This window comes from Phycodurus eques, chromosome 2, assembly GCF_024500275.1.
Source record: "Phycodurus eques isolate BA_2022a chromosome 2, UOR_Pequ_1.1, whole genome shotgun sequence".
Classification (NCBI taxonomy): domain Eukaryota; kingdom Metazoa; phylum Chordata; class Actinopteri; order Syngnathiformes; family Syngnathidae; genus Phycodurus; species Phycodurus eques.
In genome coordinates, this window is record NC_084526.1 from 26,207,318 (window position 1) to 26,279,406 (window position 72,089).

General features: G+C 41.1%; 4 protein-coding genes across 8 annotated transcripts in view; 2 read left to right on the forward strand and 2 right to left on the reverse strand.

The window, feature by feature from the left end:
* Positions 1 to 11,350: 11,350 nt before the first annotated feature.
* On the forward strand, positions 11,351 to 19,913 carry LOC133399043 (immunoglobulin superfamily containing leucine-rich repeat protein 2-like). The gene is made up of 2 exons (XM_061670118.1): positions 11,351 to 11,554; positions 12,906 to 19,913. Exon 2 carries the CDS (start codon positions 12,915 to 12,917, stop codon positions 14,967 to 14,969), a length of 2,055 nt encoding a protein of 684 aa, XP_061526102.1. The 5' UTR covers positions 11,351 to 11,554; positions 12,906 to 12,914; the 3' UTR covers positions 14,970 to 19,913.
* LOC133399044 (receptor for retinol uptake stra6-like) lies at positions 15,488 to 25,630 on the reverse strand. 3 transcript variants are annotated; one of them, XM_061670119.1, is made up of 17 exons: positions 25,428 to 25,630; positions 25,182 to 25,248; positions 24,592 to 24,677; positions 24,370 to 24,509; positions 23,945 to 24,111; positions 23,758 to 23,865; positions 21,456 to 21,529; positions 21,190 to 21,269; positions 21,050 to 21,111; positions 20,578 to 20,740; positions 20,419 to 20,494; positions 19,853 to 19,986; positions 19,275 to 19,392; positions 19,083 to 19,184; positions 18,779 to 18,942; positions 18,461 to 18,598; positions 15,488 to 17,106 (listed from the first exon to the last, which is right to left on the reverse strand). In XM_061670119.1, exons 1-17 carry the CDS (start codon positions 25,526 to 25,528, stop codon positions 16,853 to 16,855), a joined length of 2,034 nt encoding a protein of 677 aa, XP_061526103.1. In that variant the 5' UTR covers positions 25,529 to 25,630; the 3' UTR covers positions 15,488 to 16,852. The 3 variants fall into 3 exon arrangements, with proteins under 3 accessions (XP_061526103.1, XP_061526105.1, XP_061526104.1); XM_061670120.1 differs by having other exon boundaries at positions 16,916 to 17,106; positions 18,461 to 18,569; XM_061670121.1 differs by lacking the exon at positions 23,758 to 23,865 and having other exon boundaries at positions 24,056 to 24,111.
* A 3,463-nt stretch (positions 25,631 to 29,093) lies between these two features.
* nr2e3 (nuclear receptor subfamily 2, group E, member 3) lies at positions 29,094 to 33,383 on the reverse strand. The gene is made up of 8 exons (XM_061670122.1): positions 33,003 to 33,383; positions 32,259 to 32,409; positions 31,520 to 31,623; positions 31,100 to 31,390; positions 30,477 to 30,655; positions 30,090 to 30,330; positions 29,702 to 29,807; positions 29,094 to 29,578 (listed from the first exon to the last, which is right to left on the reverse strand). The coding sequence occupies exons 1-8, from the start codon at positions 33,094 to 33,096 to the stop codon at positions 29,446 to 29,448; spliced, it is 1,299 nt and encodes a 432-aa protein (XP_061526106.1). The 5' UTR covers positions 33,097 to 33,383; the 3' UTR covers positions 29,094 to 29,445.
* Positions 33,384 to 63,662: 30,279 nt separating this feature from the next.
* dhodh (dihydroorotate dehydrogenase) overlaps positions 63,663 to 72,089 on the forward strand; it is a 14,796-nt gene continuing 6,369 nt past the window's right edge. For 2 of the 3 annotated variants that reach the window (XM_061702214.1, XM_061702224.1), the window contains exons 1-3: positions 63,663 to 63,747; positions 65,653 to 65,865; positions 69,312 to 69,511. In XM_061702214.1, coding sequence (XP_061558198.1) covers positions 63,730 to 63,747; positions 65,653 to 65,865; positions 69,312 to 69,511 — 431 coding nt within the window. In that variant the 5' untranslated portion in view covers positions 63,663 to 63,729. The remainder of the gene's footprint in view (positions 63,748 to 65,652; positions 65,866 to 69,311; positions 69,512 to 72,089) is intronic. The other variant, XM_061702235.1, reaches the window with a different exon arrangement.

Genomic DNA, 72,089 nt, shown 5'->3' on the forward strand with positions numbered 1-72,089 from the left:
CGTCATACACTTGCTACATAACAGACGGCTACATGGTGCTGTAAATCTCACACAAGGCCAGCAACTCTGCCATGATGTGACCCAGCCAGTCAGAACAACAGATAGAGGGATGACATGAGAGTGAAGTCAAGGATGAGCATGCTCTGGGCTCAGTTCAGGTCGAGATGTGATTGGTGGACGCGGGTTCGACGGCCTTATTTGTTCCTTCACGGTAGCCATCATCAATGCCTTCATATCATTGTGAGGCAGAGCATCCATGAGCCCCTGTGGGGAACTACACCATCCCTCACTACTGCTGCCTTCAGTGTGAAATGGCAGCAAAGGTCACACAAACTTCCATGCTATGAGAGGAAGCAAAGCAAAACTTGAAGATGGCAGTTAAAGTATGAACATTCTTCATTTTCACATTCAGTTTCTTACATCCTGGCCCAGCATTTGTGGCAGTTCTACTGCAAGTCTTCATCGTGACTGTTGATTTCATGGCCTAAAATTAGATGACACGTGTTTCCCACAAGCGAGGACAATATCTCTTCAGTCACAGAAAAGGGAATCACGCGGGTTTTTCCCCTCTGTTGTTCATTTCACAATGCCCAACTTTCTTGAAACAGATCAGACTGTTACTATTCTGTAGCCATTTATTTGTTGATCACATGGCTAAAACAAGCAACACAAGGAAAATATTTTTTTCTTGCATTATGGTAATGAATTTATTTTTGAAGAATGTCTTTTAAAACTCACTCACCAAAATAAAATTCACTTGAACGATTGAACTTCAAGGTTAGGTAAAAAAGAAATGTCCAGTACTTTAAGGTTACGGTCTTTTGATTACAATCATCCGACCAATGCCATTCCACTTTTTAGCACCCTTTGGTTGAGGTACCAGTCACAGTACTTGTAGAGCTAAAGACATTACTTGTTGATTGGTCAACAGAAAATGGTCATCTCTGTGTTAGTATACAGTAGAATGTAAGAGTGGCACTGTGGTGAACCAGACTGAACTGTGCTGTTTGGTGGGAATGTGGCTATGATAAAATAGGTGTAAAAGTCAAGAATCAAGTGTACAAACGCAGTAGCTAAGGGGGTACCATCACAGTATTAAGCCACATGAAACAAAAATATTCCAAAAATATACCTGCTTCATTTTCTCAGTAATTTTTCAAGACACCCTCATTTATTGTCAGATGTTTCAGATTTTAGATATGAAGTAACTTTCCCTCGAGCCCACTTCTGAACTTTCAGAAGTATAAATGTGATTAGAATTTTATTGAAACCTAACTTCAATATGTTTTGCACTTTGGAAGGTATTCTTGCCATATCAGGGTGAATTTTTTTTCTTTTTCTAAATGTTCCTTCAAAGAAGAAGCTCAATTATTTAATTGTGAATCTAATGGCCATTTAACTATGTTAAGAGGAGTTTAAGTGGTGTTTTGTGTGTGTGTGTGTGTGTGTTTTCCTGTGATGTAGGAAGTAGGTCAAGAGTAAGCCAAAACAGCAAAATCAAATCAACTTGGGCGCAATTACTGCACTTTTATTTGTTGGGGAAACATAAGGACTAGTCATCTGATGTTGGGACCATTTTATCCACAACCCAGAGGAAACAGAGAATGGGTTTTGATGATTTAAATCCCAGGTGTCAAAGTCAAGACCCGGGGGCCACATCCAGCCCACCACATCATTTTATGTGGTCCGTGAAAGCAAATCATATGCATTGACTTCATGTTTCTTGCTGAAATACCAACATTGCAAATTGTCTTTGCTTTTAACATTTTTGAGCTATTGCAAGCATTTTTTGTTACCAATGCCTTTGTTACCAAAAAATGAATGATAGTTGAACAAACGGTTTTTACTGGCTTCTGATTTTGAAACTAGTTATCCATCAATTTGTTGTGTAGATGTAATAATATGAGACGATTCTACATTTATATGGGTTCACAGCCATAACACCCCTCCAAGAGAAACCATGACTACAATGTGCCCTGCAACAAAAATGAGTTTGACACCCCTGATTTATATGAAGTAGAAAATGGAGTAGAAAACAGCATTTGAAACAATAAAGATAAAAACATCTCATTGTCCTTTGGCTCAGTGCACTGGCTGCCCTCTCACCAGCATGTGTGCTACAGCTGACTGTTTGCTTCTATTTGCGGGAGCAGAGCCCAGAAAAAAACTATGTGGCGGTAAAGACAATAAAAGCCTTTTGAATTGTGGAGGAAACAGTCCAAACACTGCACTGACTGTATATGCAGTGAATGGGCACAGGTTGGCTGTCGTTTGAAAGTCACTATGTAAATTAGCCACACTGTTACATAACAGTTGACGGGGAAGTGCAGAACACTTTGCTCAAAAAAACATTTTCAGAAAGAGGCATACAACAAGAGATTTACATGGTTGTTTAATTTCACACTTGATGGGCCAGGCAATCCAGAAACCAAAGCATTTGTATACAAGCAATTAAAAAGTCAATTTTCCATAATGTCTCCCCTTCAAAATTAAGCATTAGGAAATGTTGTTTTCTGTGGCCTATTGACACAGATCAATAACCACAGCATGCATTGCTAAACACCATATTGGATGGGGCCTTCGACTTGTGTTAAAATGTTTATTCCAGTCCATGCAAAACCACGTGACTAGTGCCCTCAAATAACCGGCATGGTGTTTCTCCATTATAAACACTATCACACGGCGCTCCCAGCTGATGAGTGCAGAGACACAATGACGTTAATGGGTTTATGAGTGCTGTTTTAATTTCCCATGTGAAGGTGGGGAAAGCCTGTCCACGTGACCCTGGCGTGTGTTGGACAGCTCTTCTCGAACCCAACGAAGAAAAACGGCCTTATTCGCCCAGTTCATTAAAATCATTAATAGTCATGAAATGAGAGGCACCAGAGTCCAAAAGGCTTAATGCTTCATCCATATTAATTAGACGCACCCACAAATCTGAAGTGAGGGAAACCAGTCTGCTGCAGCTTGAGGCATACAGAAACACAGAGACACACACGCATGCACGCACGCACACGCACGAACACAGAGACACACACACACGCACGCACGCACACGTGCCTGCCGTGGCGTGACCTCCACACTTCCCTCCCTCGACTGTCACCACTACTAGCCTCCTGTTACCGCTCCCGATTAAATTCCCTTTTAATTAAAAGTGGTCACATTAAGAAACTGATGTGCTTAATTAACCGACCTCTGGTGGAAGCATGTGACGGTTGCAATGTAAAACACTTCCCGTGGCAGGAAGAGGCGTTCTATTGCAATCCCCCTCGCAGTCCTTCATCCTGGCCCCCCTTTTCATCTTGACACAAGCTCATTTCCTTTCAGAAGAACAGCAAATCTAATCTGTTATAACAGGTCTAGTGATTTTCTGGTCAAAGGGACATATACTTCATACGATTCTATTCAATTTACGTACTATAGTCACTTTAGTAACATCTAGTGTCAAGTGCAAGAAACTACATGTTACACACAAAACATTAAATGACATAACATAAAATAAATTGAAGTAATCCGTCAGGGTTAAAATGTTAATATCATTTATTTAGTTTATCCTGAAAGTTTAACCCGATTTTTTTTACTTCATGTAAACCATTTTTGAATGTTGGAACAAGCATTACCAGCCTTAGCCAAAACGTTAGCTCTTGCTAACTTAGCTTACCTTAGTTTAGAAACACGGCAGCAAGTTTCAGGGCTCCTACACATTGACACACTCATACAAGCTTCACACAAAGCACAGGATTTTACCATTGTTATTTAACAACAGCGTCTTTCTGGTTTATCTGAGAAAAATATACTTGTGTAAGCAGCAGCCCCTCCCATCCCCAGTCTAGGTAGGTCTGCCTGGCCTGCACTCTTCAGACAACCGGCCATATGCGCGACCGACTTCCGCCTTCGGCAACACGGGTAAAAGCACTTCCTCATCGCTCGGGTGAATGGGGAAGAGGATTGTTTCATAGCACTCATAAGAACTTTAAACAGATACAATGTCTTTTTTTTTTTTTTTTTTAAACACATGATGTAACCCAGACATGCCCAAAGTTCGGCCCCCGGGCCAAATCCGGCCCGTGTTCATATTTCCACTGGCCCGAAGCCTCTGTCATAAAACCAATAATATGTGGCCCGGCAGTACAAAATACACGCACAATTTTATATTTCACCACAGGATGGCAGTAAACTTGTGGCTGAACTCTCGCGGGGCCGTTTTGCGCATGATCTGTTTTTTGCTCATTTCTAAAATGGCAACTGGAAGTAAGAAAAGGAAAGTTGATAGCGAGGGCCGACGTTTCCAGGACAAATGGAAGTCTGAATATTTTTTCACTGAGTTTAGAAACAACTGCGTCTGCCTAATTTGCCAAGAGACTGTGGCTGTGTTCAAGGAGTTCAATATAAAGAGGCACGACCAGACGGAACATGCTAATTACGACAAGCTAACTGGGAACGAACGCAGTGAAAAATTGAAGCAACTGGAAGCTGGTTTAACGGCACAGCAACACTTTTTCACAAGAGCCAGTGAGTCGAATGAAAATACAACAAAGGCAAGCTATGAGGTGGCAACGCTGATTGCCAAGCACTGCAAACCTTTTACTGAGGGTGAATTTATTAAAGACTGTGTGATGAAAATGGTGGAGAACATTTGTCCTGAGAAAAAGCAACAGTTCGCCAATGTTTTCCTGGCTCGTAGCACTGTGTCACGAAGGATCGAAGAAGTTTCTTCTGATATTAAGAGACAGTTGGACGCAAAAGGAGTGGAGCTTGAATTTTTTTCGTGAGCCTGTGACGAAAGCACGGATGCATCCGACAGCGCTCAGTTACTGATTTTTTTGAGGGGAGTGGACAGTGAAATGAACATGTGTGAAGAGCTACTTGACCTCCAGAGCCTTAAGGACCAAACGAGGGAAAGATTTATTTGCTTCTGTTTGTTCCGCCGTACATGACATAAAATTAAAGTGGAATAAAATCACGGGGATTATTACGGATGGCGCACCTGCCATGGTTGGCGAGCACAGTGGATTATCAACCCGAGTGTGTCACAAAGAAAGCGAAAAAGGAGGTAAAGCTATAAAACTTCATTGTATTATTCACCAAAAAGTTCTATGTGCCAAACCGTTTCCGTGGATCTCAGTGACGTTCCAGCCCACCTGCAGCTGGAGCTCATTGAGCTGCAATGTGACACAGCGTGTCGCAGCCGGTACCAACAACCCCCTCTTGTCAACTTTTACCAGCAGCTGGATAAAGACAGGTTCCAAGAGATTCGTACATTTGCTAAGAAAATGTTGAGCTTGTTTGGCTCGATATAATTGTGTGAGAAGACATTCTCAGTCATGAACATGAATAAGAGCCGCGTGAGGACAAGACGAAGTGACTCCCACCTGCGTGACATCCACCGCTTTTGAGCCAGACCTGCTCCATTTACTGCAGTCGAGATCTCAGTATCACCCTTCACATGATTGCAAACATGTTGTTTGTTGATTCTGATGAATAAAGTTTGAGTTTGAGTCAAATTTCATAAAAATACTTTCTTTTGCATTTCATTCATTTTTATTTTAACCTTCATTTATCCAGGTCAGGCAGTTATAAGATCTACTTAGCAGCAGACAGCATAGTAAAACAGTAAAATAAAAATACAAAAAAGCATTCCCCTCGTCGGTAGCATGTAAAATTAATGCTGGCCCGCATGACAATTTTTTTACGGCAATGTGGCCCCTGAGCCAAAAAGTTTGGGCACCCTTGATGTAACCAAAGATGACAATACAGGGTGTTTAGGCTTCATTCATGTTTATGTATCACATTTGAATAAATAAATGATATACATGTATGGGGTGCTGTTTGTAAAATAACAGCAACATTTTGTCACATTTAGTCTCAAACAGTGTTTAAAAAAAAAAATTTCAAGTCACTTTTTCAAGTCACAAAAACAATTTTCAAGTCACTTTTGTGCACTTTTTGAACTATATTTGTCAAATTTATAATTATAATAAATACTTTTTTCAGTGTAGATCTTCCATTAATGGCGGCACGTTGGCCGACTGGTTAGAGCGTCAGCCTCACAGCTATGAGGACACGGGTTCAATCCCCGGCCCCGCCTGTGTGGAGTTTGGATGTTCTCCCCGTGCCTGCGTGGGTTTTCTCCGGGCACTCCGGTTTCCTCCTACATCCCAAAAACATGCATTAATTGGAGACTATAATGGTTGTTTGTTTGTTAGTGTGCAAGTCCTCAAGGATGGGTAGGGGCGTACCGACAATCGTTTGAGCAGTTTTGATTGTCCGTTGCAGTCGGAGTTTGTCCTTTTTTGTAGCAGCACCAAACCAGACTGTGATGGAAGAACACAGGACTGATTCGATGACCGCTGTGTTGAAGTGCCTCAGCAGCTCCTGTGGTAGCCGTGCTTCCTCACAAGCCGCAGGAAGTACATCTTCTGCTGGGCCTTTTTGAGGATGAAGTTGAAGTTGGTCTCCCACTTCAGGTCCTGAGAGTCTGTAATTCCCAGGAACTTGAAGGTCTCGGCGGTTGACACAGGGCAGTTGGACAGCATGAGGAGCAGCTGTGGCGAAGAATGCCTCCTGAAGTGCACAATCATCTCTACAGTCTTGAACGTGTTCAGATCCAGGTTGTGGCGGGTGCACCACAGCTCCAGCCCCTCCACTTCCTGTCGATACACCGACTCATCACCGTCTTTGTTGAGGCCGATGACTCTGGTGTCGTCTGCAAACTTCAGGAGTTTGACACTCGGGTGCGTTGAGGTGTAGTCGTTCGTGTAGAGAGAGAAGAGCAGCGGAGAGACGACACAACCTTGGGGCACCGCAGTGCTGATGGGGCGTGTAGATGAGGTGGTGTCACCTGCTTTGTCCTGCCCGTCAGGAAGCTGTGAATCCAATGGCAGATGGCAGGTGAGACGCTGAGCTGGAGAAGCTTGGAGGAGAGGAGTTTGGGATAATGGCATTGAACGCAGAGCTGAAGTCCTCAAACAGGATCCTCGTGGAGGTCCCCGCGCTGTCGAGGTGTTCTAGGATGAATTGCAGTCCCATGTTGATTGCATCATCCGCAGACCTGTTCACTCAGTAGGCAAACTGCAGGGGGTCCAGCAGGCGACCTGTGACGCTCTTGATGCGGTCCAGCATGACCACAGATGTCAGGGCGACACGCCTGAAGTCATTCAGACCCGAGATTGCAGGTTTCTTGGGGAATGGGATGATGGTGAATAAAATTGTGTCAATTTTGGATTGTGTCAATTGGAAAGATTTTGTGCAACCGAAGCCAAGATGTTCTTATATTTAACGCTTGTAAAGCATCTTCTTATCGCCACTGACTGCCATTTTGTGGCGTGTCTGTTTTGTCGAACAATTGTCACATTTGTCACCTTTTGATGACGTATAGGTAGCATGCGCACCTCGTGAGCGTCCATACTGTACTCATGTCGGATACATATCCGATTTATATCCGCGTTTGAAAAAGGCCTGGGTCGGATACCACATGCAGGTTGTCTGATAAGTGGGTCTCTTCTGGGACACAAAGAGTCAGCAGCCTGTTGCAGCAGTGGCGACTCACCTTTTCTTTAATTTCTTTTTTCTTTCCCCTTTATTGTATTGTATTTTTACCCCATTTTTTTTGGTATTGTTGACCGTTTCACTTTGTTGCTCACAGTTCCACTTCTCTTAATATTTCTATTTGTCTTGCATCTTCATATTTTATTTGTTTAAAAAAAAACTAAACATTTTCATACCCAGTAGTGCTGTATTGTCTTTGAATAAAAACATGTTTCATCACGTTAAATCACGTTCATCATCATAGAAACAGAAGAATATGGTGATGTTCTGCTGTTCTGTCGGTGCGGATTATTGTAGTGGATTATTTAATGAATTAAGGTCTTTAATGGTTCTTTTCAGGCTATGCCTCCATCTTCTTTTTCCACACAACATTATTTTACCTTTACCCCTATAGCTAACCTTTCCCCTCCCCCCTGGACACATCCTCTTTTTGTCTTCCCCTTTCTCTTTCCCTCCAAACTCTCGTTCTCTCGTCCTCTGACCGCTCGGCGCACTCACTAGCACTTACAAGTTATGGTTTGTGGCTGCTGAGCTGACAGCAACAGCGCAGGACACGATAAGGCTGTGACCTCTCTGGCCGGAGAAGATGAGATGCATGCATTTGTGTGAGATGGGAGGTTGTGAGGGGGTCAGCTGGTGCTGTCCCAGGTGCTTGGAAGCCCAACTAAAATGGTGGTTCTGTAACAAGAGATGAGGTGGAGAGATGGAAGAGGTTTAGAGTAACAACAGCATGTCCCAATGTTAACATTCTAAACATGATTACTTCATATTGAATAAATATGTGTATATACATGGACGTACTGTATGAGCTTGACGCCCTCAACTTCGTGAGATGCATTTACACATTCTAATTAGCTTCAATACACGAGTTGAATACATTTTGGCTATAAAAACAGTTTTGTCCAAAAAGATGCTGATATAATTCCAATTAGTGTAGAAGTGCATGTATTATACCTCATTTATCCTCATGACAGAGGCAGACTTTTTGTATGATTAAAAATACATGCGAGACGATGATAGAGATGTTGAAAATGATGGAGGTACAAAAATAAGTGTCTTGGACCTTATAAATTACATAATCAGAGCCAACATGGGTGGGTAGGGAAGGGTACGGTTTACAATGTTTAGTTGGAAGAAAACACTGAGACAGAGAGATAATTTCACAAGTGTAATCAATTCATGATAAATGGGCCTGTAAAAATTATTGATTTTGGTCCTTTTTGTCATTTCTCAAGTATTCTTGTGTTTGTGTTTCACTTTACACTTGTGTGTCCAGCAAGGGCATCTTTTATCCAGCAGACTAGATGTATTTAAAAAAAAAAAAAAAAAAAAAAACTCCTGCCAAGCATTGATGGGTACTCCTTCTGTACCTGTGTGAATTGGGTTCAAAGGTCACCAGTCACAGGCAATCAGGAGTAAATGGAGCCTGTGTAACTCTAAAAAAGAGCTTTAGAACATAGCCAAGGCCGTGGTTTCGTGTGTTTGTGTGTGTGTGTGTACATGTGTGTGTGCGCGTGTGTGTGTGCGTGCGTGTCCACATGTTTGTGTTACCGCTAGACACCCCTATTTCACTCAACCTTATCCAACATAACAGGATTTATTCTTGTTTATTTCCAAATATCCAACCTTGCTGATGGTCTGTATTTCTCCTCAAAATGGCAAACCACCCCAGAAGATCGCATTTGATTTCAAATAAAATACTTTAGCATTATTGCAGGATGAACCACTCAGTGAGCACACAGCCAATCCTTAAATACCCCCATCGTAATTGCGCCGCATCCGATGTTCATCTGCTGGCTAATCCACCGCTGTTTTTGTGTCCTATTGTCTCGCAGCCTAAATGATGACAATCATTATGACATGTGGAACGCAAGCTAAAGAGTTTAGCATCTCAGCACATTCCGAGCCATGTTCCAAGAGGAGGGCATATATCAGAGAGGTATAAAATGCACTGATCCGCCGAGCTTTAACTCTCTCTTACTTCATCATAAAGCATTATCCAATTTACCAGCTCTGTCAGAGAGAGCAACCATAATACATTTGCATAATGCAGTGTCTTCGGTATGTTAATTCACCCTGCACTCAAACATCTACGAGGACTGTTTAGACATGTCCTGTCCCTCTCGCGGTACATTGTGTGCACGAGTGTGTTCTCCCATGCCAGCATGTCAATGACTGTGGGAGATTATGGAGGTAAATGAGGCTCTCCAAAGCCCTCCAAGCTCTCAGTACTGTGTTGTGATAGTCAGCGAGACCGCAGGGCATCACAGGAGGAGCAATAGAACTGCATTATTGCCAAAATCACATTGCTATCCTCTAGTGAGGGGTGTAAGTTACTGGGGAAATGGATGGAGCATACGGCAGGCGAAGTGGTGGGAATAAGGATAAGCCTCTCTGCAATTTCCATTGACACACGTGATCGCTTTAATTTTCCAGCTGAGCGAAAAATGTAAGATGACTTGATTAAATTCAGCCTCGGCTGGATTCTGATGCAAAGTGGCACGGCTGCACTCTTTGGATGCCTTTGTACCAAGTTTGGATGTGTCAAAAGAGGAAAACTCTTCCTTAGATCCTGCAAAATCGCTGTAGCTCATCAATCATTCATTGCTCTGTCATGCAGGGCTGTGTCAGCGGAAGCTGTCTTTCATCAACACCAGCGTAACATATCTGACTGCCTGCCAGTCGTTCTGCAGTGGGGAATATAATTATTTGTTCCCCTGCTCAATTTTTCAATTTGCTCGCTTACAATGAAATGACCCATGTCCAATTTTTAGGGTTGTTTATTCATTATTTTAATAGACAGAAATTCAGAAAAATGCATTTTAAAAATAAGACCATTTAAAATACATTGTTGTGAAGTGTATTATTAGGCCTCATTTGTTCACACAGGAAATATAAATATGTACAGTTTATCCAGTCAAGAAAAAATCGTTATAAACTGTGTAAATTTGAATTCAATTTTAAGAATTTGTTGAAAGCAAATTATACAAGTAAGTGGCAAAAGAGTGGAAAAGGTTATGTCAGTGATATTAATGCAACAATCTTGGTAACGCACAGTATATCATTCAGAACCTAGCCAAGAGCATGTATGTGTAATATTGAATTAGTATCGAGCGAGGGGAAGAATCATTTTGGGTATGGAACGTTTTGTCAAAGACTCCAGTTGAGTTTACAAGAAAAAGGGTGAGAGTACTGACTGTACACTACTGTAAAAAGGTTTTCTATATGATCTTAGCAAACAGACAAGGCTTGTACTGTCACCTAGTGGACAATTAGGCTTATTACCTTTGAAGGCCTGAGCAGTAGACGCTGTAATACTGGTTGTGGTGTGCTGAGGTCAGTATTGACCCTATAGGGTCACGTTCCAATCTATGAATACTTACCTAATTAATACACAATTTTAATCATAATTTAATATATATATATATATCATAACACATATTAAGACGGACTTTTTTTTGATTAATCGTTAAAGTAAAACTGAATTTTATACTTACAATATTTTTCAGCAAAAAAATTGCGTCCTCGATTTGCACAATGAATTCATCTTGACTGTGTCAATCAAAACAAAAAAATGTTTGTTGTTGTTTTAATACAGTTCTTTTATCTCATTAGGTCATGTTAAATACCTGAAGGTGGTGAGTGAATATAGATCTTATTTTGCCATCTCCTAAAAAGTGTTGCTATGATGGGGGGTCGGTTTCTCTTTAAGAATTTTTTTTTTGTTTGTTTGGTTTTTTTTTGTGGGGGGGGGGGGGGGGGGCATCAATGCAAGTGGGTCGGCACTGGGCAAACTGGGGAGGGGGGGCAGACAGAATGACGGACGAGAGACGCATATACGCGTTTTCATCGTTTAAGAGCGAGTAGCTCAGCCTTCCAACTTGGAATAGCCAGGTGCTGTTTGGACTGCAGGGATTAAAACAAAAACGAAAAAAAAAAAAAAAAAAAACACGGACGCGTTATCGCAGCTCCTCTCACGCATGAACAGACAACCGAAGGAAGGCAGGTAAGAGAGCTTGCTGTAAAGATCATCTTTCCTCTCCTCATCATCAATCTTTCATGTGGCATTGTGACCGTCTCGGAATCCTCGTAGTTTGGATGTTTGCGACATTGCTGAAGTGAAACGCTTTGCATGGCGCTGATGCTATGAGCCGTGTTTGCAAAACATCTGTCTTGCAGCTGCCTCCCTGGCAATGCACCAAGGACACACAGCTCAGGAGGCTATTGCGTAGTTTGAAACCAGACTCTTCCCCTGATGACACTGTTTGTGTCATTTAAAACTGAACATACACACAGGCTACTCCGTATGTGGCCACAGCAGGAACATGTGCTTTTTTTGGAACAGTTCTCTGTTGTTATCAGACGACACCATTTTGGTCTTTCTCTTTGATTGTGTCCTCCTTGTCCAGATGGACAAGATGAATGGCTATCTGCATGCATTGTAAATATGAGTTGGATGCAGATTCAGATTCAGCTGTTCTATATATATCCAGCGGGCATCTTTCTTAACACGATGTCACTTTGTAATGAAATGTCTGCTCCTCAAAAATAAAAGCAATTGCTCGAACACTGATCAAACATGACAGATCTTCAAGCATAGATTATTGTGCAGCTATTTTAATGAATGCATTTGTTTCCCCACAATTTAAAACTGGCTCCTTTCCCAGGTGTCAATCATTAAATATCCCCAGGATCAACAATTGTAAAACCACTTTACACACGCTCTTTGTTGTCTTGTTGAAATTAGCCTGTTTTTATGAATCATTCATGCCAGTGAGCTACACATTATCCCGTCCCATATACTGCCTGGGCCAATGGAGTGTAGTTTTCATTACTATGACAAACAGTGGAGGAGACCAAGTTCGGCATGGTGGGCTACCTCTTCTCATCTCGCCAGCAACTGTTTCTGTAACAGCGGGCTGAATATCGCCAGCGAGTGTGAGGGTTCCGGCTGTCGTTTGGCCGTCCCCTCTTGCGCGTCACTCCGCGAGCCGGCTTTCATCATCTCACTGGCAAGTGTGTTTGCTTCTACTTGCGAAAGCAGAGCCTATGGTGTGGGGGTAAAAAAAACAACAACAAAAAACAAAGAAAACGCGCAAGCCTCAAAAGACAATGAAAGCATTTAACTTGTGGAGTCAGCAATTAATACTCTTCACTGTGTTTATGTGGCATCACCAAACACATTTGTACCTAAAATTATGTATGTCACCAATCAGGTTTGGCCACTTTCTGTAAAATCACCACTTTTTTTTTTTTTTACGATTCCAAACAAAGTTGACAATTAGACTTTTTTGTGTGAAACAGAGTAGGTGGAAAACAATGTATCCATTGACTGAAAGGTTGTCATTCTTTTACAGGAGCTGAAAATGGTTGCCAGAGTCCTGTACGTAACCGTGGTGATTTCCACACTATTCAGTGCCTTACTTGGATGCCCAACAGTTTGTACCTGCTCAATCAGATTTGGATATTATTTTGTGGATTGCTCCCACAGAGACTTGGCTGAAATCCCAACTGCCGTGCCCCCTAATGTTAACACTATTAGTTTATCAGCAAACAAGATAAGTTTGGTACCACAAGGCATTTTTAACAATGTCACCCAGATGATGTCGCTATGGATGGCCCACAATGAAATCGTCTCCATCGAGCCAGGAAGCCTCACGCCCATGGTTTTCCTGCGTAATTTGGACATCAGCCATAATAAAATAGTCGACTTTCCGTGGGGGGATCTGCGGAATCTCACTGCCCTGCAGTTGCTTAAGATGAACCACAATGAGTTGGTCAGTCTGCCCAGAGATGCCTTTGTTAATCTCAAAAACCTCAGGTCCATTCGTCTTAACAACAACAAGTTCTCAACTATAGCTGAGGGGACATTTGATGCTTTGATTTCTTTGTCCCATTTACAGATCTTCAACAATCCTTTTGCATGCACTTGTTACATAGACTGGTTTAGAGATTGGCTTTCAACTGCTACCATCTCCATCCCTGAACAGAACTCGATCAATTGTGCTACTCCAGCGACACTTCAAGGAGAAATGATAGTGAACTTACCTGATTCAAAATGCACACACCCGAATGTCACAATATGGACTGAGCCAAATATTGACTACACCACTTTGTACGAGGGCGATGCTTTGGTCTTACATTGTGAGTATAAAGGAAACCCAAAGCCATTGGTCACATGGAATATTCGCAGTCAAGCACAAGAACTGAACCAGACTTTTACAGAGAATGACTCAGCTCAATCAAGTGACAGGTCCTTATTGTCAAATAATTCAGTCCAGATCTTTAAGAACGGAACCGTCATCATCTCACACCTTAGCACAGAGGTTGGAGGCAACTACAGCTGCGCTGCTTCAAACGAATTTGGCACTGCAGCAGGCTCGCTTTTTGTCAAAGTGGTGCCTCCGTCAGAACAAGTATCTGCAAAGGAGGAGACCACAACAGCGCTTTACAACACAACACAACAACCAATCAAGTCAATAACTGGAACGTCTGCTTTTGATTCCGTTTCTGAACGTGTTTTGCCCACTACAGAGATGAACCCACAGTCTCATGATGAGTTCATGGGTGCACCTAAATGCGGATTGAAAGCTAAAAAAATCCACATCTCAAGCCATGTCTTAAATGGGAGCTTGGATGACACAAATTACTACACGTTTGACTTTGGCGTCATTGCCCTATGGGTGTCAGAAACAGAGGCAACCGTACGACTCAACCCTCTTCTTATACCCAGGGACAAGCAGGCAAACCGGACTGCCGCCATTGTCGCGTCATCGGAAAGCCCTCCCAATGCCACCGAAAACAACTATGAAGAAATCACTTCACGAGGACTGTATCTGTGTGTTACCTCTGACCACGAACACTCCCCTGTGCTGTGGTCGCTGGTTAAAGAGGGTCTCAGCACTTACCTACTCAGTGGTTTGCGGCCTGGTACCAACTACTCCCTGTGTTTGACCCGCAAGGGGGAAGACTGTGAGGTGCAAGTGCTATTCAGCACCAAAAAGAAGGTGCCTAATTTGATCATCATCATCTCAGTCAGCATCTGCCTACTGACTGTGTCCACCGTTCCTCTTCTAGGAGCCATGTGTTTCCACTTGGTTTATAAATACCGCAGCAAAACATACAAGCTGATGCTAAAGGCCAGAGACCAGTACCAAATGGAGAGGAACCGGGCCAGCACTGTCAACATCACACCACTAACCGAGTCTCAGAGGAATATAAACGTCGATCAACTGGATGAAGAGGATGGGGGTACAGAGAGTCTGGATGGAGAGAAGGAGGCAGATACAGAAGAAAGTGTCATGACTGACACTGCCACTTTGTCTCAGTCAAGAGGGAATTTGGATGACTGCGAGGTCGGATCAGACTTCAGTGATAGGCTTCCTTTGGGGGCCGAAGCTGTCAATATCACAAGCAATTAGAAATACATACAACAGTAAACAGTGTAGCATGCTTGCCCATGTGCAGCAGCTAATCTACTGTGTTTAATTCGTAACGCTTACTGGAATGCATTGCGTGGTTTGGTTCTAACAGTTATAAATGAAGTGCACTCCGTATTGTTTCACATTGTGCCAGTGACGTTAGAGATGTGAGTGTGTTGTATTATGTGGATGTGCTCAAAAGTCATCTGAGGGATCATAACACTTAACGTCAACTTACCAAGCAACTAACTAACGAGACAATCAAGCAGTGTCTAATGAATGTAGCAGACAGTTCAATTGCAGATCGTGAGAAAAGACACCTGATTCAAAAAAGCTTGTCTATTATTATTGCAGTTGATGTGGCTAAGTGCCACACTTTTTTTTTTTTATCGTTCCCTATTAAAGATACAAATACAAGTGGAGTATATTGAGTAACAATAAATATTGAAAATTACACACATGTAGCAAACAATCAAATAACAGCTAAAGTTGTCATCATCATTATTATATTTTCGAACTCATTCCACATGCTGGCCGGCATGCAGCTTATAGGGGTTGGGAGGGAGGAAATGAACGATCGTTGGACCAGCTATAGATATATGAGGTCCGCGACATATTTCAGGCCAGCGTACATTAGCGGGTAATTATTGCTAATGCTCCAGGCACGCACTTCTCCTCTCCCGCATACAGAGACCTCTTCATGCGAGACTATTGCAGCGCATTTAAGGGAATGAGAGAAGCCAACTACAGTGCTGGATCTGTGCTAGTTGCAAAAATAGAGCCCTTCAAACATGCTTTGTTATTTGTGGAGAAAGTGGATCGGTACTGTATAAAAACAGTAAAAGTACATGAGTGTTTCTGTTCAGTCCACTTTTAAAATGCTTCTTATCAACTTAATTTTAGTATTCGGAATCTGATGTAGACTTAGCTCAAAAGATGACTTTGGTTGTGTTTACTGCCCTGTTCAATCTAGTTTTTAACTGTCTTCTATAATCTCCTTTATACTGTATAGTCCGGCATTTAAACAACAGTTGTGTTATTAATATTCTTTCAAACTCCTTGCCTCGGTAAAAGTTGAAAATGGGCTGATTTGGTGACATGTATTAGCTTTTTGTTCAATAACAAGGCACTCGATCTGTTGTTTCAATAATGTACGAACTCAGTGAGAAGTTACAGTACACTGTACTTCGAACCACTTTGTTTTACCATGGCGTGTTTTAGGTGGAACTATGACCTCAAGCATCCTGTTGTCATGCTGCAATTGATCAGTCCTGATCAATATATGTGTATGTCAATATGCAAAGGCCCTATGGACTTCTGCACTTTCTGTAGTTCGTTCGTCACATTAAGGCCAACTGACAGCTTCTTTAGCTCATATTTAAGAGTATGCGTTTACTCAGAAGGCAGGAAATGTGGCAACTAAAGCAACATTTTCTTTCCTGAGGATAAACGGTGAATCATCAGAAGCAGAGAAACAGGGGAAATGTGTATCTGATTTTAGTTTGTTGTGTTGTCACAACTAGATGAAACTAACTTCACAGCAGAACTGCTAAGCAAAACTGTGGGACCCCAGATGCTGAATCAGATATCCATAGTTCTCTTGCGTTGAGAAAGACAAATACCAGACTGTTGGGAAAAAAAGAACATTATTTCGAGATTCCAGATGCATCATATTAGTGAATGACAAAGATCATAAAAACTATTTAATCAGGGCCAGTGTGTTCTAGACCATTCAACCCAACCCTCTGCCTTGACACACTTGGTTGTTTTTAAAATCATCTAAGGCCGTCACTTCCTCCTTACATAATTTCCTCAATAGTTTGCAGCATAAATGCCAACTGTGATGAATTTTTCAGAAGAATACTGTCAACATTGCTTCTTTCTCAATCAGTTTTATCTTGGCTGTCACTGGATGGAGCAGGCTCAGTGGATGATGCCTTGCCCACTTCCCTCCTGCTGCTTGTCTGCTTCCTGTGTTTCGGGCTGCCGTTTAGGATGCTCTCCAAGCTCTGCATTGTCTGGAAGTGCTTCCTAGAGCCCAGGAGAGCGGGATTGTTGACCAGTGTGTACACCAGCTGCCAACGAGAGCGAATCCTGCGACTGCTGGTCGACGTGCTCTGCGAGCTCTCCTGGATCCCTGCAAATATGATAGAGCAGGCTGTTAGGATAGAACCAAATGTCACACATGAGTGCTTGAGGGTCTATGACTAGACACTGTATTACTGCTTTGTCTGCATCATACTGAGTACTGTTTCTATGTAGCTAAATAATTGTTTTGTATGGTCGTATCTTCTTTCAATAGGTTGATAAACCAATTTATGTAATTCCCCAATAGGAAAAGTGACTATGCTTTAAACTTCGGAAGAAGAAAACTAGAAGTTTGCCAGACACTAAAAATATTAATATGGACAATATTTAAATATATCAGTCCATAGCCTAATGACAGTGCAGAAGGTGGACGTGGATACAAATACAATTTATAATAATTAAAATTAATCTAAAAGAGTGATTTTGTCGTTGCACATTAGTGTGTTTGAAGGGAATATCAGGGGTGGTGTGAAATATTTACAAATTTCACTTAAATGGTACAAATTTGATTTATTGACTATAAATAATGGCATGGTGGATGACTGGTAAGCACATCTGCCTCACAGTTCTGAGGACCTGGGTTCAAATCAGGCCTCGCTTGCGTTGAGTTTGCATGTTCTCCCTGTGCCTGCGTGGGTTTTCTCCGGGCACTCCGGTTTCCTCCCACATCCCAAAAACATGCATGCTAGGTTAATTGAAGACTCTAAATTGCTCGTAGGTGTGAACGTCAGTACGAATGGTTGTTTGTAAAAACTGTATGTGCTCCGCGATTGGCTGGCAACCAGTCCAGGGTGTACCCCGCCTCTCGCCCGAAGATAGCTGGGATAGCCTCCATCACGCCCGTAGCCCTAGTGAGGATAAGAGGTATGGAAAATGGATGGATGGACTCTAAATAATGTGTCTTTGTTCATCTGTCTGTGAAAGTGACTTATAATGACAGACATAACAATTAAAAGCTCTTCCACTAGATGGCAGAAAGCACATAATTGACCTGCGTATCCACTTTTTATGACATTCTTGTTTGGTGGTGTGCTATTAGTAAAATATAAAAGATTTGTACCCATGTGGATAATAGTGAATAATCAACATTAAGTAATATTTTCAAGTAAAACAAAATGCATACAAACCACTGTCACTCGTAATAATAATAATGACAACATTCTGACAACAAGATGCTGTATATACAGTTATGTTTAGAAGTATACATACACTCATAAAGGGCATGCAATCTTTTGGTACAGTCACTCTGTGAAGCAGACATGCTAACCATTATTTTACTATGCTGCCCTTTTTTTCACATGAGAGGGAAAATAGTAGCGATCAACACGTGTGTGTGTATGTGTGTTAGTATGTATATATATATATATATATATATATGTGTGTGTGTGTGTGTGTGTGTATACCTTCCTCCGCGTCTCGTATTTTCTGGCCCACTTGGCCACCGACCACCATTATGTCCAGCAGCAACCCGCAGAAAGCTTTCATGACCGGGTGTGACTGGCTCACCTCCACCTTCAGAAAGTGGGTGTAATAGTGGAATGCTGGGTGGGGTCAAAAGACACATGAGCAGTGATCGGTGACAGTAATTCAACACTATCATAAACGTGTAGATCTTTGATTCTAATAATAGGAATATTAATTCTCTATACATTGTATCCTGTTGTTACCGATCAAATGTTTTGTAAGAGCTGCGTTGTCGCTGTTGTTTCAACCCTTTATACCTGGGTCATAGGCCTCAGCAGTGTGGTGTAGCAGACTGATGTCGACACGGCCAAGATGTACAATGTTGTGCAGTGCAGTAATGACCATTCTCCATATGGCCACTATCAGTCCCACCACGGTGTTGATAAGAAACAGCAAATATGTCAGAAGGAACAAACTCTCCCTGGAAATCCAACAAGCAAAGTGCAATTTGAAACTTACAATTGAAACCTTTCCCTTGACAATGATCTGTTAAGTGATTCGCGATCAAGCACAACATATCCAGCATGAGGGTTCCTTGACGCAGAGTGACACATGTTGTACCTGTTATTTAAGTCTCTGGTGCCGGCATCTTTTTTGACAAAGGCAAACTTGGCAGCGACATGCTGAAGCACTGTGACCACGACTACTGTAACCCATCCTGGCCTGATGCAACGCACAGGTGAAATTTGTTAAATGTTGATTTGTCAAATAAGAATTAAAAGAAAATAAATGGATGAATGTTTGCTGACTGACCAAGCTTTGCCAGCAATCTCAAAGACAATCAGGTTACGTCCATAGAAGATGGGGATGATGATAAGGAAGACCAGGAACAAGAAGCAGATAAAAAACACAACAGTCTGGATCACCATACCTGCCAAGATATCACGCAACAAAAAGACGTACAATATTTTTCGCAGTGTTTCTAATATGCTAACTCGTTCGTGTAAACAAATGAGGTACCTAAAACAAATTTCAGTATGTGACGGTGAAGTTCTATACCACTTTTCAACTACATACAGGTGTTGCTTATGTGTTCCAAAAAACATGTAATAAACATAGATCAGTATTTCAAAGTGAAAATAAAAATGATATTCAATGGGGTAATTTTCAGATGTGTTTCAGCGCATACTAGGTATTTAGTCGTCATGAAGTACTGACAGTCAAAAATAATGGGTTAGTTTTAGGTAAAGTGATAGAACAACCTAACTCAGTCCACTACAGATGCTATGGTAGGATTTAGTGGTTTTAGGTGCTTAAATGAGATTTCATGATTATAAGAGTAAGTTAACATGATGAACACAGATGATGTGTGAAGTGTTTTTGAGCTTTACCCAGACAGACGATGGCAGCTTGGTATCCAGTCAAGCCCATCCAGCAGACAACACCGGATTTAGATGGACGAAGGCTCTTCTGGCTGTTGTAAAGGTTGTAAATCTCACCCTTGTACAGTCCCCTCAGGTTTGACCTGAAGCAATGCACCCAAGAGAATGATGCGAGGGGTCAGTTTCTATATAGACATCCATCTTTTTTCTATTCTGGTTGTCCTGATTAGGGTTACAGGTGAGCTGGAGCCTATCCCAGCTGACGTTGGGCGAGAGGGGGGCTACACTCTGGACAGGTACATATAGACAACCATTCACTCGTACAGTACACTCGCAATCACAACTATGAACTATTTAGTCATTGATGAACCTAACGTATGTATGTTTCGTAATCGAAAGTCCGAGTGCCTGGAGAAAACCAGTGCGTGCCCAAGGAAACAAAGAAACTACACAAAAAGGCCAGGGCCACGATTTGAACTCCTGTGAGGCAGACATGCTACTCACGAGGCCACATGTTGCCTAGTAAAAATAAAAAAATAAAATTTTTTTGTTAGCTGGAGACAAGATTTCAGTACCTGTGAAGTACCATGGTCCTCATGAGCATGACCAGACTGACCACACAAGACAGGGTCAATGCACAAAGGTAGCAGACTGGGGAGGGAAAACACAGGAAGCAGAACATAAGATAGTATCTCTGTCAATCAAAATGCATTTTTAATTAAAATGTCTCAAACCTTCCAGTAGCCAAGTGTAGAAAGTGACGATTTTGACAACCTCCATTCTGTCATCGGAGAGGACGATCCCAAAACCCAGTAAGAGGAAGGCGATGTTCTCATCAATACCGGCACGAACAATATGGAGGGTTGGGACAACCAACACAACTAACAAGAGAGCTGTCTGAAAGAGAAAATAATTTACTCTAAGGCAAACAGAATGATCGACCAGAACATAATCTTCCGTGCTCCTGAGTGGCAAGACATAGGTTAATAATTTTAATAATTCGCTTAGATTGATTTTGTATAATTTTATGTATTCATTAATTATTATTTTTTTTTAAATACCAGCGTGTTACTTGTTTATCCATGTGATCAAGACGGTATTTGTAAGAACATAATCTAATTGATGTATTACATGTAAATCAAGCATTGTGATGAACACTCTTCAGTTTTAGAGACAGATGAGGCATCATGATTAAAGCACACTTACATGGTATATGGCCACCAAAGCCACAAATACTGATACAGCCAGCTTTAGAGGGAAATGAAACACTGAAAGAGGAGAAAAAAAAGTTCAGAAGAGTTGAGAATAAAAATGTCACAGTGTGTTTGATGTGAAAATGGACAAACCTTTTTCTGGAAGATAAAGATAACTCTTTAGCATATTCAGTAGTCTCTCCACCAATGTTGCTTTGTCACATGAGGTGGAGCTGCAATTTTTGAACAAAAATAGTCAATCACAGCTCACTAAGACTGTAAACGGCAATTTATAACTTTAGAAGTACATTGAAGAAAGTGAGTTTATTTAATTTGGCCCTTGAAATGCATGCACTGCCTTCAAATGAATTAATTTCTTGTGGACTAGAATACTGAACAATCAATTGGTTTCCAGTCACCTGAGTGCTGCAGGCTTCTTCTTCTTTTTGAGAAGGGATTTTACATAGTCGGTGTAATAACTGCTGTCAAGGTCCTGGTTGACAAATAATTCAGACATCAGTCAAATGTGTTTATCGTCGTTATTTTACAATAATTTTGTAAAGGAATAATGACAAAACATTGATCCATCCATCCATCCATTTACTTCCACTTATCAGAGGTCGTGTCACAGAGGCAGCAGCTTAAGCAGCGTAGCCCAAACTTCCCTCTCCCCAGCCGCTTCGTCCAGCTCTCCCCTTGGCGTTGCGAGGCCAGCCGAGAGACACAGTCTCGCCAGCGTGTCCTTGGTCGTCAATGTTGCCTCCTCCTGGTGGAACGTGCCTGGAACACGTCACCAGGGAGGCGTCCAGGGGGCATCCTTATCCGATGCCCGAGCCACCTCACCTGGCTCCTCTCGATGCAGAGGAGCAGCAGCTCGACTCTGAGTCCTTCTCCAATGACCGAGCTTCTCAACCTATCTCTAAGGGAGAGCCTGGACACCCTGCGAAGGAAACTCATTTCGGCCGTGTGTAACCGCCAAATTGTTCTTTTGGTCACGACCCACAGCTCGTGACCATAGATGAGGGTAGGAACGTACCTCGATTGGTAAGTTGAGAGCTTCCCCTTTCGGCTCAGCTCCTTCTTCACCACAGAAGACTGATACAGAGTCTGCATCCCTGCAGACGCTGCACTAATCCACCTGTCGATTCTTCCCTCACTTGTGAACAAGAACCAGAGATATTTGAACTCTTCCACTTCTCTCTCCTCGAGAGAGAGCACTACACCCTTTTCCGACTGAGGACCATTGTCTCAGATTTGGAGGTGCTGATTTTTATCCCAGCCACTTCACACGTGGCTGCAAACACAGGAGCTCCCGAGGAGCACGGTCGAGCACCTTTTCCAAGTCCACAAAACACATATAGACTGGTTGAGGGAACTCCCATGCACCCTCCAGAACTTTCCTAAGGGTGTAGAGCTGGTCCACTGTTCCACGGCCAGGACGAAAACCACACTGCTCCTCCTAAATCTGAGATTTTACTTTCAGATGGACCCTCCCCTCCAGCACCCCCATATAGACCTTGCCAGGGAGGCTGAGGAGTGTCATCCCCCTGGAGTTGGACCCTCCGGTCCCACTTCTTAAAAAGGGGGACCAACACCCCGGTCTGCCAATTAAGGGACACTGTCCCCGATGTCCACGCAATGTTGCAGAGACGTGTCAACCAGGAGAGCCCCACAACATCCAGAGCCTTTAAGAACTCCGGACGGATCTCATCCACCCCCGGGGCCCTACCACTTAGGAGCATTTTACCCCTCCCTCAACCCCGGAGAAATGAGCGCCAACCTCAGAGTCCCCAGACTCTGCTTCCTCATAGGAAAGCATGTAGGTACAATTGAGGAGGTCTTGTTAAGTATTACGTATTCAGTCCACTAACTCATCACGTCCCAAGTTCAGGTCAGCAGCTCCCCATCCCCGCTATACACAGTGTTTATGGTGCACTGTTTCCCCCTTCTGAGATGCCAGAATTTCCACAAAGCTGTCTGGAAGTCGTTCTCCATGGCCTCAGCGAACTCCTCCCACACCCGAGTTTTTGCCTCAGTGACCACCAAAGCTTTGTTTCACTTGGCTAGCCGGTACCCATCAGCTGTCTCCGGAGTCCCACAAGCCAAAAAGGCCCAATAGGACTAATTCTTGAAGGCATCCCTTACCGCTGGTGTCCACCAGGCGCTCGCCATTAGCCCCACCTCCAGGACCTGGCTCTAGAGGGGGGCCCTGGTGACCCACATCCGGGCGAGGGAGAACGAGGTCCAAATATTTTTCTCATCATAAGGGGTTCTATGAGCCATGCTTTGTCTGGACCCTCACCTAGGACCTGTTTATCATGGGTGACCCTACCAGGGGCATAAAGCCCTAGACAACTTAGGCCCTAGGATAAGGACACACAAACTCCTCCACCACGATAAGGTGACGGCTCCAGGAGGGGACAAAACATAAAATTTTCTAAAATTTGTACCCACCACTCTATGCTAATGACACCTGCTGTCGAAACAAAACCTCGTATTATTATCCTTAGTGAATGTGAAGAAGAAGAAAACAGCACAGGTCTTGTGTAATCCTTTAAAAGACGCTGAGGTATGTCCTCTCTGCTCACAAAACGCTTTTTATTGTAATCATGAATGTTATGCCTAACATTGCTTAAATAAATATTGTTCAGTGTCGTTGAATAAGTGTTTTTTTTTTTTTATCTCTTCAGCTCACTGTCTCATAAAACAAACATTTCTCACCTCTTCACTCTGTGTTCCTCTGAAAAACAGAAACGGAAACTGGACGCAAAGATATGCCAGGCAGACCAGCTGAGGCAAACTTGCAAGCAAGGAATAGAACTTGTAAAGCTGTGAAAAGAAAAGGGAAGCATGCAAGTAAGATGTTGAATGTAAAAGAAGAAACTACGTGTATATATTAATGTCGAACCTCTGGAGTCTTTGGGCAGTCCAACTTCTGCCACAGCTGGACACCAAAATGGCTGATAGAGAGCAGAGTGCCAAACACATAACCAGCCTTGTGCTGCAGAGTGCTACAAACCATCAGAGGGTAGTAGAGCACTGGATAGTAGAAGATGGCGATTATCTTCATGAACTCTAAACACACATGGAGATGAGATCGATGGAGGCTTTCTTCAATACATCATGCACAAGATGAATATGTAACCGTTCATACAGAGATTATACTCAGTTGTGGGAAATAGGGAACAAAACTGTAATTTCTCAGAGGAAATCATTCAGGTGCATGAATTTCTGGTACCACGTAGTTACTGTTGTCCCTGTAAAGTGATGTAACCACTTTGCCACCTTCAGCAAATATGTTTAACATACTTTCTTTGCACTCCAAATCTGCACCTTTGATTTCAGCTGGAGTATCCTTGGAGAAAGGCAGCGGATCAGGTGCAATCACCAGTAAGGCCAGCTTGCTGAACACCAGCCCAAACACAGCCATCACCACACCTTTCCTCTGTGTCTGATCCAGGAAGTTGGTTGGACTGTAAGATCATGCAGGGGCATCAACACTTGTCACACAAACTTATAATCAGATAGCAAGCACTAATTGCAATTTGAACTCACCTAAAGATACTGGAGGATCCTCTTGTAAATCCTTGGCAGAGTTTATTTCTCCTGCTTAGAGCTGCCAGAATTAACATGATCACCAGCTAGGAGAATAAAAACAAGAATTCTGTTCACGTCATTGAAGATCGATCAGGACCCATTAGCAAACTGTTGCTGCTGGTTTGGAAATGCTTTCACACTTTGATGGTTTACGTTCTTTGGTTCAAATCAGTTGATGGGTCTGTAAATCTGGGACGCTTCACCCAGAAAAAAGTGTAAAGGTACAATAATACAAACTGGAGAGTGGTTAAGTACTCGTTGGGATGCAGCACTTGAAAACACATTTGGCCTTTGTTAATATGGATAATCTACCAAGCTACGGTGCCCCAATTAGTAGCCAAGTTCGCTGTCAAGGGACACTTACTCTCTTACCTTTACTGAAGAACGGGCATTGAATCAGTATGTCTACTTCATTTAATTTATTACACAAGTAGCGGTACTTCTACTTAAGTACAGATTGAGTACAGAGTGTGAATACTTTTGCCACATCTGCTTCATCGTAGTTTACATAGTTTAAAAAAATGGCTTCTTTTTCAGCATGTACTTACAGATATAGAGAGTATACATATGTGAAATATTGCATCACTCGCTGTTGGGTCACACGGTGAAATAACTCTGCAGAAGAAATACACGCAAGTCAACAATCTAAGCAAAACACATTAGGCACCCACTTATTTACTATGATCAACAATTAATTAACGTTGACCATGCCATTTTATAGTCTGATTGAATGAGAGATGCTGTCACAAAGAATTTCCTTATCTTCTGATTTAAAGCTTCAGGGTAATACTCACTCTTTGGGAGGTTTTGTTGGTTCTGGGTTGTTGGAGTACCAGTCTGAATAATCATAGTAGGAATATTCAAAAGGTTCAAATTTATCCTTGCTGTGGTTCATTGTGGCTGCTTGATGAAGATCCACAGGCGACGCAAAATGAATAAAACTTTTCTGCCTCTCGTTCTGCCTTCAATTCAGGTAACTTGGGCCAGATCCGTTGGGGCTGATGCAGTGTTAGAACCAAACCACGCAATGCATTCCAGTAAGTGTTAAGAATTAAACACAGTAGATTAGCTGCGGCACATGGGCAAGCGGTCGAAGTGCAAGAACATTTTGACCTAAGGTGAACTCTGATGCCAAGTGAAGATTAGCCATACTATTCATCCAGTTGTTCAACCAAAATTTGTTTGCTCGCATCTCTTAAGGTATTGCAGTGAACCACCGAATATTTGCAGTTCAATATCCGCTCATTGTTTGGGCAAACCACACTCCTGCTGTTTTTGTGCTCAGACCAAAGCCCAGTATAATTTCCTTTATGAGCAGGCACGTGCACAGAGATGTTTGAGTGGAGGTGCTCTCAACCAAAAAAGGTCACCCATCATCAAAATTATTCATACAATTATTAAATAAGTTAAATACATACATAAGTATGTATTTAACTTATGTATTCATTTCTGTTAACACAATCAATACAGTCAATAATACAACTATTAACAAAGGAGGTAAAGGGAGGTTACAGTGGATATAAAAGGTCAACATACCCCTGTTCAAATGACTAGTTTTTAGAAGGCGAAGGAGGAGGGCTTGGAGCAAGGCGGGGGCATATCGTTAGCCTAATAGCATAATTGCCGAAGTCATTTTCAAAGGTTTTGGGAAAAACAAGAAAAAAACACAACAAATTCAAAAAGAGTTGCCTCAATTCAACCTTTGTGGATTACTCTGACCAGGATGACTGAGAATCTACACAAAAACACTTTTGAGCAACTACATTGGTATTTTGTCATTGTGATAGTAAGTTAAAATTGTCTTGGGCGGATATGCTATTAGGCTCACGATATGTACCCTACTCCCAAGGATTCAAATAAATGCCTGTCAGAGTTCAAAACACTTTGGGTAAAATTGATGAGAGAGAAGGTAAACATTTTGTTTAATTTTGATGAATGAACAAAAATATGGGTTGCAGCTAAAAGAGGACTTTTTTGGTTCAGGGCAAACGAGCTGGTGCTTGAGTACCACCTAGTGGAGCCAGGAAGTATATTGAAGTGAGTTGAAGAGCTTCATGTGGCGGTACTTTGTAGCATCTAAAGGCAATTAAAAACCTTTTTGGGGTAGTGTCAATTACTCGCGGATTTTCGTTATTCGCAGCAGGGCAACTCGGGCCCTAGGGTTACTGTAAGGGATAAAATGTTTCATTACAAGTGTCTACATTTTCACCAAAGTGTGTTTGCCTGTTTGTTTTCCATGAGAAGCAATACATCAAGGAAATAGTAGATTCACTAGGAAGTCAGATTGAAAAGAAAATGCATGGAGGTCTTGGGGAATGAAGGGAAATGTATTTACACTTTTTGGAGAGAGAAAATGTCAGTGTATGATGACAGCTTTGTCCTTAATAACTTTAGTTTGTTATTATTTTGGGGGGAGGCGCGGCGTTCCAACTTGAGTGTCCACATTTATCATTTCTTGACAAAATAATTTCACATGGACATCCAAAAATATTTTGAAAAACACCCAAACCTGATCTTTCGTGAAAACTGGTTAAATGTTCTTTTCATGTTGCAATGTGGAATTAACCTTCATGCCTTGGTCTGCCTGTTACTGAAGAGACTAATCCCATTATAAGATGAAAATCTCTGATTTAAACAAGAAAAACCTTTGTTTGCAACCGCCTTGGGGAAAAAAACTCTTTCTCAAATGACACATGAGGAAAAGCAGAATTATTTAGACAATGTGACAATGACGCTGTTGGAAATTCATTCATTCATTTGTCTGAAAAATTACAGAGCTACATGCAATGATGATCAATCAGTCAAACTTTACTTATAAAGCACCTTTCATACAATGACATGCATCTCAAAGTGCTTTACATAGTTAAAATCAAGCAATATGTATATATATACCCTTTCCAAAAAATTTGAATACCATGGAAAAGTTTCTTTATTTCCATAATTCCATTCAAAAAGTTAAACTTTCCTAAATTATAGATTCAGAGCCCACAATTTAAACAAGTATTTATTTGTTTATTTTTACATAATTTGGGCTTCCAGCTCATAAAACCCACAAAATCAGGAATTCCAAAAATGTGAATACTGTGACGAAATCACCATTTACTTCTCAGTTAATGGAGGAAAAAAAAATAAATTAGGGTCACGTTAAAGCAATCCAAATATGGTACTTTCAAAACGATATGTTAATCTTCAATACTTGGTTGGGAATCCCTTTGCTTTAATCACTGCCTCGATGCGCTGTGGCATTGAGGCAATCAGCCTGTGATGCAATCAGCACAGATGTGGAATTTTTATATATATATATATATATTTTTGCTGTATTAGCTTAAAACACATTGAAAGCATTATGGCAAATTAATTTCCCACTTCTTTGTAGGTCTTGTTTTGTTGCAATACGGACAACCATGCTGACGGTTTGAAAACTATTTGGGATTTTTTTTAACCACGGACAGGAGCAGTGGTTTGCACGGCTGCCTCACAGCTGAGAGGTCCAGGGTACGAATCTTGGCTCAGACACCCACCTATTTGGCGTTTGCATCTTGTCCCTCTGATTTAAGAAAGAAGTAAGTGGCTTCTTATGGTCTATTTTTTTTTGTAAAATGTGCCCTAACATTGCACTGAAGTTGAGGCGAAAACGTATCTGTCGCTTCTGCTTATTGTGTGCTATTTACTGTATTTCTCAACTCTAATCAACTATTGAGCCTATAACTACCAATGAAGGTTCTAACCGCTATAGGTTGTACTGTGTTTATGCGTCTAAATTTAGATAATAAACAAAAATGTGAATGTCCAAAAACAACCCCTTTTATGAACAGCTTTGGTTAAGCACTTAAAATAAAAACAGGACTGTACTTTTATTACAGAAACAAGTTTCGGCTGTGTCACTGATGGTGGAGTGGTACATTTGCCTGACTTTGGTGCGGGCAGCGTGGGTTCAGTTCCCACTCAGTGACGGTGTGGATGTGAGTCAGAATGGTTGTCCGTGTCTATATGTGCCCTGCGACCAGTTCAGGGTGTCGTCCGCCTTTCGCCCGAAGTCAGCCGGGATAGGCTCCAGTGCCCCATGACCCTGAACTGGATAAAAGGTCTTGAGAATGGATGGATGGATGGAAGTTTTGGCTGTGATGTCTTTGACTACCATTTGAGGCAGCAGAGCGCAGTTGTTCACTGCAAGTTCCATGATTGTGTACCCTTACACTTGCCAAGAAAACACAACACGCACACAGACTGGACACGGATGGCTGGCAATATATAGTCGTGGATGTTCATTCGTACTTTGTACAAACTAGGGATCAATACGAACTATCCATGGAATATAAAGAAAACAAATGTAGATTTAGAATATTATAGAAAGATTATACATATAACATGCAACACTGTGATGGATAAAGCTATTTTAATTAATGTATTATGAGCTGGTATAATTTATTACACAAACCCATGAAATAAGAAACCAAATGGAAAATGTTACTGTTTCTTTATCAAGGCATGACAACATGAAAATACACTCACGCTGAATATACATTTCATCTATCAACCAAGTAAATTAACATGTGCAATGCAATATTCAGTGTAAGACGTCAATAGAAAAACACTTGACTATCACAGATGACTGTGATATTGGTTGCGTAACACAGAAATCAAATTATAAATCATATACAAGCAACAGCAAGCATGATGGTGTGGCATGGCAAGAGAAAACAAACAAATAAACAAAGTGACCTTAAAATGAACCTTAAATCGTTTACAAAGCAGCAATCTGCCAATTATCCTTCCTCCATACTGGTAGTGGCTGGAAAACTGGTATCAGAATCAGTTTTTAAACATGTCGCACAGCAATTTCTCCATTGGAGTGTTTCCGATGGTCCTGTGGAAGAACAGTAGCTCAATGCGCTCAGAGTTCACAAATCGTAGCGACGGGAGAAGAAGAAGCAACTTTCCAAACCTAAAAAAAACAAAAACAAAAATAGATATTCGTGCTACATTCTTATCACACTTTTATAGCATTCACACTTGTGTATTTACATTGCACAGTGGCCTCTTGGAAATAAATGCTACCATGGCATACCTAGCTGGTTGACTGGGGTAGTGAGACCGGATGTGTTGTCCCAGCATCACGTGCGACTGATCCTGAAGGTTCTCCACTTGTTCTGGATCTTTTAGACCACGGGTCTCTGTGGACAAGAAGGACCAATGTGAGTAGAGAAAAAATCTTAAACAAACTCATTGATTATTTGCTTTTAAATTGCATATTAAACCCTGTAGCCATTTATAGACCAAGGAACCATACTTGGTAACTGTGGAGCGTAATAATACATTTGTTGATGACCTTTAAATTGACTTTTTATGGATTGTTTCTTATTGATCTTAGTTTCAACATCACTTTAAGCAATTTTAATATTACATTATATTATTTCACTGAACAAAAAATACTTTTTACAGAGGCTGCTCCCCACCGGGCTTGAAGAGCACAGTAGCCTTGAGGCAGGCGAACTCCGTGGGGTCGACGGCGAGGGCCTTAAAGCGGCTAAAGACCTCCTGCAGGAGTCTCAGGTCCAGGCTCGTGTAGCTGGTCTTGCCCTGCATGCCTGGGCACAGGTCTGGCAGGGAGAGCAGGGGGCAGCTGTCCAGCGGTAGAGACCACTGGATCGCGCACAAAAGGAAGAGCTCGCTCCACGCCTCCTCAAGTAGGATCACCTGCATGGATACCAAGAATGTGAAACCTAGACTTACACCATAATGCAGCCTTATGATGTAAGTTTCAAATTCGCAGTACATCAAATATTTCATTTCATCCTCAGAGTGAATGTGTCACTGAGTATGTGCCATTCGAGAAGTCTCACCTGGTCTCTGAAGGGTAGGTTGGAAAACACTGGCAGGTTCTTGGCCCACTTCACCGACATGAAGAGGAGCCTCGCCGAGGTCTCATACACGTTTTCCGAGGTTGGCGGGTAAAATGCCATGTGGTACTCCGAGGACGCTCGCTCCGGCTCGTTGCTGGTCACATCAATGTTCTCGTCGACTGGAATAGAGAATAAAATGTTAGTGGTATGGCTTCTGCTGATGAAATGAGTCTATATCCTTGTTTTGGGTTTGATTGGTTTATGAGGAGGTCTTTGACTTGTAAACGTTTCTTTTGTATCGTTTCAGAGGAGGTTATTTCTGAGCATGCTCACACACTAATAGTGACACGATATACTATCACCTCTTAATTTGTTTAATGTTTTTAAAAAAACACACGCTTTTTAGGGGCCCCATGAAATTGCTTAGTTTGCTTATGCCCCCTGCGGGCTCCGTTTTGAGAATCTATAAACACGCTCCGGCGTGCTGCCAGATATTTGCGGTGCCCATAAAACAATATACTATACTACCACTGTCAGTCTTGGGCCCTTGGGATCGCCCCCAAATATAAAAGCATGGTTCCACGTCATGCAGAAAATATATCGTAAAATAAAAGTCTCCTCACCATCCTCGGGCTCCAGCTTGGCGCAGGTCTCGGCCGTCATGAGGCTGGCCATGAAGCGGTGGTTGTTCTGAGGGCTGACACAGCGTTGGGGGGGCACGGAAGAGGTGATGGCTATGGACGAGGTGATGTGTGGCCATGCGATGACAGAGCCACTTGAAGAGGAAGATGAGGAAGAGGACGAGGAGGAAGTGGGCTCCCGCGTGGTGGCCAGGTGCTCCTTCTCATGGTCCACATCAATGGAGTCCAGACGCACCTGAGCTGTGCTGCGGGGCTGCCGCTCATTCTGCACAGCTGCAATTCACATGAAAGCAGCAGGATCGAAGAATTAGATTGGCTTGCAATAGGTCAATCTTCAGCACACCTTCACACGCCCCCTAAATGAACCACCATGGTCCTTTAAATAGAATCCCATATAATTACCATCTTTATTCATGCCCGCCTGCAGGCACTTCTTTAGCCGGCACGCCTGGCACTGGTTACGATGAGCCTTGTCTACTGGGCACATGCCCGTGCCTGCCTGACACCTGCAAACCAGCAACCACATTTGTTTCCAGTGATTAATGTTTGCAAAAGATTTGGAAACACTGTGCATTCAACTTTTCTGAAGACAAATGATAGCTGATAACAAAACATGAATATGATATACACTCATTTAACATTTAGGCCAGTAGCAAAAAAAAAAAAAAAAGTCTCACTTTTGATTGATACTGTCAGAGATGTTTTAATTTAAGAATTGTTTGTTTATTGTTTTGTTTGTAGTTTGTAGTGGTGTAAAACTGCACTGCATCATACTGAGACATGTTTCTAATATTTTGGTTGCCCAATATAATTATAGTGAACCGCAACTGCAATAAAAACACATTATTATCGAAATACCTCTGAGTGTGTCAATGAAAACATAAGTATTGTTCGCATTATTAGCATCGTAAGACCTATCATACAACTTATATTAACAACATAGTATAATAAAATGTCATATATATTCATTATTCATAACAAACTACTCACCATAGCAAAACTCAATACATAAAATAAAGCTGTATGTTTGACACTAAAGTCAAATGAACAAAAGTTTTTTTTTTCAACTTTATGTATAATATTAATTTGGGGATAGAATTCTGTGGCTATGGATTATATGTCTACTATGTCGCTGTCCTACCTATAAATGAGTCTCCTCCTCACACTGCGTTTGAAGAAGCCGCTGCAGCCATTGCAGGCATAAATGCCGTAGTGTTTTCCACTGCTGGTGTCGCCGCACACTTTGCAGACCAGAGCAGGGCTGAGGGCTTTGCCAGGGGCTGGACTCTTGGCTGCGGGTCAAGACAAGAGACAAATCATTAGTACCATTCATTCAGCGATGAATTGTGTCATACTTTGGACATGGTTGGCCTGCCATCTGTGGTGTGAGCTGAGTGTGCATGAAGCTGGCAGCGTGACAAGATACGCAATATTACAACAGCATATTTAGCATGTAATTGTCAAGGTAAAACAATGAAAGACTGGGAGCACAGAAACAAGTTAAACAAACTGAAATGAATCAACATTTGTTATTATTATTATTGTCACAGTATTTGTCTTTAAATTATATGTACTTTACTTTTAATTAGTTTTATGTTTGTGTGTTTTTAGTCAAATGTAACCCACATACGAAAACCAACCTCTTTTTTCCAATTGAAGGAACCCGCCATAATTCAGATGCACCATGAAAGTATTCAGTAAACTATGCATCATTGGTTCCCTTGAAAGGCACTGAGTACATCAAAATCATGTCTTTCTTTTTTTTAAAAGCATGATCATTGTTATGCATATTTCATTCTGTAGTCTTTTTTCCTAACAGCTGAACTTCATTGCATTCAATCCCTCACGCACACCTGTTGCACCTTAGCTGAAACAGGGCTCTCACCTCCTCTGCTGTCGTCCGTCCCACCGCTCCCAATCAACTCAGTGGGGGAACAGGACGGCCCCATGGGTATCTTCGTCAGGTGATCCTCCATCATTTTTACTGAAAATATATTCTTTCTTAGTGATGATGAACAGGGGGGAAATAACTGTCCCCAATCCTGAAAATTCGCCAGATACGGTATCTGGTTTCAGCCAACAAGGAGGAGCTTTGAAAAAAAAAAAAAACAGGGCCCTCTGTGGCTCCCAGTGTGCAGATGGCAACCTGGATCTCCTGCAGTGCCTGTCTGTGGGCTGGAGCTTCTGGCGTGGCGATGCAGACTCAAGCGCACACTTGCTGCACAGTTTGTATGTCGTCCCAGCGACCATCAGGGTCCGTCACTGTCTGTGGGTTCTCCTCGGTGGCACCTCCTCAAAAGGGAGCTGAAGGGGGGGGGGGGGGGGGGGGGGGGAAGGAGTGCTGGGGATTAGTCCCAAGTGCTGTGTAAGCAGCATGCTTATTTGTCATCCTCTTAATCTTTACTGTTCATCTAGTGGATCAATCAGTCACATTGCCCGAACATTGGTGTTGCTTAGTCTCCCAAAATGTGATGAACTCTGGAAGAGTTGTAACTTTAAGCCTGTAAAGTCTCGCCAGTCCATCCGTCCCTGCATTTAACGGGGAACATCACATAATTATGTTTTCATGTCCCTTCAATTTGTTCTTCACTCTTAATTTTTCTCCTATTACATATTTGATCTGCGTGATTGCCTCCCATTCTAAATGAAACCCATGTGTTTGCTCAGGAGCTGCCCTTCAACTCCAATTTTGCTTTTAGAACATGCAAACCTGCTTCCCCACTGGGTGAGGAATTCCAGGGGGGGGCTAATAAAAACTGGAAAAGATGATGTTCTGGTCTGCATGATTTTAGCTCATACAGATGCTCCATTTACGTATTACTATAGAGTTTGAATTATCATGCATGTGCCATTAAGTGGATGAATTTGTATAGGAGACTCAGTCAATAAGCTCAGGGAGATCATGTAAGGAAAAAAAGCTTTCTTGTTTTCTAACAGAATCTTGACATTTGGGCTAAAGCTCAAAACTATGCAGCCGTCCATTTCCTATACCACTTGTGCTAATTAGGGTTGTGGGTGAGCTGGAGCCTACCCAAGATGACTTTGGGCGAGAGGCAGTTTACACCCAGGGCTGGTCGCCAGCCAATTGCACGACACATATAGGCAAACAACCATTCACGCTCACATGTACACCTATGGACAAAGAATTTTAAGTTAATCTACTGGTAACATGCAGGTTTTTGGAATGTGGAAGGAAGCAGGAGTACTGGAGAAAACCCAGGTTGTTGGAGGGCTGCTAGTCTGCTTGCTGGCTACAGTTGAGGTGCCCCTGAGCAAGGCATCATCCCCATCACCCTGGCTCAAGTGGTGCAGCACTCTTTGTGCATGTCCAATATGGTCCATGCTCACTTAATGCAGGTGTAATCAACATTCTAAATGTATCGAATGTTCAAAGATCAGTTAGTCTCAAATTTTTTAAACCAACTAGTGCCTAAAAAAATACAGTAATTGGCTCAGTAGAGTACCACCATCATGACCAACATTAAAATGCACTAGTGTAGTAGGTCTGTTGTCATTAAAAAATGAGACAGAGGTTTTACCCCTACAAAAAAATCTATTTAAAATTATCGTAAGCGCCTGTAACATTATTCACAGTTTGAATATTAACACTCCTAAAAAAAAAAAAAAAAAAAAAAAAAAGTACTTAACTAAAAGTAGTATATTGCTATTGCTATATTGTTAAATACAAAATAAATACAAATACAAAATAATGGTTAAAAACAAACAGTTTTGAACAATTAAATGCAAATGTATTTAACTTAAAAGTTTAATGCAACTGAGCTATGCTTAACGAATGTACTGCACTGGATTAAAAAAAAAAAAACTTCAAGCTTCTGTGTAATTATACATAAAACCACGATTTTCTTGGTTGAGTTTTCTCTTACCGCAGCTTTTCACCATTACATCATTACTCTCTCTTCCTGCTGATTTTCATTGTAGCATTACCACTCTTCTTCTCTGATGGAGAAGATCTGGCGTTCTACTAAGCGATGTCTGCTATCGAGTTGTGAATGGTATTATTACAACTTAAAACTGTTCTGCTACGATAGAGTAAACTTATTTACAATAAAAAAAATAATAATAATCTTGGGGCCACCAGTTGCCTATCCCTGCAATAGACGGACCAAATAAAAGATCACTTCAACTGAAAATCTGGCATTTGGTATAAATAAGTTAGGGCTTAACTGCAATAATTTAGGATATTTTCCAGGGCAGAAATGATACAACAAAGGTATAATACTAAACTTTTTTTCTGCACAAAAGGGACAAATATTTTTCATAACATTTGCTCTCACAAGAATTAGTCGGGTGCAAGATGAGAAGGTAAGCACAACTCTCTTTGGTGATTCATACTTCATAATTAATTGCAACATAAGTGAATAACTAAATTCTCAGCAAAAAAACAGATATACTGAACATTATTCAACTCCCACTGGAAATTACATTTTGAAAGGTTACCAATGTAAAGTAGTTTGCAATCAATCAAATGAAGTTTGTACATTTTGCAGATAAATACAATTTAAAAAGGGGTTGGGGGTAATTTTCAGTGCAAGTGAAAATGTCACTCAATAGCTTTTCATTCATTAATTTTCCGTACCGCTTATCCTCACTAGGGTCGCGGGCGTGCTGGAGCCTATCCCAGCTATCTTCAGGTGAGAGGCGGGGTACACCCTGAACTGTTTGCCAGCCAATCGCAGGGCACATAGAAACAAACAAGCATTCATACTCACATTCACACAGTGCAATTAACCTACCACACATGTTTTTGGGATGTAGGAGGAAATTGGAGTACCCGGAGAAGACCCATGCAGGCACAGGAAGAACATGCCAACTGCACACAGGCGAGGCCGAATTTGAACACGGGACCTCAGAACTGTGAGCTATTCATCATTTTTTTTAGAATTCACATCATTCAGGTTTTGCAAGTAACCCACCCTCTCACCACCAACTATTGATTTAATCTTTAGAAATTTTCCTCTCATGAAATTGGGCTGCTCGCTGAATTCCCTGGAGACAATAATCAATTACCGCCTGAGTCTGGTCACCATATTTGTTGACTTTCAAATTATTGATTGGTGCTGCTTCAATTCAATTCATGTTTTCATTGACAGCAAAGCCCATGTCCAGAGATGGGTAGAGTAGCCAAATATTGTACTCAAGTAAGAGTACTGTTACTTTGGAATAATATGACTCAAGTAAAAGTAAAAAGTAGTCATCCAAATATTTCCTTGAGTAAGAGTAAGAAAGTGTTAGATGAAAAAAACTCTTCAACTAAAGAGTAACTTGTGAGTAGCCTGATTTTGTTTTTTTCAATCATAGCTTGAACATCAAATATAATATAATAAAAAATACAGAAACATTATTTGCTTTATTCACGTAAATGACTTGATGACCCGTTTGCTGTACAGACTTATTGATTGTGTGCGTGTGTGCGACACCATAGGAATAGTGCTAATTTTGCCATATCCACTTACCGCAAGGTGTTTTCTCAAGTTAGAAGTGGGCTGAAATATCCAAATTCGGGGAGTCACAATTTAAGAGCGGAATATAATAATAATAATAATTTTTGGGAGTCTGTAAAAGAGACACACTCGGGCGGATGTTTTCCCCCACCCCCCCAAAATGAGTCATTTTAATTGGCTCGCGAAGGCTACGTGCGCGGTCATGTGGCTGCCTTGTGTTGTCTGAATTGGAGTCAAATTGAATTGGGAGTCAAATTACATTAGTGATCCCGTTTGATTGCCGCAACGGGCATCCTATAAGGAAGTCGTAGATGGAGTTTAAAAATAGACGCGCACACGCAGGAATCTATACATAAAAGTAGAGAACTACTTGTACCGGAGTAAAAGTATCGATCCTTCTTCACATAAATACTCAAGTAAAAGTAAAACGTACGGTGCATTTAAAGTACTCTGACAAGTACAGTTCATGGAAAATGTTAACGGAGTAAATGTAGCGCGTTACTACCCACCTCTGCCCATGTCTATGATGGTTTAAAAACATGTCAAATGTGTGTGAATGTGTAAACATAAACAAGTATGTGTCACCTATAAACCCGCATTGCGGAGAAATTTTATTGTTAATGTCAGTGTGTTTCAAGGGACACAACAACAAGGCCTGAGTAAAATGGCAAAAACAAGGTGGAAGGCAGTTAAGTAGATTAGGGTTTGACCACATTGTCTGCCCGAACACCAGTCACAGTCAATAGAAGACAGGGGGAAGAGACACAATTAGCTCAAAAGATTAAAAGAGCAGTGAAGACACACTTCTTGAGTGCATCTTTAGCCATATGGTGACTACTCTTTTCATCCTTGGTCGCCGCACTTTGACCTTTGTAAGATTTAGCAGTTAATTAGTCCTCAGAGGTCAGTGTTCTAAAGACTTTTAGCTTGGATACACCTCATTGAACACTGATTACCTATATATGGAATCATTCATGATTTGGGGGTATATATATATATTCAACCCCAATTCCAATGAAGTTGGGGCATTGTGTTAAACATAAATAAAAAAAGAATACAATAATTTGCAAATCATGTTCAACCTATATTTAATTGAATACACTACAAAGACAAGATATTTAATGTTCAAACTGATCAACTTTATTGTTTTTAGAAAATAATCATTAACTTAGAACTTTATGGCTGCAACACATTCCAAAAAAGCTGGGACAGGTGGCAAAAAAGACTGAGAAAGTTGAGGAATGCTCATCAAACACCCGTTTGGAACATCCCACAGGTGAAAAGGTTAATTGGGAACAGGTGGGTGCCATGACTGGTATAAAAAGAGCTTCCCTGAATTGTTCAGTCATTCACAAGCAAAGATGGGGCGAGGTTCGAACAGTTTAAGGACAATGTTCCTCAACGTACAATTGCAAGGAATTTAGGGATTTCATTATCTGCGGTCCATCATATCATCAAAAGGTTGAGAGAATCTGGAGAAATCACTGCAAGGCCGAAAACCAACATTGAATGCCCGTGGCCTTCGATTCCTCAGGTGGCACTGCGTCAGAAACCGACATCAATGTGTACAGGATATCACCACATGGGCTCAGGAACACTTCAGAAAACCAATGTCAGTAAATACAGTTTGGCGCTACATTCGTAAGTGCAACTTGAAACTCGACTATACAAAGCAAAAGCCTTTTATCAACAACACCCAGACACGCCGCAGGCTTCTCTGGGCCCGAGCTCTTCTAAGATGGACTGATGCAAAGTGGAAAAGTGTTCTGTGGTCCGACGAGGCCACATTTAAAATTGTTTTTGGAAATTGTGGACGTCGTGTCCTCCGGGCCAAAGAGGAAAAGAACCATCCGGACTGTTATGGATGCAAAGTTAAAAAGCCAGCATCTGTGATGGTATGGGGCTGTGTTAGTGCCAATGGCTGCTGCCATGCTGCCATCCAAGCAACGTCTTTTTCATGGACGCCCCTGCTTATTTTCAGCAAGACAATGCCAAACCACATTCTGCACGTGTTACAACAGCGTGGCTTCGTAGTAAAACAGTGCGGGTACTAGACTGGCCTGGCTGTAGTCCAGACCTGTCTCAAATTGAAAATGTGTGGTGCATTATGAAGCGTAAAATACGACCCCGGACTGTTGAACAGCTGAAGCTGTACATCAAGCAAAAATGGGAAAGAATTCCACCTACAAAGCTTCAACAAGGAGTGTCCTCAGTTCCTAAACGTTTATTGAAAGTTGTTAAAAGAAAAGGTGATGTAGCACAGTGGTAAACATGAACCTGTCCCAGCTTTTTTGGAACGTGTTACAGCCATAAATTTCTAAGTTAATGATTATTTGCTAAAAACAATCAAGTTTATCAGTTTGAACATTAAATATCTTGTTTTTGTAGTGTATTCAATTAAATACAGGTCAAACATGATTTGCAAATCATTGTAGTCTGTTTTTATTTATGTTAAACACAACGTCCCAACTTCATTGGAATTGGGGTTGTATATATATATTCATTTCATTGTTGAAATACTTAAATGCTTAAAGCAGGAGTCAACGAACTTAATAAGATCCTTGTAAAACTATTTCAACAGTGCTTGGACTTACAAGAAGTACCAGCGACATGGAAAGACGTAGAAATCATTTTGTCAATAGTGCGGATCATACATTGGTATAGGGGGACAAGAAAAAAAACATACACATTTTATCAATGTATGCTGCCATCTAGAGGTTATGAAAAAGCTGTACACTTTCATTCCAATATGCCACCGCCACCTAGAAGTTATGAGAAAGGTGTAGCCTACATTTTCATTCCAATATGGCAGGGGTACGTATGACTGCAAATATGTACAGTTGTGCTCATAAATTTACATACCCTGTCAGAATTTGTGAAATATATATATATATATTTTAATACGACTGATGACTGAACAACAACCATCATTAATTTCTTTATGGTTATTTTTTGTTTAATGATAATGCTTTTCTGAAATGTTAGACAGTTTAATTTGAATCCCATTAAAATAAAATTTTATGTGTTTCGCCTAGCCCTTCATGTTTTCTTCAAAGTATTGTACCCATGTTTCTCATTGTGCCTAGGTAATCAAACATATGAGCACAACTGTGTGTTTTCTCATTCATTCATTCATCTTCCGTACCGCTTATCCTCACTAGGGTCGTGGGCATGCTGGAGTCATGACTTTGGAGTCATGTATTATGCAGCAATAATTTGCCTGATATTTACTGGGCATGCCTTTTAATATCCTACCCACAGGATCTCATGAATGATCATAAAACGTCTTTATTATTCATGAAAATCTTTATTATCCTTTCCAATAATATGAGCTTTGCCGCCATTTGTTTGCCAATATCAAATGGCCATTCATAGACTAAATCACTTGACCATAAGCATGACGTGGAAATGTAAAACTATTGGTTTGCTTACTTTTAAATAAATATACATATATTTTTCGATCCGTTTCTGTGGAGATGCACAGCGCCAGACAGCAGTTGAGTTGGGGAAGACAGGGACAGCACCAAGCAAAGTTTTAGATGAAGACATGCTTACATGAGCAGGCCATAGATTATGCCAAAACAAATAGATTAGCATGGGAGCAGTCTAATATTGGGATTCAAACAATGATTAGAGTAGCCGTGTGATATGGCTATCTCTATATCCACAGCCACCTCATCTGGCTGCACCTCATCTGGCTCCTCTCGATGTGGAGGAGCAGCGGTTCTACTCTGAGATCCTCCCGGATGACCGAGCTTCTCACCCTATTTCTAAGGGAGAGCCCGGACACCCTGTGTAAGAAACTCATTTTGGCCGCTTGTATCCGGGATCTTGTTCTTTCGTGACCATAGGTGAGGGTAGGAACGTAGATCGACCGGTAAATTTAGAGCTTCGCCTTTCGACTTAGCTCCTTCTTTACCGATACAAAGTCCACATCACTGCAAACGCTGCACCGATCCGCCTGTCCATCTCCCGTTCCATTCTTCCCTCACTCGTGAACAAGTCCCCAAGATACTTGAACTCCTCCACTTGGGGCAGGATCTCATCCCCGACCTGGAGAGGGCACGCCACCCTTTTCCGACTGAGGACCATGGTCTCAGATTTTGAGGTGCTGACTCTCATCCCAGCCGCTTCACACTCGGCTGCGAACTGCTCTAGTGAGAATTGGAGATCACGGCTTGATGAGGCAAACAGAACCACATCATCTGCAAAAAGCGGACATGCAATTCTGAGGCCAGCAAACCGGACCCCCTCTACGCCTCAGCTGCACCTAGAAATTCTGTCCATACAAGTTATAAACAGATTCAGTGACAAAGGGCAGCCTTGGCAGAGTCCAGCCCTCACCGGAAACGAGTCCAACTTACTGCTGGCAGTGCAGACCAAACTCTGACACCGGTCATAAAGGGACCGAACACCCCGTATCAGGGGGTTCGGTACCCCATACTCCCGAAGCACTCCCCACAGGACTCCCAGAGGGACATGGTCGAGTCCACAAAACACATGTAGACTGGTTGTGCGAACTCCCATCCACCCTGGAGGACCCTTGCGAGGGTGTAGAGCTAGTCGACTGTTCCACGGCCAGGACGAAAACCACACTCCTCCTCCTGAATCTGAGATTCGACTTCCCGACGGACCCTCCTCTCCAGCTCCTTGCGCAGCTAGTGCGGCGGAGAAGATCTGGTAAATTTTTAAAATAAAACACATTGACACGCAAATTGCAAAACAACATAAATTATACAAACTGGTCATTCGTTCTCTGCGGCCCGGTAACAAATGCCTCATGGCCCGGTACTGATCCGTGGACTGGTGGTTGGGCACGACTAAGTTAACTTACAATTCCATTGTAATATGCTGCCAATTGTATAATAATATAATATAATTGTAGTAAAATCTCTGTCGGGCCAATTATACATTATTTGTGCACTCACTGTAGTCTCGCCCCTACTTGCATATCTGTTGTTGACTAATACTGGCCACGAATATGCTTGAGAATTATCTGCACCATTTGCACAATTGATACTGTTCCAGACTATCGCACTACTAGTCACTTTAAACTGCATCATTTCTTGAAGTCTCTGCACCATTTGCACAATGGTCACTGCACCAGACTATTGTTCTATTAGTCATTTCAAACTGTTCTAAATTGGTAGAAGACTCTGCATCATTTGCAAAATTTTCCCAAAAAAATACTTTTTATCTTTTTATGTCTCAAAACTATTCATTGTCAATTGACTGTCTGTTGTCGTACTAGAGCAGCTCCAACTACCGGGGACAAATTCCTTTTTTCTTGTTGTGTTTTTGGCATACTTGGCAAATAAAGATGATTCTAATTCTGATTATTCCTGTCATACTGTGTTGTATGTTTTTCTTTGCACATTAAGGACATAAGTCATGTTTTTTGCTTTAATTCCTCATTTAAACAAAACAAAACACCATTCAGCAATAGGTTTTTCCACATGTTTTCTAGATTGTTGGGTGAACGCTGCAGCTGGGTACTAATGTGGATTGAATGGGTGGCAACAATGAGGAAATGCAATGCCATTACTTTCAGGGGAAGAGCCTGTCAGTAACATCTAGAAGCAATAAGAACTATGAACTAAATATTTTTTTAAACAGTGAAATTTGTTCAAAATTTTGAATTCTGAACTATAAACTGAGCTCATTAATTTTTGGAACGGTGAACTGAACTTTGAACTTTTGAACTAGTTTTGCATAGAAAATAAACTTTCCCAACACTTCAACATGCACTCGTTTTTTTTTTTTAGATTTCCCGTTTAAACACAAGTAGCTAACCCAGAGATCTGCATCTTTTGTCATGGTAACAAAAGCTGTGCTCACAGGTGACGTCACAATTAATGTAGCTAATTGCCTAACATTTGAGTAAGCCTGGTTTGTTAAAAATGGATCAGTAGGACCTGCAAGTGTGTCAGGCAGTCACCATCAAAGTGTACAGATTCATTTTCCTGTCATGAGGTATCCCCCTCTCTCTCTCCCTTCCCTGTAATCACCACCACCTTGGCCGCGCACCTGTTTTCAATCATTATCTATTTTTTTAATGTATTAAATTATTGATTGAACATAATTTTGAGATAGTGTTGTATTGATGTTGGTGGCAAAAGCGTATGATGGTAATATAAGATACAGTCAGGCCAGCATCCAGTCAAGAAGTCAAGCCAGCTGCCATAACGATTGTTCATATTAAGCATTACGGTAACACGCTACCAACACACCACAATGGTCAACTTCAGAATTAAAGCCTAACAAGGCAGCGATGTCCAATATATTATTAGTTTAGTTAGTTTAGGATGGATATGTTTCACATTGTTGAGACTTTGCACACATAATTCGTAGGGGAGTAGATGCAATGTTTTATTTCTGATGTCGTTTACTTAAATACAATATATGAAGTATTCATTAAAAAAGCACACATTTAAACAACTCATTCAGTGCCAGCTCTCCCAGTTAACATGGATATTTGACTTCTAAAGCAGTCAATGGTAGTGAATGTGTTTTAAAATATCACAGTTTTGACATCTAGGGTTTAGTTCCCCTTTAAGACAGTGAGAGTTTTTTGGGTAGGAAGGTCATAACACCTCCTTTAAATCAAACATATTGAGCACACTATTAAGGCTCAGCAGTGCTTTGTTTATTCAGATGTGGTATGACACCACAGCGCAGAACAACAGTCAAAGGTAAAACTCTGAAAACAACAATAACCATCTAGATTGTGAACCCGTCAAAGGTGAAAAGATGAAATGTGAGTGTGGCTGTATTCATGAAACAATTCAACTTTGAACAAAGCATGAATGCTGAAAGATCAGTGCAGATTTGTGTGCAACACACACAGACACATTGTAATTTAAAAAAAAAAAAATGTCAAGGTTATTGCTGACACTCAGCAATCAAATTGACCAATCGCTTCAAAGAGGATAAACGTACACACTCGTGGTGACGTGTCCATAACTTTCCAGGACATCCCAGCTACACGTCTTTCCAAGACTTTCTCCAATCTAGTGCACAGGAGTGTTCCCATGCATCATGGAGACAATTCAAGGATGATTGTGTGGAGATGAAGCAGGGTGTTAAATCTGATCTGACCAGTGCTGATGGCAGCATTGTGACAGCATCCTCCAATCATCCTGCCTCGTGACTTGTGTGTACGTCAGTGTGTGTGTGTGTGTATGTGTGTGTGTTTGTGTGTGTGTGTGTGTGTGTGTGTTACATAACACTATGATACATATGCCTTTGGGATCTGACTGTGGAAACTGAGCCTCTTACCTGTACGTCAGGTGTGTCTGACAACAGATCTTAATCTAACACATAAATCAGCTCAGTGCATATTGACACGAACAGACACACACATACAGTATTTGTTTTATTTTTAAATTATTATATTTACTGTAGTACCCTCCATTCATTTTCCGTACTGCTTATCCTCACTAGGGTCACGGGCGGGCTGGAGCCTATCCCAGCTGACTCTGGGCAAGAGGCGGCGTACACCCTGTACTGATCACCAGCCAGTCGCACTCACATTCACACCTACGCACAATTTTGTCTTCAATTAAGCTATCATGCATGTTTTTGGATGATGGGAGGAAACCGGAGTACCCGGAGAAATCCGACGCAGGCACGGGGAGAACATGCACATTCCACACAGGCGTGGCCGGATTTGAACCCGGCTGGTGACCAGTTCAGGGTGTACCCCGCCTCTCTCCCAAAGATAGCTGGGATAGGCTCCAAGCACGCCCGCGACCCTAGAGAGGATGAGCAGTATGGAAAATGGATGGACAAACAGGTGGGCTTCTCTGTGTAATAATAAAAAAAAAAGGTTTACTGCAATAATAGACGTTTAACAGAGACACTGCAAATTTTCAAGAGATGCACAGTAATTTAATTTTTTTCTGTCTGGAGGTGGCGTTTTTTTAAACTCTGACCACGGAGGAAGTTGAGGTTCATAATATTTACTTTACATTTGTGGAGTAGCTGATGACTATGTGATTAATATTTTAAGGCACTGGAAAGACGGATATGTAGTTCAGTGTACCCTGACTGAAGCAATTAAGCATCTTGTATGTTTAATATGCATAATCCCTGGAACGTTCCATGGCTCAGTTCCTGCTCTGGGCTCCACAACCATTAAATGGCCCACAATAGTGCCAGGGGCCAACACGTCTGTGTGTAAACTGTTGGCAGAGGAACCAGGCCTGCCTTTTGTGACCAACTCTCCCTTCCTGACCTAGATCTCTGACAGTAAACAGCTGCTTCCTAAAGCAACGTCGTGCTGCTGTCAGCAGAACAGCCAGGAGAGATAAACGTCAGATTGAACCTTAGCTGAGCCTCTTGATGCAGCTCAGAGCCCTGTGGGTTGTTTAGGCCATCCTAAAACACTTGGCACTCTGTGCTTCTATTTTTTTTTTGCTCTGTGTTTCAAAGAACAATGTCTGCATTCACTACCTACAATAGATAAAATGCACACCAGACAGACTGCAAGAATTTCAGGAGCCTCATAATGACAACTTGTGAGAGTCATGTCACTGACTGATGGAAGACCAAACTGATGATTCTAAGTATTCTTCATATCTGAATTACTTTGACTAGTTATTATGGCTAGTTTGAAATGTTCAACCTTGTTTTATTTTAACAATAATGAAGTCTCCCAAACACGTGGGAAAATGTGGTATGTTCAGGTGAAAACAAGGTGGAATTTTTGAGCAATCATTCCAAAATGTATGTTTGGCACAAACACACCAATGCTCATCACCAAATGAACACCACACCTACAGTGAAGCATGGTGGGAACTCATGCTTTGGAGCTGTTTTTCTTCAGGTGAAACTGGGGCCTTAGTCAAGGTGAGGGAATTATAATAAATAATTAAACAAGTGTTTGCCAAAACCTTCAGGCTTGCTTCTGCTATAAAGCAAATATAAATATTAGGAAAAGCCTACTAAAACATCTGAAATGTATTTGAGGTTAATCCATGGCACTTTAAATGGTGGCAGGTGTGTACTGACTTCCATTTATCATGAGTTTGAATCTGATTAATTATTTCTGAACACAGCCACATCCCAGTAAAAAGAGGGTGTGCAATCACATTTCCGTTGTTTATTTTTACTTCTATCCCAAAAATATAAATATTTTTAAAATGTTTAATTGAGCTAGTGGTGCCCTAAGAGAAAGCTAGGCCTTTTTCCACCTTGTAGTACCTGCACGTGATGTCATGTCGAAATATCCTATATGACTTGGATGCAGAAAAACAAAAAACATATTGAGTATGCAGCAGCAATCTTCTGAAGTTCTAATAAAATTAAAACATTTGGCAGCATGGTGGTCGACTGGTTAGTACATCCGACTCACAGTTCTGAGGAGTCCTGGAGTTTGCATGTTCTCCCTGTGCCTGTGTGGGTTTTCTCCAGGTACTGCGGTTTCTTCCCACATTCCAAAAACATGCATGGTAGATTGATTGAAGACTAAAAATTTTCCATAGGTGTTAATGGTTGTTTGTTTATATGTGCCCTGTGATTGGCTGGCGACCAGTTCAGGGTGTACCCTGCCGCTCGCCCAACAATAGCTGGGATAGCACCAGAAAAGGTTTTTAGGGGACAGACAGAGGGACAGAACGATCTAGGGGAATAGGGGAGCTCACCACAGCAGGACAAAAGTTTGACGGTCAAGATATTTGAGCATAAGTAACGTTACAAAAGTCAAATTGCGTTCTTATTTATAGATGGGGGGACATCCAGTGAGGACATGCAATAACTAACCAATAGGACAAGATGAGAGAGGAAAGAGGAAAGAAAAGGGCAGGTCAGAACAGGATATGGGAAATGAGCAAGGCAGTGCTACTGATGAGTGATGCGGTGGTATGCTTTTAGGGTGTCTAAACACCTTGATTGAATATGAATACAATTAGATACATACACATTTAAATATGATTGGTTTATTTTTTTAAATAAATAATTGTCTGTTTAAGTTAGTTGATCTTAATTCTAAATAATTCCATTTTTAAAATGAGAATAAATTATTTTATTTGTAAAACAAACAATTTGAAATGTTTCTTCATAATTTATTTTTCATTAATTTGTATCTAATTAAATCATTGGTCAATTTATGTATTGTCAATAAAATAAATTAGCATTTGTAACAATGTTCTATAAATATTTGAAATTTAAAAAAAAATCAGTAATTTTAGTACAGTAATTTAGTACAGTAATTTTTTAAACATTATTAATCCATCCATCCATTTTTTGTACCGCTTATCCTCACCAGGGTCGCAGGCGTGCTGGAGCTTATCCCAGCTATTTTCGGGCGAGAGGCGGGGTACACCCTGAACTGGTTGCCAGCCAATCGCAGGGCACATATAAACAAACAACCATTCGCACTCACATTCACACCTACGAGCAATTTAGAGTCCTCAATCAACCTACCACGCATGTTTTTGGGATGTGGGAGGAAACTGGAGTACCTGGAGAAAACCCACACAGGCACGGGGAGAACATGCAAACTCCTACACAGGCGAGGCCGGGATTTGAACCTTGGTCCTCAGAACTGTGAGGCAGATGTGCTAACCAGTCGTCCACCGTGCCATTAATAATCATTAAAAAGATTTAAAATAAAATTTAAAATGTGAAAAAATGTTATTGGTTAAACATTGTTCAAGTTTATTAATTTATTATTTTGTTTGTATTTGTTTACCTAAATAATTGGTTAATTAATTTATTGTAAATAAAATAAAAAAAATGTTAAGAGAAGACAAAATTATTTAATTATTAGAGTAAATAATTATTTCTTTTGACCTCATCTACGAATGACTTCACCCAAGTGTCCATTTTCAAAATCCAATTTAGCCCTTGAGCACAAAAAGTTTGCTCCCGGTCATGCAGCCTAATTGGCTTCCAAATATGACACGGATGGGACACATCATGTACAGCCCAATAATTGACTGCATATTCATATAGACGGTTACATTTGGGTCTACAAATCAATGACACAAATATGTAAATAAAATTATGTTGAATAAAAATGTGTTGAATATTAATTGAATATTTACTTTATTAATAGATGTAAAGTAGTATGAAGAAATATAATGCATTGAATGCATCAATTGCTTCTCTTTCCTTCACTGCCGCAGCAGTGTTACTTGTTTGTGTGTGCGTGTGTGTTTGTGCATGTGTGTGTGTGTGTGTGTTTTAAAGGTATATATTTTCGTATTGACTGGTTAGCATGTCTGCCTCATAGTTCCGAGGACTCGGGTTCAAATCCGGCCTCGCCTGTGTGGAGTTTGCATGTTCTCGCCGTGCCTGCAAGGGTTTTTTCCGGGTATTCCGGTTTCCTCCCGCATTCCCAAAAACTTGCATGGTAGGTTAATTGAAGACTCTAATTTGCAATACGAGTGTGAATGGTTGTTTGCCTTTGTGTGCCCTGCGATTGGCTGACGACCAGTTCAGGGTGTACCCCGCCTCTTACGCAAAGTCAGCTGAGATAGATCCCAGCACGCCCGCGACCCTAGTGAGGAGAAGCAGTACGGAAAATGGATGGATGGATATTTTCATATCGCTAAATGCCCACATTAGCAACTCAAATTCCAAGGGGGAAGTAACTTGACATGTTTCTATCAGTATCAATCGACATATCGGGAATCCATTGTACTTAGACTTGATTGAACTAATTCAGATCCGCTGTTCTGGACCTGAACAATACCAGCTTTTGAGTTCAGGGGAGGTCAAGTCAGAACTCAGATTTAGATTAAGAGCATTTTGATATCTGCTTGCTGGAATACCCCCCAAAACAGGCCAGGATACAACACAAACTGACAGAGAACAGGGGTGGACGCAGATTATTTGTACACGGGTGGAGACAATTGCCATAACGAGGAGATACGAGGGCAGATGTAAGGCTTCTGAAACGAGAGGAAACAATGGCTACAAAATAAAAGCAGACATGACATGAAGAATTGACTAAGACTGAGAACTTAACATAATCGACGAGTCATGACACTATACTGGACATTACTGGACAACTATTATATTTTGCAATAATTGGTGAATAAAACAAATCTGTCGGCAACACAATGGCGTTGTCATTATGTTGTCTAAGGCTCTCCTATGTGAAGTTTGCATGTTTCTCGTGTGCTTGTGTGGTTTTTCTCCAAGCTATATTAAGCGTAGGTATGTGAATGGTTGTTTGTCTCTATGTGCCCTGCGGCTGGCTGGTGACCAGTCCTGGGTACCCCACCTTTCGCCCAAATGTCATCTACAACCACAATGAGGTAAAGCGAAATAGAAAATTGATGGCCTGATGGAGTTCAAACAATACATATAAATCTCCCATGCACATCATGTCAAACTATCTGACTTGGATTGCTGTATGCATAACAATCTAAATCAGAGGTCTCAAACTTAATATGAATGTCACTTTTACAGTGTTGTTTGCGGAGCTGAAGAACCTACCAATCACGGTGGGGTATATGGCTCTCGGGAGCGTGACATCGACCGGGCTTGTTGCAAGCGGAGAAACATTTTTACATGAGTGAAAGTTGCAGTAGCGTTGCCATGGAGATTTGTCTTCTGTGCCTGGCTAAGCAAACACGGACATTCGTCCCAGCGCGCTGTGTTCACCACACGTCCCAAAAAAAAAGTGTTTTAAGTTGCTGCCCAGCGTGACATTATACGACGTATATAGGTTATGTCTCTTTCTGAATAAATCAAAGTGATGCGTACGCGGCGAGATAAAAGAAGGGTGGGGAACTTGTTGGTGTGGTCTGCTGTCTGAGTCTGGTCGGATCTGTGTGGGGGTGGGCTGCAGTCGGGCTGAGCGCGAAGTGCGACGTGCACCCCATCCACTGCTATGTTAGATGGAAAAAAATAAAAGGTGATTGGATGGCACGGCAGTGGATGGGGGTTGCGGCGCGTTCGGTCTGGTTGTGTCGGGCCCTCGCGTGGATCTGGTCTGGTCAGCGTCCTTGTTTATCTTATTTTGTGTTCAAAAAAATAAAAAAGACGATGGAGAAGATTAGATTTTTTTTCAATTTCTAATTTAAATTGCACGCGCGTGCATGTGCGCCGAGGCTGCGGCCCCTCCTCAGCCAGACTCTGCCTCCAGCGGCACCAAGGTAAATTGAGTTTGAGACCCCTGATCTAAATTATAAATCTGCTGAAGTCAGGTACCTTAACTTTTCAGGAATTTACATGTAGGGGGCACACGAGCATGCACGTGTGTTAAATCCTCTGAGTGGTTAAATTGTCAATCATCTTAAATCGGTTTAGATAATCCTTTGAATGTCAAGTGTTGGCAAAGAGTAGGATTATGACCGCTAGCTATAGTTATACCTCTGCCAAGGAGATCATGTTCTTGATTGTCGTTTTTGTTGTTTCTTTGCCACGTGTGTGATCTTCACTCCTCGATGGACTCTCTAGTATGAGCTAATGTGAAGAGAGGAAAGGCGACCAAGGAGCTTGCAAGTGTAATAATTTAAGATGACTCTTCTTCATTTGTTGGCAGTTGCAAACAGGGTATATAAAAATGTGTATAAATACTGCCATCTACAGGACAAGAATGAAACATCCATCCATCCATTTTCCGTACCGCTTATCCTCACTAGGGTCACGGGCATGCTGGCTCCTATCCCATCTGACTCTGGGCAAGAGGCGGGGTGCACCCCGAAACTGGTCGCCAGCCAATCGCAGGGCATTCACAATCCATTCACACTCACATACACATTCACACCTATGGACAATTTAGGGTATTCAATTAACCGGAGTACTCTGAGAAAACCCATGCAGCCACGGGGAGAACATGGAAACTCCACACAGGCGAGGTCGGATTTGAACCAGGGTCCTCAGAACTGTGAGGCGGATGTGCAAACCAATCGGTCACCGTGCCGCAAGAATGGAAGAATATCACAATTTACAAGCCCTCGACTGACAACCAGGTTGAATTTATCGTGGTGTGGTTATCATGTAGTTTGGTCTGACCAAACTCCACTTTATTGTGCTCTCAACTAAAGATAATAGGGAAAATATTGAAAGAAGCAGATTCATAACCTTTTGTGTTTTGAAGGAAATCATTAATTCCATGTTTTTGAATTTACCATACCTCTCTACATCTTAGATGAGTAAGGTTTTTGAATTTACCTTGTAAAACAAACTAATTAACCACACGTCTAGCAGATGGCTATCACTCCAAGACCTAATTTACCTCGACCACTGCCACCGCTGTTGCTGCGTCGGATTAGCACCCATGATTTTAGATTAGATTGGGGCCCCTGTGGAAATGTAGAGGAAGCAAGAAGATTATGACAAATGAGGTAACTGAAGTGAACCATTGTTACATTTCTGTAAACTACAGAAATGTGGCTGTCTATCACAACAGATGGAGCACTTTGGGGAGCAGTTTACTGAAAACTAGTATGTCACTCGATAATTTGGGATTAAGGGAGGAAAAAAATCTTCTGAGACGACTGTGGTAAAAAATAACAACTGATCTAATTGGTTATTTAGTTCATCAAAAGAAACAAACTTTTTGTGAACACTGCTTGTAAACATTTGCACTTTACGTTTTTATTATAAACATCCATCCATCCATTTTCGATATTGCTTATCCTCATGAGAGGCGTGGGTGAGCTGGAGCCTATCCGAGAGCTGATTTGGGGCGAGACGCAGAATAAATCCTGGACTGGTCACCGAACATATAGACAGAGAGCCAATTTACACTCGTATTCACATGTGGACAATTTTGTAAAAGTTTTTGGACTGTGGGAAGAAGCCAAAGTAACCGGACATAATCCACGCAAGTATGAGGATAGCATGCAAACCTCACACAGAAACCTCAGAATTGTGAGGCAAACGTGCTAACCCCTAGTCCCTCAATTATGAATCAATCATTAAAAAAACTAAACTTTTTTATTCTTTGCAAGATGTACCTTTGCTATCAGAACAGCATTTGTACAGTACATGAGTAGCGGAAGTGTTTTCCATCCATTCGCTCCTTAACAATGACAGCCACTTGGCTTCAACAGTGCACTAATACCCATCCACCTGCTTCCCCACCCCACCTCACCCTCTGGCTCATCTAGTGACTGCTGACACAGCCATTACTCACCAGTTTAAAGCAGCTCTTTGGCTGTTCAGCTCAGCCGCTTCGTTAAGGTTTTTGGGGAGGGGTTGAGTGCAAAGGGTCAGGCCGTTGGGCATCTGGGATTACCACCGGCCCGCCATCTGCCAGCCACAAAATAATAATCAGAGTGAGAAAATCAATTGCCTGAGTAAATATCATAGGCATGTAAGATACTGTAATTTAGGCAGACTATAACCGGTTAATAATTTTTTTGTGTGTACAATCAATTATCGATGATCAATGAGGTAATGTATCATAAAACATTTTTACTGGCCAGTAACAAACTACAGCTTGTTGTGTTGGCTGTGAAACAAGCAGAGGACGCGCAGGAATTGTAATTACAAAACTGTATCAGATTTTACTTTGTCAGAATGATTTAAAATCAATATTTGAACACAGTTACAGTATATCTACTTTATTATGTTACAAGATGGTACAAAGGAGCTGGAAAAAAGGTGACGACTTAATTTTTCAATTCAAATTTTTTTTTCAGTCACCATGAAACTTTTTCATTAAATTGTCTGCATTTTGAAGTCATTTGATGTCTAAATCTTTGAGGGGTTTTTTTTTACCTTAAAATGACTGTCTACTGAAAGTACTGTATAATGCTTAATAATGTAGCTCCTAGAGGGATAATCCTCCTCAAACCAATATAATCATATAAGATTACATTTCATCATTCATGGTAGACCGACCATTATAATCCAAAATGGTCAGATGTGCTTCAGCAGCAGGCAGACGCTACTCCATGAGTCAGGAGTTTATAACAACTAACTGAAACAAATGCTCTGCGTGGGTTTTTTTTTTGTTGTTGTCTTTTTTTTTGTTTCACATTGTTAAATAATCAGCTCAGCCATAATTACAATAGTATTCACATCTTCCCACATTCAAACCTCCAACTGTCTTAATCCTGGGAGGGGGGGAATAAATTTCCATGTAGTAGCAGCACATGACAAAAGTCCACTGGCATACTTTAAAACAATCTGCAAAACACATCAGCTCCGATGTATGATGCACAATGTATCAAGCCAATATGGCTACCCAAAGACAGATAAGATCCCTATTGATACAGGGAGAGCCGGCGGCCCCTCCAAGGTCATCGCTGTGGTCATTTATTGTTTAGTTGGGGAGTGTAATGCTCCCCAGAGGCGTCAGTAAGGGATTAGCAAGTAGCGGCACATGTCAGGGAGTGAGAGTGTGGGCCCAAGCATGCGCAACAGACTCAAGGCGAGCAGCACACGTCCAAACACGCTTCATCGCTGCAGAGACGCAAAGCAGACAGATTATGATTCCGCGCAGACACCTGCAAGCATGTGACAGACGGCTGTTGCGATTACACGGCAAACTACATTGACGCTAATCAACCGGGATGACATTTTAAAAATGGACAATGGGTCTTCAGGTCATCACTCATTACCAGTGTTGGGAAGAATGCTTTAGTTGCTTGGTTTCTCAAAGTAATATAACTAATTACATTCTGATGAGAATATAATTGACCAAATATTTGCTCTTTACACAAACAATAAACTGCTAACAAAACATGATGAAATGTAAATAATAAAAAATAGACTTGTTGCATTGTATGTGTACAGCATGTGGAAAACCACCATACCATAACATGTTGACCTAATTATAAATGTGGACAATTCAGACAATATTGCTTCATATGACAATCCAGATAAGTGACTGTTCCATAAAAAAGTCAAAAATTATAAAGATGAAACAGTTCAAGGCGGCACAGCGGTCGACTGGTTAGAGCGTCTGCCTCACAGTTCTGAGGTCCGGGGTTCAATCCGCAGCCCCGCCTGTGTGGAGTTTGCATGTTCTCCCCGTGCCTGCGTGAGTTTTCTCCGGGCATTCCGGTTTCCTCCCACATCCCAAAAACATGCATGCGAGGTTAATTGACAACTCTAAATTGCCCGTAGGTGTGAATGTGAGTGCGAATGGTTGTTTGTTTGTATGTGCCCTGCGATTGGCTGGCAACCACTTCTGGGTGTACCCTGCCTCCTGCCCAATGATAGCTGGGATAGGCTCCAGCATGCCCGCGACCCTAGTGAGGAGAAGCAGCTCAGAAAATGGATGGATGGATGGATGGAAACAGTTCAAAATCAATGTCCTTTTATTTGTTCAAAGGTGTAACTATGAGTCTAACCTTTTTGAAATCTCAGACAAACTTATTGATTTTACTTACATTTTTTAAATTTAAGTAAAATTGTAATCATGAAGAGTTGCAAACGCAACTGTAATTTAATTAGAGATTTCTCCCAGTAATGTAATGGATTACAATTAAATACATTTTGTAATTAAATTACATAATATAGTTACAAGTTACTCCCCAACACTGCTCATTACATAGTGAAAATGGAAGGAAACGTGCCTTGCCTTTGCATCGATAACAACTTCGGCTTTTCTGGGAAGACTATCGGCAAGGTTTTGATGTTTGTGTTCGGGAATTTTTGTCATGTTAGTCAGTGATGTTCCACGAGAGGGCCTTGCTCATCATTTCTGTTTTAGTTCATCCCAAAGGTGGGATGAAGGTGGGGTGAAAGTATACACCAGTAGGTGCATCCCTTTGGTCATAACCAAAGACTCATTTGATGGTGTCATTAACAACATTTCAATTTCATTCTCAGGAGAATGTGATTAACAATGTGAATTTCACACAAACCAGTGTAGTTGGGAAATACTTTATGTTCCATTTATATCAATTGGAAGTATACTTGCTCATTGTATGTAAAAGGAAAAGGGATGCACACAAGAGATTTACCTATAGTCGTTTCTTGAGATGAGTTTAATTTGTTCTGTGACCACGCTCATAACTCAAATCTCAAATCATCTTTGCCAAATGAAATAGCCTCACCCCCAAAATACAATTGTTAATAAGGAAAATAGCACTCTATAATAGTGTACTTTATAAAAACATGGAGTAATAGCATACTGTAATCAAATAGAATGTAACTAATTCAACAGTTTGTGCATCATAACTTAATGCTATGAGCCAATTTAATGTGGTATGCCTTCCCTTGGACACTGCGAGGCAGCACAGTATACCGGTCATGCAGACACAAACGAAGAAGAATCTTCTTGTACTCCTACTGTGAGTCACTCATGCTGTGTCCAAAATCATTCGCTCACTCACTACTCCCCATGTAAGATTGCACTATATATAGTGGACTATATACATATGCTTCTTTTCCATTACAAGTTCCAGAGCGGCCTGCCCCTGCTCTGCTCCGGCCTCACTTGGCCTGGCCTGGCCACCGTTGCGTTTCCATTACAACAGACACCAATCAAAAGTGGGAGGGATTGGAGCGGGATCAAGAAGAAGGTGACACGATCATTTCTTGTCGCGCCTTCCATCTTGCTGTATTTCATCTTTTACCAATATGGACAAAAATGCCCGCACCTCCTAAGTCAAGCATAGAACAAAAGCTGCTTTAAGCCGGCCGCACACTGCGCCACGTGGTCCAACCCGACTGGACCGAACCATCGTGGAGATTTGACGATGTAGCCCCGTTTGATACTGTGTATTCTGTATCTTGTACTTTATTACATTCCTTAAACCATAAAACGATTAATAGTTAAGGAAGAAGCAGGTTGCCAAAGAGAGAATGGTGAGAATAAAAGTGAGAATGTGCATTATTTGAAAGGAGGCTTGTTGGCTCCATTCATTTGAATTTGCTAAATGCCAGAATAATGAGAGGATCATTTTAGACAATTTTTCATGACTTTCTTCAAAGTCAGAATTTTTTTTATTTCATTACTATTTGGCACCATTACCTTTAAACTTTATGACTTGGGTCGATCATTTTGAATATCCTTCCACAAGCTTATGACAATAGTTGGCAGGAATTTTGGCCCGTTACCCCTGACAGAACCGATGTAACAGAGACAAGTTTGTAGGCCGCCTTGTTCGCACATCTTTTTAGGTCTGCCTATAAACCTTCAATAGGATTGGGATCAGGACTTCTCAGGGCTTTGAGATCAGATCCGTTTGTACCAAGCTTTAACTCCCTGGCTGACGTCTTGAGATGTTAATTCAGTTTTTCCACATAATGTTCTTTCGTCATGATGCCATCTATTTTGTGAAGTGCATTTGCCTAATTGACCTAAAAAAAGAAAGGTTTAGTCTCATGTCATGATAGACAGTGAGGGAAAAAAAATCATATGTGTCTTTATATAGTGTAAACATCTGGTTTCAACTGCAGAGGTGTGTTGGCCACAGTAAGGATACACATTTTATTTCAGACCATGATTTGTAACAAAGCTGTGTCCAGTGTTTAATTTATTTCTGACCATCTGTCCTACGCACGCACACACACACACACACACACACACACACACACACACACACCCCTACACACGCACGCGCACACAGCTCTGGCGAGCTCAATTGGTTGCATTTTTGCAACAGCACTATTGTATAAAAAGTACAAGTATTGTTTATTCTTTCCTACATTTTTCAATAGACCGAAATCCATCATCATGATAGAGCACTTTGATGCTGACCTCAGTGGCATTTATTGAACAACACAGAACCTTTCAAAGTAACTTCCTAACAGGAAACAGAAAACTAATGGATCTACCAAAAAGTCATGCTCATAATAAGTGTTTTGGATAGATGCCTGGGTCATACAAATCGAGAAAATGAAATGCAAAGTCAAAAACGCCAGGTCCAGTGGTACCCTGCAATGTCCTTCTTACTTTGTCTGGTAAAAATCAGCAAATGACAAAATGTCTCCTTAAATTAAAATGTCACATTAGTATTAGAACATACAGTGCTGTGAAAAAATATTGACCCCCTTCTGAAATTATTATATTTTTGCATGGTTTCCCCACTTTAATGTTTAAGATCATCAAACAAATGTAAATATTAGACAAATATAACCCAAGTGAACTTAAAATGCTGTTTTTAAATGGTGATTTCATTTATTCAGGTGGAAAAAACTATTCAAAGTATCAAAAAGTAAGTACCCCCTTGTTATATCATGAATTAGTTGTGGGTAACCACATTTTTTGGTTTATTTTCATTGATCACACCCAAGCCTGATTACCTTCAGATTTGTTCAATCACATAGTCACTTAAACTGAATCTGTCCCAACAAAATCAAGTCAGATAAAAGATCTAAAAAAGCTGCAACAAAATAACACGATCCAAAGAAATTCCATAACAGTGGAGAAGTAATTGACATCCATCAGTCTGGAAAGGATTACAAAAGCCATTTCTAAAGCTTTAGGGTTCGAGCGAACCATAGGGAGAGCCATTAGCCTCACATGGAGAATGCATGCAACAGTGGTGAACCTTCCCAGGTGTGGGCGACCCCAAGAGAACAGCAATGACTCATCCAGGTGGCCACAAAGGAACTCAGGACAACTTCTAAAGAACTGCAGACCTCCCTTGTGTTCATGACACAACAATAAGGAAAAGACTGGGCACAAATGGCATCAATGGCGGAGTTCCATGGCAAAAACCATTACTGACCAAAAAAAACACACAGTAAAGGTTCATCTTACTATGGCAAAAAGAAACCATCTGAATGATTCCCAAGACTTTTGTTATTCTATGGACTGACGAGATGAAAGATGAGCTTTTTGCAAGGTGTGTGTCTTGTTACATCTGCCGTAAATTTTGCACAGCAGTTCAGAAAAAGAACATCACACCAACAGTCAAACATGGTGGTGGAAGTGTCATGGTCTTGGGCTGCTTTTTGCTGTGCATTTGGGAGGAAACCGGAGTACCCGGAGAAAACACACTCAGACACGTGGGAGCACATGCAAACTCCACACAGGCGAGGCGGCATTTGAACCCGGGTCCTCAGAACTGTGAGGCAGACGTGCTAACCAGTCGGCGAGTTATAGAAAATGCTTGATTTCAGTCGTTGCTGCTGAGGATGGCCCAACCAGTTATTTGGATTAGAGGGCCATTACTTTTTCACACAGGGCCAGGTAACTTGGAATATTTTTTTTTCCAAATAAATGAAATCGTCATTTTAAAAAAAGCATTTTAAGCTCACCTGGGTTATATTTGTCTGATATTTACATTAGTTTGATGATCTTAAACATTAAAGTGGGGAATCTATGCAAAAATATAAGAATTTCAGAATACTTTTTCACAGCACTATACGTGACTTAAGACTGTCTCATCGCGCAGCTAAATATCAGTCCATTTTCTATACTGTTTATCCTGTTCAGGGTCACACTGAAGCTGGATCCTACCCCAGCTGACTCGATCACCTGTCATCACAGGCCCTGAATGATTTCAAATGCAGTCATCTATTCAAAGTGTTGGATTTGAGCAAGCAGTGTCCTCAGCTGGTGAGCAGGCAGGCAGGAGGGCAAGCTGCTGCCATGTAATCGGGTCGGGAACTTGAGCTGTCTCTCACCAGGTCTCCATGGCCCCACTCATTATCTTATCTCCTATTGTAACCTGCTGTAATTCCCCCTCTCATGATTGATGATGTCGCTGTCTGATTACACGAAGACAAAACACTCTCAAGATCACCTTTCGGCCTTGTATCCAACTCCACAGACTCCATGAGGTCCACAGTGGGAGGTTGATGGGCTTCTGTCATGTCCACACCAATAAAGAGTCCAAACTGCTCACAAGCTCGGCTTCAAAACAAATTAGGAGCGGTTTTCTTCGGCACATATAATCAGTATGAGTAACCTTCAGAAAACAAATTCAAAGAGGCTTTAGAACCTTCACTTTGGTTGGATTTCAAATATGATTTCCCCATACTAATAATGGAAATGGACTTTTGCGATTTTAAGATGTTTAAATACTGTACAGGATATTTTTTAAGTAACATTATAGCATGGCAAACTGTCATGTGCAAAAAGAAGCAATAGGCCTACTTACTATAAGTAATGGTTGGTAATGGTAAAATTGGAAAACAATCAAAATACAGAGAAGGGCAATCCCCCAAAGGTGAGCAAAGAAGGGAAGGACGAGACTCATTATGATTTCTCAATCACAAATTCAATTTAATCTGCTGTACATTTTCCTTGCTGCACACCAGACGGATAAGTAGACACACACTTGTGAATAGTACAGAATGCAAGGAGAGACGGAGTATGCCTTTCTCAAGGGAACCTCAGGACTAGACAGAATGCAGACAAGCATCTCTCCAACAACTGGCAGCACTGCTACCTTCCGGTGTCCTAGATGAGCTACTCCTCAAAAAACAAAGCTTGTCTTCTTCTAATTAAGTAACATGCCAAGAAGAAAGAACCTTCTTTTCATTTGTTTGTTTCTCTACTGGCTTGGGGATATTATTTGTTGACTTTATTGTTGCCCGCGACCCTAGTGAGGAGAAGCGGCTCAGAAAATGGATGGATGGATGGACTTTATTGTTGGGTTAACACTACATCCACAGGTCTAATTTTAAATATGGTCCATACCATCCCTGATGCCACCTAACCTTTCAGAGGGAACAAGGCAACTTTATTCTGTACCAAACCATACTGTGGCAAAATGACTTGAACTGTACCACTAGGTGGTAACACAGGTTCGTTTGACTTGACAAGATTACATTTGCACAAACCAGACAATAAATAAAGTGGCTCTGAGATGAATCATTTAGTTTCATGGCTCCAGTGCTTCTGGACGTTTCACTGGGCTGCCAGGGCTAACAAATCAGGCAAGTAACTTGTGCCGTTTTTCCATTGAAACAGCAAGCCTCACTTCTCTATGAAGTACATGAAGACAGATGCCTCATTATCCATGCCAAAGAGGACAAAACGAGTTCTGGACCTGATGCCCCCCTGCCGGCATTTGGTTTCAAGTGCGCCAACACAAGGCAACCTGCACCAACGTCCGACTGGTTTCATCTCTGACCTCAGAGGGCAGGTCGCTCACAGAATCACATTAAACATTCAGTGGATCCAAAGGTCCCCACCTGCAGTGTTAACAGCAGCATTGTCCTCCCTCCCGCTTACTCAACTCATGTGTAACAAGGCACCCCCTTCAGTGTTCAGGGTCCCCCCACTGGAGACACAGACACAGTGACACCCTTCAAATCCATTCGCAGCTGCCGTGAATCTGTGATGCTGATAGAAACCGACAATTCAATAACAAAGCCAATATTTGTTTCTTCTGAGGGAAAAGTCATTGCCGCATCAGTGACTTGGACTAAAGTTGCAATGTTGATTTTGGAAAATTTAGGCATCTAGTTGTGAGTATGTGTGTGATGAGGGGGGGGAAGCGACAGCTGATGACATTAACAGGACATTCCTCAGTTAAAATGAATAACAAATATCAATCACAAAAGATTTTCAATTCACTATATACTGTATTTATTACACTCTTTCTGACCCACTATAAATATGAGGTGTGTCAGAAAGATTCCAGGACTGGTGTCACAACAATGTATTTTAAACTCAAACTATCAGTTGTTCCCTTCAATGTGGCCCTGTGCCGTTGCTTTTTTTTTTTTTGAGCTTGAAAAGGCGAGACCTACGGCAGGGCAACCCGTGGCTGCTCAACCATGACAAAGCACCTTTTCACAATGCCTTGAGCAGGGCTTTACGTTAACACCGGCCAACTAGCCAAATGCCGGTGGATTTCACCAATGCCTAGTAACATTGCCTGGTTGAGTTTTATGTGAACTACAGTATGGCATGAGGCACTGTGGTTTTGTTAATGATATTCTTTAGTTCAAAAGCCAATGACATGCATTACCCACTGAACTGCACGAGTGACATCGAGGCAGGTTAATGATCAGAAGATGAAATGCACAGTGCTTGAATAAATAAACAAACAGTTAGTGAACAAATACAATAAACAGGGCGGATGAACACACATAATGTCTACTTATTACTACTACTAGGGAATGAATAACATCAAATATCACCCAAAAGGCGATCAATAAGTCAACTACTTACACAAAGCCTCTTGGCATGCTGGATATTCCAGCGTCAATTTCATCGACGCTGCAATATATTTAATTGTAGTTTTCTCAAACTGCATCTGACATAGTAATAAACCAGGCCTATTTAACTAGCAGCCCGTTTGAAATTTGATAAGGCTCGCCAGACTTTACTATTTTAATTTGATGTAGCGTGTTGTAATGTGTGCGTGTTTGCAGTGATCAATAAAATCATAGAGATACAAAAACCCATATCATAACAAGTTTGTCCAAGCGGTCTTACCGTAAATAGCTGCTCTCACATGTGCACAAAGGATCTACTGGCTCGCACCGAAATCCAAACATCAAAAAGACACTAAACAAGATGAGACTACATCACTATTTGCTACAAACTTTGAAAAACAAGACAGGCTTGAAAATGTCTGTCAAAACTGAAAAAAAGCAAAGTGGATTTTGAAAACCTTCAATTCCACAGGGAATGGACTGAGAAGTATTTATTTTGTCTGCGAACGCATCTATGAAACCAGTACCCTGGTGATAAGGATATAAGAGAACTTTTACGGAGTTGGTAACAGTTAACAACTGCACGCTTGCTGTCTTTGATTAAGTGACAACAACAAAACTAAGCAACATCTATTCAATTTTCTTTTTTCAAAGAGACTCACTGAAGTCTGTGTGGTGGTGGAGACTCAGAAGTCTGATATGTAGCGTTCAACATTTATGTATTCTTGTTTTGGTTGTGTACAGGGGTCAAATACAAGGGTTGGGAATGTAGTTATTTAATCTAGCTATAATTATCCATCCATTTTCTACACCGCTTCTCCTCACTAGGGTCACTGGTATGCTGGAGCCTATCCCAACTAACTGCGGCGAGAGGCAGGGTACACCCTGAACTGGTCGTCAGCCAATCGCAGGGCACATATAAACAAACAACCATTCACACTGACATTCACACCTATGGGCAATTTAGAGTCTTCAATCAACCTACCATGCATATTTTTGTGATGTGGAAGGAAACCGGAGTACCCAGAGAAAACCCACGCAGGCACAGGGAGAACATGCAAACTCCACACAGGCGAGGCCGGATTTGAACCCGGGTCCTCAGAACTGTGAGGCAGCTGTGCTAACCAGTCGTTCACCGTACTGCCCCTATAATCACATTAAACATAATTATCCAACATCAAAATTGTGGCTAGTAAAAATGCTGAGTGGTTAGTAACTCTGGGAAATCAGTTGCCACAGTAGCTGGTGAGCAAAAAAGTTCATGTTCCTGAGCATCAGACCGTTCCTGACCAAGAAGAACATCGCTCTGTGTGATTTATTTATTTTTTCTACTTTCCCAAGCTCAAGGGACTCACCAAGGGAACCCTTTTTAAAGATGTGGAAGACATGAAGATGGCTGTGAAAGAAGTCTGAGAAAGTGCATTAGACTTTGGGGGGGATTACTTTGGAAAGGAAAACTTGTAGTTTGTAATTTGAATTTGAAACATATCTTTTGTGACGCTCATCCTGGAAACTTTTGAATTCAAACTAGTAGAAAGCATTGTGGCTAGTGGTTAGCACTACCTCAAAGTTCTGAGCTTTGAAACTGAGCTGGAATCAATTGCTGATTGATGTGAACCATTTTAGTGTAGTGTACTACTTGGCTGCAACTAGTGGAGTTGCTGTTGATTCGGTCTCAACCAGTTTGCTGTCTCAAGAACAACAACATTGCCTCCTCTATGAAAGTTGAGCTACATTTAGGCTACTCACCTCCAAATAACTCCTCCAGGCAGCACTTTTCTGCTTAATGTGACATGACACAGTGGAAACAGAAGTTCAAAACATTCAGAGAGATGCTGTCATCTCCAAAATAACATTCCGTTATAATATTTTTTTTCCCCCCAGAGCCAATCAAGAAAAGGTTATCAAATGCCTATCACTAATGAAAATACATCATACTTCTGACATCTGTTTCAAAGAATAACTCTAACACCACACTCCACTGACCCCCTACTGTTAAAATACTATAATACAATCATTATCGGGGATTGGATGCATTATTGTTAAATAAGAGTCTTTTGGGGAAACAATGAAACACCTGCTACAGATTGTATGACATCACTTAAATAGGCTGCCGTTTGGCAACTAAATGTGTTCAAGTGTAAATCAGCCAGAATATTAATAATGCCAGAAACACTCAAAGACGTGCGTATTATTTCGGAATTTCATCCGTGCGGGTGTTGGTTTCTGCCCATCTTCTAGTCTATAGTATTTTGCATGTCAATCTAGATGTTTTTTGTTGTTTTTTTTTTTCCAAGAGCAAGAATGCACCCATTGGTGTCATGCAAATTGGCACACATAGATTTCTTTGTTTAATCTAATTGTATTGTATTTATAATCTAGTTTAGTTCGAAAGAAACGGGCTACTTGTATGCAGGGTAAGAAGCCTATAGTATGATATAAAGTTTTATCCTGATACATAATGCACGCACAGTAAAAGGATAATTTAAATATTATAAAATCTTATCATTATATTATTTTTTTCTGTAATTATCTACCTCCGTTTTATCCATTATGGCCCCACCACTAATTTGGATATGAGTGGCGTAAACTCAGTATTTTTAAAATGAATGAAATGAATATCAAGGGCAGACACGCGCAGAACACGCACAAAATGCAGCGTCTGCTGCTATCTAGTGGTAGATTCCTGAATTTCACTTGTTTGATATTGCACATGGTAATGCTTTGTCAAAGGAATCGTGCCGGTTTATTTTAAAGTCAATTTTCTCCCCCAATACTGGAACCAAATAGTTAATATGGAAATACAAAACTATCGTACCAGTGTGTCAGATCTAGTTTACACGTTGAAATAATTATACAGTGATAGTCATCATATTGTGGAACAACATAGAAATTCATTGTCTCAACTTTGGAGTACTCTTTCACAAAAATCACTGCATGGATCTTGGGTTAATGTTGTTTTATAACAGAAACATAACACTACATTGATCAAACAGCACCACGATAGTAGCGTCCTGTGATGTGACGCAGCCCTCCAAGCGTGTTTCAGGCCGGATGGAAATGTCGCGAAAAGATGACGCGTTCTCTCGAACCCACGCGTGTTTGTGGAACGATGTGACAGACCAAGGCAGTGTCCTTCCTTTCATTCCAAGTCGGAACGGGGGGCATATGGCGGCACATTTGAAGGTAGAATGACACATCAACTTTTTCATATCACTGACATGAAATGTAGCTTTTGGAGTTTGGTTCCAAGAGTACACTGGCTAGCTCGGTTGCGAAACACAATAGGAAGTGAATGTTTCTTGCAGCTGTTCTTCAGAGTGTAGCACTCCGTGCAGTAGCACTTTTAGCTGTCATGAATTCATTCATAGTGAGCGCTATATGTGCTTGTTTTCATTCTACGGAAATTACATCTGATGTACGAAATATTGGGCACGTACGCACAGTCAGGTGACAAAAGTACGCATACTGTACTAGTAAGATGTACAGATAAATGTGTTTTTTTTAAAAAGTGCCGAGTACTGATTCAACTCCTCAAGTAAACGCCAAAAACGACAGAAATGTACAAAAATGTACACCATTTCTCTGCACACAAAAGTAGTTTCCCTGTTTTAACTCAGCCTTTAACGCTATCAAAACCTGTTCCCATAGCTAATGTTGTGAATTGACAAACAAAAACATGTTAAATAAGCAAACAAACAATAGCAACAATAGCAAATTATATATATCCATCCATCCATTTTCTACCGCTTCAATATATATGTGTATATATATATATATATATATATATATATGTGTGTGTGTATATATATATATGTGTGTGTATATATATGTATATATATATGTGTGTGTGTATATATATATATATATATATATATATATACACAATTGCTGAAAGGATTGTCGGTACCCCCCTACCCACCATTGAGGACTTGCACGCTGCCAGAACTAAGACAAGGGCGTGCAAAATCCTCTCGGACCGTCTGCACCCCGGTCACCAGCTCTTCCAGCTCCTTCCCTCAGGTAGGCGCTACCGATCAACGCAAACTAGAACTAGTAGACATTCCAACAGCTTCTTCCCTCTTGCGATCAACTTCTTAAACACCTAACCTATAATTCCATTACAACAAGCTGGAAATTTTTTGACTTGAGTTTGTTGTCACATTTCTGTGGGGCCAATTATGTATTACTCGTGCACTCACTGTAGTTGTCTCGCCATGCTGCACTATTTGCATATACTGGCCACTCATGCCACACTAGCATCTGCTCCATTTGCACACTGATTGAGGAGTATCTGTAACATTTGCACAACCAACATTGTCCCAGATGATCGCACTACTCGTCACTTTAAACCGCATACACTCCTTGAAGTCTCAGCGCCCTTTGCACAATGGTCATTGCACCGGACTATTGCAATATTAGTCATTCGAACTGCTCCAAGTGCTAGAGGACTGCATCTTTTTGCACAATTGTTTTTTGTCAATGTCTTTATGTCTCCAAAGTGTTCTGTAAATTGACTGTCTGTTGTACTAGAGCAGCTCCAACTACCGGAGACAAATTCCTTTTGTGTTTTGGACATACTTGGCAAATAAAGATGATTCTGATTCTGATATATACACACACACACATATATATATATATATATATATATATATATATATATATATATATATATATATGTATGTGTGTATATATATATATATATATATATATATATATATATATATATATATATAATATTAGTTCTACAGCCAACAACATCAACCAAATAAGAAATAATTTTACTTCATCTAATGTGCTGCATCATTGTCATTAATCCTGCCCCGGTCCTCAGAACTGTGAGGTTGACGCTCAAACCAGTCACCCACCGTGCCGCCACATTTGAAGTCCTCAAATAAAATACTTCAGTACAGTATCAAAGTGTTTGTACTGAATACATTTGAAATGCCTGCAGAAAGTATATTACAATTGAGGGACAACCACAGGAGAGTATATTCACTAGAATATTTCTCGAAATAATATAGTCTGTTCATGTGTCTGTCAACCATAAACTTGTATGTGTGTGTCATCTTTTCTCCTGTCTGTGAACAGAAGCAGCTAAAAGAGGCAGTGAAAATCATCGGCTCAGGTAGCCTCCTCTTTGCCTCGTACCTCACAGTGGTGGGAGATGAGTGTTTCTATGCCCACCAGTTGATGCCCCTGCTACAAAGTGTAGTGGGGGCAGAGACGGCCCATGTGCTTGCGGTTAAAATGATTAGTCTGGGTTTGGTTCCTCTCAACCGCTATCAGGACCCACAGTCACTGGTGAGTGCATCATCTTCCAGTCTCACTAAAACATCATGTTGTGTCCTCAACACTGTTGACAGGGTTCGTACGGTCTTGAGAAACCTAGACAAATAATTGAAATAAAAAATGCATTGTCCAGGTCCTTGAAAAGTAATTTTATATTTAGGATGTGTAAAACAAATAAAATGGTGTAGCCTGCGATTAAAATGGCAAGTGACACGGAAGTGCAACGTCATATATAAGTAATGCATACTGGTAGTTTCGATGCCCGGTCTGCCGACCCCCAACAAAGAACAGTGTGTCTGCTGCAGCCACGATCGAAAGTGTTGCTTAACTTTGGTAAAAATACAGACAGCACTGAGCAACACCTCCAATAAAATTATATCGTGCAGAGGAGGTTGCACAACTAACATGGTTAAACACCTAAAGTAAAATAATAATATCAGAGACAACCACCTTTGACGTGCTCCCTGTGGCTGCGACCCTCAACTCGGCCACCGCACCTTAAGTCAGCATCAAGTGAGTAAAATAATTAAATGCGTTTTATGCCAACATTAAGGCAACTAACAAATTAAACTGGAACGAAAACAGTACATCAACTGAAATACAAATAAGCACCCAGCATAAGCATAAGTATTTTGTAACTTTCTTACCAGTTTAAACATTAAATATCTTGTTTTTAGTGTGTTAAATTGAATATACACCGGCTGAAATAAGTATTTAACATGTCGCCATTTTTCCTCATTAAATATATTTCCCAAGGCGTGATTGACATGAAAAATTCACCATATGTTGGGAACAACCCAAGTAATCCATACATACAAAAACATTACAACAAATAAGATCGGGAAATTAAGTTATGTCTAATAATGTGAAATGACACAGGGAAAAAGAATTAAACATGCCAACTGGTATTTATTCAATACTTACTGTAGAAAAGCCTTTGTTTGCAAAGACAGCTACAAGACACCTCCTATATGGAGAAACTAGTCGCATGCATTGCTCTGGTGTGATTTTGACCCATTCCTCCACACAAGCAGTCTTCAAATCTTGAAGGTTCCGTGGGCTTCTTTTATTGACCTTGAGTTTCAGTTCTTTCCATAGATTTTCGACTGGATTCAAGTCAGGTGATAGGCTTGGCCATTCTAGCAGCTTTATTTTTTTCTTCTTTGAAACGAATTGAGAGTTTCCTTGGCAGTATGTTTTGGATCATTATCCTGCTGAAATGTCCACCCTCATTTCATTTTCACCATCCTCATAGATGGAATCAGATTTTTGCATACAGCCTGTCGCCATGGGCGTGCATCCAGCCCATGGTGACAGAGTACATTACTCACTGTTTTCCCTGTGACAACAGTACCTACTAATTCCAGGTCTTTTTGAAGCTCTCCACAGGTGGTCCTTGGCTCTTGGACCACTCTTCTGATTATACTTTGCACTCCTCTGTCAGAAATCGTGCGAGGAGCACCTGATCGAGGCAAATTTATGATGGTAAGATTGGCTTTCCACTTACGTATTATGGCCCCAACCGTGCTCACTGAAACTTTCAGAAGCTTAGATATGCTCCTGTAACCAATGCCATCATTATGTTTTGCAACAATTAGTTTGCAATGGGCGGCACAGTGGGCGACTGGAAAGAACGTCTGCCTCACATTTCTGAGGACCGGGGTTCAATCCCAAGCCCTGCATGTGTGGAGTTTGCATGTTCTCCCCGTGCCTGCGTGGGTTTTCTACAGGCACTCCGGTTTTCTCCCACATCCCAAAAACATGCATGGTAGGTTAATTGAGGACTCTAAATTGCCCATAGGTGTGAATGTGAGTGCGAATGGTTGTTTGTTTATGTGTGCCCTGCGATTGGCTGGCAATCAGTTCAGGGTGTACCCCGCCTCCTGCCCAATGATAGCTGGGATAGGCTCCAGCACTCCCACGACCCTTGTGAGGATAAGCGGCTCAGAAAATGGATGGATGGATGGATAGTTTGAAATGATTTTGAGACGTGTCTTTGTTCTTACCCATCATGAGATGTGTCTTGACTCACACCTTGGCAATGAGACATTTTTGTAGGCCATCAATTAGGACTGAACCAGCTGATATTCATTCGCATTGACAAGGGACTCAACTGCTGTTTGATTATTGATAGATTATAGGTGTTGTCTTGGCTTTCCATGGCTTTTTGCCCCTCCCTTTCAATACTTTTTTCCCTGTGTCATTTCACGTTTTTACACATAACTTAATTTCTGAGCTTATTTGCTCTACTTTCTTTGAATATATGAATTACTTGGGTTGTTCCCAACATTTGGTGAAATTTTCAGGTCAGTAGCACCTTTGGAATTATATGTAGTGAGAAAAATGGTGATGTGTTAAATATTTATTTCAACCGCTGTAAGTTGAAAAGAATTTGCAAATCATTTTGTTCTGTTTTTATCTTTTAGACAAGGTCCTAAATTCACTGGATTTGGGGTTTGTAGGAAAAGGTATACGAAGCTATGTTTATTTTTATAAAGACTATATAGGGCGGCACGTTGACCGACTGGTTAGCAGATCTGCCTCACAGTTTGAGGACCCGGGTTCAAATCCGGCATCGCCTCTATGGAGTTTTCTTGTTCTCTCCGTGCCTGCATGGGTTTTCTCCGAGTACTCCTGTTTCCTCCCACATCTCCAAAACATGCGCGGTAGGTTAATTGAAGTCTCTAAATTGCCCGTAAGTGTGAATATGAGTGCGAATGGTTGTTTGTTTATATGTGTGCCCTGCGATTGGCTGGCAACCAGTTCAGGGTGTACCCCGCCTCTCGCCCGAAGATATAGCTGGGATAGGCTCGTGACCCTAGTGAGGATAAGCGGTACACAAAATGGATGGATGGATGGATATACTGTATATATATAAAAAAAAATCAGTGGCAAGTGGTCCTTTATCGCTCTAGAATACATCCACTCCTGCACTGAGCAACAGCAGAATCAGATTTCCGCATTTAGCATCATAACAGGAGCATTCTGAACTAAACTGACCTTGTTGGCACATTTGAGCGAATTATGTGTGATTTGTTGAAAACAAGGATGTGAGACATGAGAACAAACCTCTTTTTTTAAGTACTGTACTGTACAATGTAGGCAAACAACAGGGGCCATGTCAAATGTTAATTTTAGTCTATGCCGCAGCCCACTAAAATATTGATTGTCTTTGTTTGGACACATTTGATTTAAACCATGCAAACCTTTTATACCCTGCCCCCCAAAAAGAATCATAATGGTGAATCATTTGGAACCGGTATCATAATCAGGACCCAGAATCGTTCAAATTCAAACATGCCAACTCTGCTCTCCGCTCACTGTGGATTCTGAAATATTCTATGGACAAAACAGCAGGAAAATTTGTTAATTTTTCTGTCGTGGAAATTACGTTAAAGGTTTGGAAAAGTATTACTAAAAAGTGCATGAATCCTGTGTTGGCCTTCTAATGTGCACAGGAAGTTAACGTCCTTGGCTTAAAGTTCAAAAACCCTGTTGGGATCGCGGCGGGCTTCGATAAGCACGGAGAAGCAGTGGATGGTTTGTACAAGATAGGCTTTGGCTTTGTTGAAGTTGGGACCATCACTCCCAAACCGCAAGAAGGCAACCCCAAACCACGTGTGTTCCGACTAGCAGCAGACCATGCCATCATCAACAGGTACGGTTGTCACGAATCAGGAACACCATCTTTTGCATTCATTTTCATAAAATATTTCTGTCATTTATAAACCAGATAAAGCATTTCATCCATTGACTCAATTTTCTGCTTTTAATCTGCTGCTTTACCTTTTATGTCACTTTATCTTGGGGGGGGAAAAATCATCATTGTACAACCCGAATCCCAATTGATAAACTTTGTTTTTAGCAAATAATCATTAACTTACAATTTTATGGCGGCAACACATTCCAAAAGAGCTGGGACAGGGTCATGTTTACCACTGTGTAACATCACCTTTTCTTTTAACAACATTTGGGAACTGAGGACACTAATTGTTGAAGCTTTGTCGGTGGAATTCTTTCCCATTCTTCCTTGATGTACAGCTTCAGCTGTTCAACAGTCCGGGATCTCCGTTATCGTATTTTACGCTTCATAATGTGCCACACATTTTCAATGGGAGACAGGTCTGGACTTTAGGCAGGCCAGTCTAGTACCCGCACTCTTTTACCACGCTGTTGTAACACCTGCAGAATGTAGTTTGGCATTGTCTTGCTGAAATACGCAGGGGCGTCCATGAAAAAGACGTTGTTTGGATGGCAGCATATGTTTCACCAAAACCTGTCTCTACCTTTCAGCATTAATGGTGCCTTCACAGATGTGTAAGTTGCACAGCCCCATACCATCACAGATGCTGGCTTTTGGGCTTTGCGTCCACAACAGTCCGGATGGTTCTTTTCCTCTTTGGCCCGGAGGGCACGACGTCCACAATTTCCATAAACAATTTAAAATGTGGACTCGTCGGACCAAAGAACACTTTTCCACTTTGCATCAGTCCATCTTAGATGAGCTCGGGCCCAGAGAAGCTGGTGGCGTTTCTGGGTGTTGTTGATAAATGGCTTTTGCGTTGTATAGTAGAGTTTTAAGTTGCACTGACGGATGTAGCGCTGAACTGTATTTACTGACATAGGTTTTCTGAAGTGTTCCTGAGCCCATGTGGTGATATCCTTTACACATTGATGTCGGTTTTTGATGCAGTGCCGCCTGAGGGATCGAAGGTCATGGGCATTCAATGTTGGTTTTCGGCCTTGCTGCTTACATGCAGTGATTTCTCCAGATTCTCTGAACCTTTTGAGGATATTATGGACCGTAGATGATGAAATCCCTAAATTCCTTGCAATTGTATGTTGAGGAACATTGTCCTTAAACCTTTTCGACTATTTTCTCACGCACTTGTTCACAAAGAGGTTAACCTCGCCCCATCTTTGCTTGTGAATGACTGAGCAATTCAAGGAAGCTCCTTTTATACCCAATCATGGCACCCACCTGTTCCCAATTAGCCTGTTCTCCTGTGGGGTGTTCCAAACAGGTGTTTGATGAGCATTCCTCAACTTTCTCACTTTTTTGCCACCTGTCCCAGCTTTTTTGGAACGTGTTGCAGCCATAAAATTCCAAGTTAATGATTATTTGCTAAAAACAATAAAGTTTATCAGTTTGAACGTTAAATATCTTGTCTTTGTAGTGTATTCAATTAAATATAGGTTGAACATGATTTGCAAATCATTGTATTCTGTTTTTATTTATGTTTAACACAATGTCACAACTTCATTGTAATTGGGGTTGTATATACCATTTTTTTAGTCCATATTTTTATAGCCTTAAACTTTTCTTAACGATCTATTTGCTGCTTTACCCTGTACTGTTGTAACATTTGAATGTCCCATCTGGGCATCCAGAAAATGATCTTAGTTTATCATGATCATGCTTTTATCTCAAGTAGACTTGACTATTGTAATGGTCTTCTGACTGGATTTTCCAAAAGAGCATTAAACAGCTGCAGCTCATTCAGAATGCAGCAGCTCAGGTTCTGACCAGAACAAAGAGGTCAGAACATATTACTCCAATTCTAAAGTCTCTTCACTGGCTCCCAGTCAGCTTTAGAATAGATTAAAAATTTCTGCTACTGGTCTATAAATCACTAAATGGTTTAGGTCCTGAATACATGAAAGAAATGCTAATGGAATATAAACCCAGTAGGGCTCTGAGATCTCTACAGACTCAGGTCAATGTGTGTGAAATGTGCAATATAAATAAATTTAATTTGCTTTGCTTTATCTTATCTTAAAGATTGGGATATTTAACATTAGTTATACCTCACAGACTGAGGAGTATCATAAGTATTAGCCACGTTTGATAAAAACACATTGGTGTTCTGGATCTCATAGTAGTCCTACACAAAGGTATACACTGTGCATACACTTACCCGTAACTTCTTGTGAACAATGCTCTCGAGTATAATACGCACCCACAAACTCCATCCCATAATTCAGGAAAGCCTTATACCTATGTATAATCCACACCATTGATTTGCTGCTATCCATGCTCAAAACATGAGTATTGTAGTATTGTTATTAGGTTTTTCAAAGAAATATTCTCCTCTGTGTGCATTCACTAACGTTCCTGTCACGCCCTCACCATGAATTTCTGGTCGACTTCTCACATTAGCAAAGAACAAAGATGGTGATTGACTCAAATCAATGCGCAATGATATGGTAAGGATAACATTTTCATAGTACTGTAG

Bases quoted from the DNA above. Each gene is read 5' to 3' on its own strand.
- nr2e3 (XM_061670122.1), bottom strand. From the start codon at position 33,096: ATGATGGAGGATCACCTGACGAAGATACCCATGGGGCCGTCCTGTTCC. The intron at 30,331-30,476 runs GTGAGACTTCTC...GTATCCATGCAG, and splicing joins ACCTACCCTTCAGAGACCAG to GTGATCCTACTTGAGGAGGC. The intron at 29,808-30,089 runs GTGGGGAGCAGC...TCTTGTCCACAG, and splicing joins TACTGTGCTCTTCAAGCCCG to AGACCCGTGGTCTAAAAGAT.
- LOC133399043 (XM_061670118.1), top strand. From the start codon at position 12,915: ATGGTTGCCAGAGTCCTGTACGTAACCGTGGTGATTTCCACACTATTC.
- LOC133399044 (XM_061670119.1), bottom strand. From the start codon at position 25,528: ATGAACCACAGCAAGGATAAATTTGAACCTTTTGAATATTCCTACTAT. The intron at 24,510-24,591 runs GTGAGTTCAAAT...ATGATCTTACAG, and splicing joins GGATCCTCCAGTATCTTTAG to TCCAACCAACTTCCTGGATC. The intron at 18,943-19,082 runs GTACAACATGTG...TTGGATTTCCAG, and splicing joins ACCAGAGACTTAAATAACAG to GGAGAGTTTGTTCCTTCTGA.